Genomic DNA, 72,089 nt, shown 5'->3' on the forward strand with positions numbered 1-72,089 from the left:
ACTTTTAAGTGGATGGTTCATTTTCTTTCTCCTTGTAAGGTCTTTAGATGTCCCAAATTTGGATTCACTTTGTGTTAGTAACCATCTTAATAGAAAATATAAGATGTAACATTTTCACTTTCTCCTTTACCTTATGTTCATCTGAAAAGAAAACAAGTCATAAATTTTTAAATCAATTGTACAGGTGCTAGAACTTCCTTTTGTGGATTCTAAGTCTAACCCGTGACAACAACGTATCACATTTATCTCATCAATGTAGTAAAATTCTGGTAAGAGTTCCATATTCATTTCCAATTTATTTTGTTTTATTCTTTCTCTTCTGTGTTAATCCATGTCCATTTCTACATTTTTGTTTCATTTGCCAATTTACTTTTGTTCTTTGTTTTTTTTTTGTGCTAACCAATATCTCCATTCGTCGTCTTTATATTAAGTTTGTCTACATGTAACTTAATATTAAGTTTGCAGACCGAAAAATGTGACTCTAGGATTGTGGAATATAAAGATATCAAGCGGCAAGAGTTTAATTTGTTATAGAGTACGTTGGAGAAGGTGGAATTCGATCTTTGTCCACTTTTTAGTTATATTGAAGCATTATTCGTGTATTTGTGAATTGTGAACTTCATTTACTAATGAAATATGCTCATACTACAGTTATTGATGATAAAAACATTTGACGAAGTACACCGAAAAATAAAGTCAGCAACGGAGAAATCAATCAAGATGTATATGGTGATTGATGCCACTTACAAAGGCAACAAATTCAAATGCATTAGTATTGTTCTCCGAATACTGCGATGCACAAATGTTATACAAATAGCTGAATTTGATCGTGCAAGACCTGTGAAGAAGGATTAGTGCTATATTTATTTGGAATATGTGAAAGAATTCATTTTCTTTTTCCTTTTCAATATTTTTTCCTCTAGCATGTTTGAAAATTTAAGCTGTTGAATATTCAATATTGTTATACACTTTTTGCTCCTCTCGACAATAATGTCAACTCTAATGGTGTTAGACGGTTTTTTTTTTTATTTTTATATCTTAAAAATATGAAATAAGAACTAAAATAATTTTTATATGTATATATTTTATCAAATTAAATCTCAATTAAATTTGTAAAAAGAAATATATTGTTATTTTTTATGAGCGCGCAAAGCGCGAGTAAGTTTACTAGTATGGACTAAATCAAATGTTTATACACAAAGTATGGGCCACGTGTTAAAAAATAGACAAAGAACGTCGTTTTCCCTAAATTTTTTCTTTTTAATTGAGTATAAACTTGGTGATTATAAATAGAGTGAATAGTAGTTTTAATCCTTGAGTTATTATCATATTCTTATTTTGATCCTTATATCATTTGACTAAGCATATTAAATATTTAATTAAATAAAAGTGTGCAATTTTAGTCCTTAAACTTAACTTGACGTAAACAACGTTTTATTTTTTATTTTTTTAGTCCTTAAACTGAGCTACTCTTTTTGGAAGAGGGTTTAACAGAAGGGGTGTGTGATTTTGGCGGGAAAATGTGCACGTGAAGAGCACGCGTAGGGATGTGGTGGGGACTTGGGGATAATGCTACGAATATAAACTTTTTTTTTTTTTTTAGTTCTAATATATACTCCATATGCCTTAATTTATGTGTCACACTTCTGATTTTGAAAGTCAGATAGTTTAACTTTGACAGTGAATTCAAGCATGGAATATTTAAGTTTTTTAAAATAAAATTTATATATTTAAAAACTAGGTAAAGAAAACTAGTATAAATCACAATAATTTACAATTTAGAACATTTAAAAGATATATGAAAACTACAGGCCAAAAAAAAAAGTTTGAATCTCGAAATTCAAAAAGTGTCACATAAATTGGGACAAAGGGAGTAATACCTTTGTGGTTATAAAGAGAAAAATCGTGTAATTTAATTACCAAAAAATAAAAAATAGTGTAATCTAATTTGTTAAAGTCAATGTCATTTTTTTTTACCAAAATATCCTGTATTTTATTGATACTTAGCACATTATTAGAATTGAACAAATGGTATTTTCGTAGAATATTTTGAAGGAAAATAGTTTTCGGAAACAAGAAGAAATTTAGGAACCGTTTGACCATGAGAATTATTCACTTTTTTACAAAAAATATTTTCACTTTTGTTTAAAAAGTAATGTTTGACCATGAAAATCTCAAATGGAAAACGCCTAAAACCGTATTTTCACTTTTTTCATTTTCAGTTTTTGATCATTGCATTTATTTTTTATTTTTCAAGTTTTATCCTAAATATTTTATTTTTATAAACATAACCACATTTATATCAGCCACAAAATTGTTGCATGCGCTACTATCCAGTAATCAATATTCTAAATTTCATAGAAAAAACTTGACACTCTTCGATAGTTGATCAGTTTAAAAACGCTACTAGTCTCACTGTGCTAACTCTCTAGAATTTTAAAAACTATTTCAAATAGACTTCCAGACAAAAACACGAGTCAGGAAAGTCATTTTTCACTTTTAATGAAACATAATTTCTAAGGAAAATATTATTTGGTCAGAAAATAACTTGTTTTCTCAAAAGATACTTTATGAAAATATTTTCCTACATAGCAAACACACCCTGGATGTAAAATCGATGCCCTTTTCCCAATGTCATTAGTACGCATTATTTAACGAAGTGAAGATGCATATGCTCGCATGAGCAGAGTTAGAACAATAAGTAGTTAAAGGTCTACCATTTTGCTGTAAATTTTTTGTTACGTGTAGAAAATAGTGGAAACTTTTTCATTAGTATGTTAAGAAATAATGTTTAGATAGAGTTTAATTAGGTGATGGTGCTAAAAGAAAAAACTAATTAGTACATATCAACAAACTATGGAAATGATATTAGAATAGGGAAAAAAATACTGTGTGTCTACTCAGTCAAACTAATCTCACATTTAATCACTGTTTGGGCTTAAACCCACTAGGTGTCCGTTCGGCCCAAATTAATGCCAAAAATGGCCGGTCGGCCCACAATAATGCCAAGGTTGGCCGGCCCAACAGTCCAGGCGCTTAAAAAAAAACGGAAAAGGGCCAAATATACCCCCGTACTATTGAAAAAGGGTCAAATATACTCCTCGTTATACTTTGAGTCCAAATATACCCCTACCGTTATACTATTGAATCAAATATACCCTTCCTCCATTAAAGTTGTCCACTATGGACATCCTATCCTACGTGGCAGTGACATTTAATGAGGTTGATGCCACGTTGTATTGTCACCTCATCGCACCTAACCCATTTTACTATTCACTCTTCCACTACTAAAATCTCCCCCCTCCGCCACCATTGTTGTTATTACCGCTATATAGTACAGCTTTAGGAAAAAAAAATTTACTATTGAAATAAGCTAATGTAATTAAACATTCATAACAACAGCGAGTTAGCCATTATATCGTTTTTTTTAAACTTTTCCCAGAGGTCTAATAAAATGAAAACTAGATTAGGTTGACCGTATATTACAGAAAGTTCATGGGTAACACAAGTGGATTGCGGGATAAGTTTATGTCATGGTTGAGAACTTGAGATTTGCTTTGATACTATTACTTCAGTTGTCTTCTCCTTATCCTTGATAAATTAAACGGCTTGCTTACTACCTAATTTCAATAGTAAGTCTTTTTTTTGCCCCTAAAGCTGTAGCTGTATAGCGGCAATGATGGTGAAGGGGTGGATATGTTAGTGGTGGAAGAGGGGAATAGTAAAATGGGTTAGGTGTGATGAGGTGGCAATGCCATGTGGCATCCACCTCATCAAATATCACTGCCACGTAAGATAGGATGTCCAAGGTGGATAACTTTAACGGAGGAAGGGTATATTTGAGCCAATAGTATAATAGTAGGGGCATATTTGGACCCAAAGTATAACGAGGGGTATATTTGGCCCTTTTTCAATAGTACGGGGGTATATTTGGCCCTTTCCCAAAAAAAAAAAAAGAAGACTTTTTCCACAAAAACGTCGCCACTAAAGGGCTGCTATAGCATATATACATATGTTGGAATTATATATACACTTTATATACAAGAATTATACATTTTATATACATATGCTGGAATTAATCATACATTTATGATACACATATTATACAATAATGATATGATATTTATTTTTAACATATACAATAGTGATACATATTATATACCACAATGATACGGTTTCTATTATACATTTTTTATACGTATGATACACTTTTTATACAAGACTGATACAGTTTATATACACATGCTGGAATTATATATACACTTTCTATACAAAAATGATACATATTATATACAAAAATGATACAATTTTCTATTTTTTACAGGGCAGTTGCACGGTGCTAATACACATTATATACACAAATGATACATATTATATACAAAAATGATACAATTTTCTATTTTTTACAGGGCAGTTGCACGGTGCTAATACACATTATATACACAAATGATACATATTATATACAAAAATGATACATACCTTAGTGATTCATATTTTTTACAGTTTCTATACATCACAGATAGGCACTGATACATATTTTATACACAAATGACACATATTATATATAAAAATTGCTTCAAATATTTGTGTTTGAATTTTTATTTGAAAATTGTCTTATTTAAGTTTTGGCTAATGAATGGGATTAATTTAATTGCTACGTTTTAGATTTGAAAAAATTTGGGCTAGAGGGTGAAATTATTTATGGCCGACCGGACATACATGTCCTTTTCCCTTAGAATATGACGGTGCATGATGCATTTTGCAACTCTGCAAATTCTATGGTAGCATTTATTGGCATTCGTACATAAATATGATATTTGATGAAAAGTAATACTTAAAGTTAAATTGAAAAAGTGTGTTTCAAAATTAAAGTTGTTTTTGTCCATACATTTAACTTTAAAAAGAGTTGATTTTTCTGTGATTTTCAAATTTGAAAAATTCATCTTTAAAAAAATTCCAAAAACAAGTTCAATGTATAACCAAAACAACATTTTTTTTTATGGACAAAGGCTCCTTGTTATTCGGTATAAATTGGGTAAAATGACCCCTCAGGTCTCTATTTTACAAATCAGGACGTCGTTTGCCCTGGGAGGTAATAAAGTGATATGAGACTCGATTATAATTACTAGAAACTTCGTAAATATTACTTCCATAGATAATAGCATGTTATGCATCAAATTAACAAGCATTGTTTGGGAAGGCTGACCTCCCAAAAATAGCAGGCCAAATATCATTTCAAGACCTTATACACTTCCCCAAGAAGGTAAAATTACATCATTTAGCACCTATTCTATTTGCACCCCATAATCACTCTATAAATTCTTCTAGTCAACAACAAACCCAGTGTAATCCCACAAAGTGGGATCTGGGTGTATACGCAGACCTTACCTTTAGCTTGTGAGGTAGAGACTATAAATTCTTCCGGTCAACAACATACCCAGTCTAATCCCACAAGTGGGGTCTGGGTAAGATAGGATATATGTAGATCTTACCGACCTTTGTGAGATAGAGAGGTTGTTTCCGGTAGACAACTTGGTTAATATACAACATTCTATGCCCTATACACATAGGATTGACATATAGCCACATAATCGTCGCATTAAAGATTCTACATACAGTTTTTTGTTAATTACAATCAAATTGGTGTTCTATGGCTAAGCGCTCTCAGTTGTCAAACAAATATCCTTCCTTCTTCAAGAACCAAAGTGCCCCTTCTGCTGCATGCTCAGCTGCATCTTTCTTTTTTGCCCGAGGTTCTCCATAAGACTCTATAACTCTGGATGTTTCTTCGATCTCCACCACCACCCGGAAAGTAAACCTGAAGATGATTTGTCAAAGTGAAGGAGGGAACATACATAAGCAGTTTGGAAAACATGGAAATTTTGCGGTTATTCGAGGGCAAACATAAGCTATTACTACTTTTTTTAATCTCTCTCCCTTTCTCTCAATCTATCCAGGGACATTACGTCGAGGACTTTCGGGGCACACTGCTAAAAAATAATCAAGAACGAAGGATGATGTTTGTGGTGTCAACATTTCTTGGTTGGATCAGAAGAAAGCCTTGTAGCAATACAAGGGTCCTCATGGACAACATTAAACCATATGACCAGCAAGTATTTTTCTTTAATCATAGGTTCCAATAATTGAAAGTACGAACTGCAAGTGCAAGTAAATATCAAACAATTAAATAGTGCAAGAAATTAACCACATGAGTTCTGTCAAAAGAAGTCGGTAAAGACGAGGCAAAATATGACTGCTTATCGCTACCATCTCAAGCAGAAGTTCTTTTCTTTGTGGTGCATTGCTTTCTACCTCTCATTGGAGGAACTCTTCAAAATTGCCTAGGCTTCATGTGTTACGTCATTGTTATTTCCAGTAAAACTTTTTATTTGTTCAATTTTGAGCCATTTCATGAAACTCGATACTTTGCAACTATGTAATTAGTTAATTCAGTTGTTTACTACCATTTAGTTTACTTATTCATGATTCCAAGAATCTACTCAAAATTTGGGAATGAAAATAAGAACTACTCTTTACTAGTTCGGTACATACTCTTTCAAGTGGCTTAGTCCTGTCTCCTTGCAACATTCAAATATAGGAGGTTTCCAGCAGCAGGCAGCACACATCTCATGCAAACGTGATTTTGCCGATTCATTTTTTGAACCACCTGAAATGTTTTGGAGTAAGAAAATGACAACATGGATAACAAAGCAGATAAATATCCTTTTTCATTGATACCTGTAGCTTTTGAATCTGCATTAGAGCCATTACTCATGATGGTCTGCTCAGAATTGCATTGTACAGCTGCCTCTGGGGACAACTTCTTTCTCCCAGGCTTAAACTTGAAATTGCAATTCCTTGCGAGTTCCTCACTAATAGGGGATACTTTTAAGTCACGATCACTTTCAGATGTTTCATGCTTCTCCAAGTCATCACAACTAGCAGCAACAACACAGGGTGTTTCATCATATCCTATCAGTTTAGGTTCCTCCTTGTTGGCTGTTTTTAGCACTTGCTCCAGTGTTTTGGACTTGGGCCTATAGCCTTCAGCCTGCAGATTGGAGAAGACATTATTAACCTGAAAATAGCTATATATGGAATGCAATATGGGAGGTGCTAAAGATTGGAATACTAAAACGCAAATTACTTAAGAAACAATGATAAAACAAATGTACACAAGGAGAGCGTAGAAACATTGGTTCTGCCCTCTATAACAACGGCTGATAGCACGCAACTGCTGGGAGAAGCAAAGAAAATAAGCAGCTTGCATTTCAAGGTTAAAACTCTAGCAGGGAGAGCAGGCAAGATCGTCCACCAGCCACAAAGGGTAAACCAAGAGTCCCAAGCATCCACAAGATTAAAATGTTATGGGACTAACAGGTGTTGACTGACCATTTTAGGGCCATTCAAATTCTGGTTTTGAAATCATAGTCACTCCAATTTGCAACTGCAACAAATCAATTGCCTTCTCCGAATTTCATTCAAATGTTAAAATCGCTAATTTTAAGTAGTTAATGTTCAGCAATTCTCTAACTTTTTTGGCAATTAAGATGAATGAGGAAAATTGAAGTAAAAGATCCAAATTTCCAACTCAGTAAATGAATAAAAGAATGCTGAGAATAAGGAAACATAACAATATAAGAATCTTCTATGAAACAAAGAATTTTTCAGAGGTACTTTCTCAAATAACAAAATAAGAAATAAAGAACAAAAAACAATTTAACATGGAGTGCACGTTGTGAGATTGCATGAATAATTATATCTCATGCTTCGATCTATTTATATAAAGATATTACAATGGAAATGTTTACACTTGACCAATGTGGGACATTGTATAAAACTACTGGACTGTCTACTATCTAACACTCCCTTCAACCAATGATGTGTCTGCCGAGCTTGTTCATAGTATGTTCTAGACTTTAAATTCAGCATAATAAAGCCACCAACGCCCCTCCCTTTAGGACCTTATCATTCTAGCTAGTTGCTACAACCAATACCCAAATACCTGAAGGTCAAAATCTCTAAGAATCGATGCAGCAACAAAGGTTGCCCTGAACAAGCCAGGTGATTCAACTCATTAGTGACTTGAAATATAGAGATTTTCTCAACACCTTAATCACAAAAATCTACACCCTGTTTTTGTGATAAGTAAACCTTCACTTTCACATAACACAAACAACTAATCCTCAAGCTTACTTTCCTTATTTTATATGGGCATGAAGAATTAACCAGAAAGACAACCAAACTTATCAATTGTTTGCACCAGAATGTGACATTTTCCTGAAAAACAATATTTCAAGTATCAGTTCATGCTACTGAAAGCTGGTTGTTCAGCATTTCGTTTTCTTTAAAGTACAAACAAGCTGCGCAAGTGACACCCTGCATTCATTTTGCTCACATAGTATACAGAAAGAGCTCCCACAAGAAGAAATAACAGAGACAGTCAACTGTAAGTACCTTGTTTTAAGATACTAGCAGCTGAAATCAAGGTGCACACAAAAACATAGAACGGTGAGATGCATACCTTCAAGCTTGAACATAATTTCTGTGCAGCCATTCTTTCGGCAGCCTTTTTATTGATATTGAGAGCAGAAGCAGCTGCGGAAAAATTCTTCCCATTCACCTTAGCCTCAACTAGAAATTTGTTATCTTCTTTTAACGACGGGAACTCTAAATGCCAGCCATAAGACTGGCAAAGTTCATGGAGTTCCCTTGACGGATTAAGCGGCACCTTGGTAAAGCTCATGACGGGCTTTAAGAAGGAGAGCATAATATGCCAAGCACGGTTCAAGTCAAACCCTGTGTCAAGTAGGATTGCACCCATACAAGACTCCACCAAGTCGCCAAGGGCCTAAACCAACCAGTAAACATGGGAGCAAAATGAGGATTTATCTTTTTGATCATGTAATAAAATTTATAAAGGGCAAAAAATACCCGCATACAAGAAGTCTACCAAAAAAGTAGAAAATCTCACAAAAAGATATGGTTTCCCACGAACGAAACCCAATCTTCTATACCTACAGGAACCTCGAGGGTGCACCCAAAAAAATAATAATAATAAGGGAAGAGATGCTATTCCTCCAATGTACAAAATCCTTCTCTATCCATCAAAGTGAGGGTTCATCTTCTAAAGGTTCATCAAGAAATGATTGAGCAATTTTCCTAACGGTTCAGGAGAGAAGCAACAAACCCCAGAATTACTTCATATATACAACTGCTTCCATATACCATCACAACCCAATTTACCTGACTAACATTCCTTATTAGTAGCCCTAATCTCTTTGCTTTTTCACTGAACCACAAATTCTTTTAAACAAATTCAAAGAGGTAGAACGATGCAAGAGACAACTTAAGAAAGATGAAAACAACATTTCTTTCTACGTGAGTTTGTGGCCCAAGCCCAACCGTTCAAAGATGTTTATGGTACAGGTTTAGATATCATCATATTAAGTGCTAATCATGTCTATTTTACCCTATCAATATCCTAATCTTGATATGCTAATTTTTTTTCCTTCTGACAAATAGGTAGATTCCACTAATAAAGTACCAAGAAGGTATTGAAAGCATACAAAGTACAAACTACAGCACAGCTGAAATTGTTAGTCTCAAAGCTTCTACAAAGTCCATCTACTGATCTAAGTCTTCTGCCATACTACCCCTACACCACAAGTAAAGATTAAGAAGGCAGCATTTTGGATATTCACCTTAGAAGAAACTTGCAAGACTGGGAGTTGGAGGAACTAACTGATCTTTATAGGTTACTGGCAAACTACTCAATGAATCCTCAACTTCCAGACAGCTTAAGGTGGGGGAATTCAGAGAAAGGCATCTTCACAGTAAAAGCAAGCTACAACCAGTTGAATGCAGCAGAGGGAGTGACAACTTCATGGCCCTGGAAGCTGGTTTGGAAGACAAAGCTTCCCCCCAAAGTTAAATGTTTCACCTGGACAGCTCTTTACAATGCTATTTTAACCCAGGACAATCTCATGAAGAGAGACATTACAGTGGTGAGCAGGTGTTTTAGGTGTCACAACAGCCTAGAGACTGTAAACCATTTGTTACTGCATTGCCCTGTGGCAGCTGATCTTTGGACTATGTTTTTGGCTATTTCTGGAATTAGTTGGACAACCCCCTTCAGTCTAAAGCAAGCAGTTGAAAGTTGGAGTTTGTGGAAAGTGGACAAGTCCATCAAGAAGATCTGGCAGATGATTCCAGCATGTATTTTTTGGTGTATATGGACAGAAAGGAACAAAAGATGTTTTGATGGGATCTCAGCTCCTAACTGCTCTCTTAGGCCCAAGTGTTTGATGAATCTTTTTAGTTGGAGCAATCTTTCCTCTGTAAATGATGTCATTCCCCTTTTAGATTTTATCAGCTCACTCTCAGTGGCTTAACAGCCTTGAGTTTTTGCTTCTGGTTCTTAACTCCCAGCTCATACAAGTTTTTTTTTTTTTTTTTTTTTGCAGTATTTGGAGTTATAACCATGATTTATAATCACTCACGCATCTTCTTGATGCCTTTTTAATGCAACAACTTACTTCAACAAAAAAAAAGTAAAGATTAAGAAGGCAGCTATTTTTAACTCTAGCTATACGATTCTTCCGATTCTCAACACATCTCTTATTCCTTTCCAACCAAATGGTCCAAAGAATTTAACATCAGCTGAGTAATTCATTGACTTTCATTTTATAAGGAGCCCTACTCATCCAAGAAGCTAACATGCAGAAGTTCCCATTTTGTTTAGTAGGAATGCCGAAAATAAGTTTATCACCTATGATTTTGGTGAATCTTCTGGTTGAAGTGTGTTATCATCTCACTTAAAAACTTAAGCTATTAGAGAGAACACGCATTTATTACTTAATTATATTCTCAACACAGCCCCTCACGTGCGGGCCTGATTCTTTTTCATGTGACGAGCATATCATAACTCTTTTTGATAATGGTTGGCAGTGAGACTTGAACTTAGGGCTTCTACCTGATAGCAATTACTAGGATCAAAATAATCAGGTGTCACGGGAAAGCTAATAAAGCAAAACTCGAACAACGATAAATTAGACAACAAAAGAGAAATACCAAAGGAGACACGAAAAATTAATGTGGTTCAGTCAATTGACCCACACTGACTGACGGTGATGAGTAATCAACTATATAAAAGAGAATACAAAATATCGAGCGAATAATCTTACAAAATTCAAAAAAAAAAAAAAAAGGCTCGCACAAGTGGCAGGATAACACTTGTGTCTCGCCAATTCTCGCCCTAAACAAGATTCTCTAACCTCTTAGACTTGTAACACCTCGTACTCTCATACTGAACCATATCGGTAACATCCCGTAAGTTCGAGTCAGGTCCTAATGGGTAATATTGGTATTATAATGACATGATGGTTATATGAATCCCTTCGGGATGATTTCGGGCGATAGATAGTCGTTTTGAAGTCAAACCAAAGAGTGAAGTCCTTAAGGCCTTCTAACTCCGTCTAAATCTGAGACAGTCTTCATTCATGGCCAGTTTTCGAGTATTTGCGTTAGTAATTTGAGAAAACTTCCTTCTTGGAAGTTGTAGATATTTGAAATACCTTTCCAATCAGTTATGTTATGTCAGACTTTCAGAGTCGGTTAGCCATTTTGGCTTATTTACGATATTATCCGCATTCATGATTTAAACAAGTATTCTATTTAATATTATCACTTACTATGTTTTACAAAGGCTCACTATGCATTCATCTCTTATTTCACTTTTGATACGTCTCATAATGATTCAGCAAGCCATGTGGTTCGCTCGGTCACATGTAGTAAGGCACCGAGTGCCATGTTTCGCCCAAACCATGGTTCAGGGCGTGACAGGACTACAATGTGGATGCTAGCAAGTGAGAAAAAAGGAGCCTCAACTTATAGGAATCCAAAGTCCTCCAAGGAAAGGCTTAGCCAAGGATGAGAGGTTTATATTTTCCTTTAGGAAAAGGAAAAATCAATTGTGGTCAATTTGTAGCCCTTCCTTCAAAGGAAATGAAAACCCAAATATGGTAACAAGATCAGGGCAAACACCTAACAATTCTCCCCCTTGACCTGAATGTTCTAACAAAAAAGAATGATCCACCTTCTTCACATTACTCTTTAACAGGTTAAATCTCCATTTCCTCCACAAAAACCATCAACGGGTTGCAAATCAAAATCTCCCCGTTAAATCTGTCTCCACACAGAGTAACACTACGGTCAAATTTCTCAAATAAAAATCTTCATTATCGTCAAATTGGTCGTGACTAGAACTAAGCCCGAACTTGTCTTGAACCTTGCTCTAAAAAGAAAATGTGAATCTCCCTTTTTTTTTTTTTTTTTTTTTTTTTTTGGGAACCCGCAGCCGCTAGCCTTTGGGTGAGCACAAGGTAAACCCAGCTCCTGTGCAATAGCCCGCAAACCACATAGGAGAGACAACCAACACTAAGGGCTTAGAGAGTCTTGTTTAACGGGAGAATTTGTGAGAGACAAGTATAACCCTGCCACTTGTGTGAACCTCTTTTTTCAAGAGTGAACTTCGTAAGCTTAGTTCTCTCTCAAACTCTCTTCTTTCTCACACTTCTGTTGCTTCTTGGTGCTTTATGCAGTATATCATTCATCAGGACTCTCCATTTGTCCAGATGCACTCCTGTCGATCGGGCATGACATGGGCATTGTACCTCGTATGTATCCTTCTATGTATGGTTAGGGTCTATCTAAATTTCGATGCAGCTGCATATACCCGACTAGATGCTCATGTTCAAGTACTGGACTCTGAGCCTTACCATCTGCAACGGAATCTAGGTAGAATTCTAGATTGCTGCTTCTGTTTTTCACTATTGTTTAATTCCAATACAATGGCACTACTCATCTCCACTATACTATTCTCTTTTGACAATTCTCTGCCGATAGTTTCCAGTTTTTCCTTGCCCAAGCTTTGAAAGCTGGAGTGTTGAATGTATGATCTACAAAGCCCTCCACCGAGGCTATGTTACTCGGACTCTTCAAAAATGGACAGGGGTGCGTGTTGGATCCTCCAAAAGTAGTGCATTTTTGAAGGACCCCACACGGGTGCGGCATCATTTTTGGAGAGTCCGAGCAACATAGCACCGAGGCTGTCAAACAAGTGTTTGTCCACCTACTTCTTTGCATTAATGACCTGCTATCCACTTTTATTAAGATCCAAATTCTTATACCTGAATTCTTTCATAGGGACACACTACAATTTAATTTCTTACATTTATTGGATGAAGGGCAAAAAAATCTATACTACATCTAGTGTAAGCACAAACTATTATAAACTCTGTATAAGAAACTCCATCATCCATCAATATGTAAGACTTCATCAACAAGTAAATAGTGAATACCTTTGGACAAGCTGGCTCTTCAGCCGGCCTTTTCACAGAATCTGGTCCGCCGATGAAATTGGCATATCTAGTAATTGACTCACGGAGGCCGCTAGAATCACAAAGTACATAGCGGTGGAAGCTTTGACGTACTGCAACAACTGCAAAGGTGTTGTTGTTTACCAAAAATGATCTCAGATCAGTCAACTGGCCAGGCTTCAGTTCTGGGTACACAGAGTATAGATACGATGTGATCAAATAATCAAGGACAGCATCTCCAAGAAACTCCAATCTCTGCAAAATAAAATCAAATGTTCAAAGAGTGAAGTTGATGTAAGGGTAGTCATAGCTCGCCTTACACAACAACCATAAAGGTTACAGAAAAAGTAGGTTATTAAAGAAGAGCAACTTCATACCTGATAGCAACCCCCTCCGTGGTTGTTATAAGATGGATGGATGAATGCCTGAATGAGCAAACCCTTATGGACGAATGAATAACCTAATAAATTTTCAATGCCCAGAACATCTATTTCATCAGCAAGTGGCATAAAGACTTTGCTTGCAGAGCAGATGCTTCTTACTTGTGGTTCTTTGAAATCTGTATGGATACCAATCCATTTAAGAAATGCAATTGCTGCTTTGAAGCCAGAGTCCACTACAAAAGCACCAACAAGGGCTTCAACTATATCAGCAATTGTTTTCTTACGCAACCAGTGATGACATTTGCTACACCTAATTTCAGTCTTTTCACCATCTGTCCCGCTACCACAATGACCATGTATGTTTTTTTGTGTTTGCTCGTTACAGATTACAGGACACAGACGGCCTACTACATAGAAGTGGTTGGGTTCAAATGATCGATCACGTATATATGCCTGACACAAAGAAAACCCTAGAGAATTAAACCAATTGAATTAGAGTATGCAGTTTAATCTTATATTCATAATTTCATATTTACGTTCAATTATTGATATACAGAATGCTATCTGTCTTAGTTATCACACGAAAAGAATAAAGAATGCAGAACTGAATAAAGAATGCAGAACTGTCTAACTTGAGAATCCAACAACATAGCTCACTAGAAATTGAGGGAGCTATTTTAGGATGGTGAGTATGCTTGTGTTACGTTTATGGCTTGCTCTTGACAATATTCAGATATTTGTGCTGAGGACAGCATACTTGTCAGTCTGAATAAAACATGTCTTCGTGCTAGCAAAAGGAAATGTCAGCTATGACTGAATATTAAGGTGTATCAAGACAACATCAAACAAACTTAGTAGGATTAATTTGTTTCAATGATGACAAAGAAAAGCATTCATTAACAGCTAATCAAATATAAAAAGAACTTAATGAGTTAAAAGTGTGCAGTAGAAAGGAAGTGCCTATTAAGAGTGTAGTATCGAGCATTCCCACATACTTCATGTATTTGTTTCAGGCTCCGGTCAGTGTTACAGAAAAGGTGGAATGACTTCAAAGAAACTTTCTATGGGGTTCGACAGATGGGGCAAGGAAGTTTCACTTGGCGTGGTGGAAGACTGTCACGGCTTCTAAGTATTGGAGTGGGCCTGCGTTTAAAGACTTGAAGGTTTTCAATAAGGCCCTATTAGGCAAATGGTTATGGAGATTTGGGACAGAGGAATATGCTTTTTTGGAGAGAGGTGATAGCGTTAAAACATGGGGTCTGAAAGGGGTCTTGGAGGACTAAAAATATCAGTATGCCTTACGGATGTGGGTTATGGGGGACATTTTGAAGGGACGGGAAGAGTTCAGCATTTTTGTGTATTCCAACGTAGGGGATGGGAGGGAGTAAATTTTTGGAGGCATAGTAGTGTAGGGACAATATTTTGAGACTTGCATTTCCTAACATAGTCAGAATTTCATGTCAAAAGGAGATGACAGTCCAAAGAGTCCGGATGATACAAGATGGAGAAGTTTTTTGGGATCTGAGGTTTACAAGGAATTCCGAACGGATAACCATGATATTTAGAAGTGGGGAGCGGGGAACAACAGGGTATTTTCTGTTAATCTTTCTAAGAGAAGCTTTGGGTTAGGGAGGAGATTGCATTTCCACATAATTTGATTTGGGTACCTTAGGTTCCGAGAAAGGTGTGTTTCTTGACTTGGCTAGCTACAAGAGGGGTGATATTCATGGCCGAAAATCTAAGGAAGAGAAAGGTTACTAACATTAGTTGGTGCTTCATGTGAGTGGGCTCGGGTGAAAATGTTGCCCATCTCCTTCTTTATTGTTCGGTAGCCTCGACATTATGATGGAAAATTTGTGTTGGTTGGGAATGACATGGGTGATGCCAGGAACCCTAAAGGAGCTCATGGCTTGGAATGTTGCTCCACTACCACTTATGCAAGAAATATGGAGAGAAAGAAATAGGAGAGCTTTTGAAAGTGTAGAGTTGAATCTTGTTCAATGGAGAAATAGTTTTTTATCCTTTATTTCCTTTTTTTTTTTTTGAAAATGGTAACTATTTCCTTTATTTCCTTTTTGTGCACCATGAAATCCTTTATGTTTAGAAGATTGGGTGACTTTTGTAGAATACCATATCTTTCTGTAGTTTTTTTCTACCTTTTGATGTACTGCTTGTATACGGTTGATTTTGTGCCCAAACAATATCGAAAAGATATTTACCTTATCAAAAAAGTCTGCAGTAGAAAAAGTTTGTTGTTACAGACACCAAGGAAATCCCCTCTTTTACTTGGTTGATAGGAGATCATCAAACCTTATACTCCCTCATTCCCAATTTATATGATACTATTTCTATTTTAGGTACTCTCAAAATGTTTAACCCATTCCATTTTCAACCCATGAATGTATCAGATATTTATTACTCCCTTTATCCCATTTGTTTTAAGGTTATTGAATAGACAATTTTTATTAGTTAAATTAACTTGTTTATTATTATAGTGAAGAAGCCATTAACGTTGTTTCATACAATGACAAATTATTTGAGGCCTCAGATTAATCAAGACGGATGAATTTTTCTTTTCCCAAATGCTTCAACAAAGAAGAGATTCTAGTTCTGCTCTTTTATTTGTTTTTTTGGACCATGTGAGATGAGAGGGAGCCACACAGGCATCTGTGTTTGTGCCAGATAATGGTTTCTATAGACACCTCAGTGTATCTCACGATGAAATAATGTAAAATTTGCAATTAGTCAAAAACCATATTTTGAAACAAGAAAAAGCAAGCATTCTCTTATCTGAACATAAACGACGTGCTGTCACATCACTGAAGAAGTCGGTCCATATCTATTTGGAGTTTACAGCACCATTTACCTGTAAATTGTTTCTGATTGCTACCATGTATAGATTGGAATTGTTCACAGTGTTCGAGCGCTTTCTGGTTAACTGTCCTTCATCAAAGGCATTGTGCGAAAGAAAAAGATGCCTCCCAACTGCAAACTTGAGGAATGCATCACCGAGCACTTCAAGCCTTTCAAGAGAAAAAGCTTCATTGCATTTCTCTGTAGTGAGTGCTTGAAGAACCTGGTCCGGTTTCAGACAATTAATAGCAAACTAGGAATTGTATCTGGCATGATTCAGAAGATATGAACAAATGATGCATGCAAAACAAATGTGTTTGATTGAGGACATACTACTAAAGACATATTACTAGGTATGGAAGAATCCCTTACATGATCTATTGCTACTTCCTTTCCCTCAGGGAAAGAAGCAGATAGACAGCCCTTTAGTTCAATAGCGACAAGTAAGCTTTCCAGACGATGCATCATTGATGGCAGCAACGATAATGAGCTCCCAATATCTTTGGAAAACCCAACTATCTTGAGCTGGCAAATTTCAGGAGGTAGTTCAATAAAGTGCTCCTCCTTATCACGCAACTCTGTAATAGGGAGCCAAAAGAGAGAGTCATTCATTGCAAAATAATAAACCACTTAAGTTATTGTGTGCCTCAGGAAAATAGGCATGAAAGAAAAATGATCTTATTTTCAATGGGGGAATAACAAGCTGACATTCTGAAAATGTGGTAAGTTAAATCAAAGTAGAAAGCTCTTCATCTAGCCATAGCTTGTCAGACGAAAGTATTTGAAGTCCATAAGATAATCATATAATCATGGACATTGTGGTCTTGATCTCTGACCTAGCAAAGGTGCTTTATCATTTTGTCATGTCAAGTCTTGGTGAAGCTTAGTCCCAAAAGACTTACTAAAGTTTTAAAAGAAGACAGAGCCCTTCACTAGGAGCTGCTTGGCACATTACCCCAGTGCAGATATCTTCTAAAACAAAATATCCTTTTCTTTTAACAGGTAATAGCTATTAAAACCAAGTAGCTGCCATCCATTATCTATTGCCCTATCAAATCCACAGGTTTCTATAAGTTGTGAGCCAGAAAACAGATCTCAGTCAGGCTTTAGCATTATTCACCTACGTAAGCTATAAGCAACTGAACCTCTCACTGCAATATATTAGGTGGCAATTTTGTTATTTCATACCACCGTTCCGGTTGACTTTACCAGAATAAGCTAAAGTACATTTTGCGTGATGAAAAGCTGATGTTGAAGCGAAGAGTGCAAAAAAGTCAAGGTTCAGAGACTATTGAAGCAGCAATGTTACTGTTGAAACTAGAAAGTAGCGTAGCAAACCCATGACACTTTGGGATTTAGTTAGTTTCATATTTATTTCATACAAATCTTTCAACTTATCATTATTTTAGCAGCTATTTGATGTCATTTTTTTTCAGTAGTTCCTTTATCGGAAAGAATTAGGATTCCCATTTAGAACTAGGGTTCTTGGGTGCTCTTTCTCACACATAAACAGAAAAAGACCAAACTTTGTCAGCATTCAACCATTCCATGTCAATGATACTTGCCTTTTGAGTTCTATCATTGAATTTGTTGTTTCTTTGGTTTCATGGCAGAAGCACACTGGTTTTTGCTTCAAACCACATTAAAAGCTATGCTCCAACATGAATCAAAAGTAAAACCCATTCTTCCAACCACCCCCTCCCTTGCATCACAAGTCTTTATGAGTTTTGCAATCAAAAGGAGCTCAACTACAGCTTAAGCAATAAACAATTACCTGAATTGCCTTTCTTCCGTAGTAAGTTGTCCAAGCAGAAGAGCTGTTTTGCTTTTATTAGTGGTTGATCAGGGTATGAAAGACGGACAGAGAAACTGTAAAAGAAATCTCACCCATTAGAAAATACATGATACATATTTGTAGAAATGATCAGATCTTCAAATACGGTGATGACAGAATGTTTTTCTTTATGAGAAAAAAATATTATTAAGCAAAGCGCAAAGTAAGAAGACAAGATATCCTCAATAAGTAACATCGAAAGATATAAAACAAAAGTATCTCTAAACAAGAAGAGCAACCAGTCCCTTTGGAGGTCAGTTGGTGCATCCTAAAAAATACTCTTAGACAATTGCAATGAAAAGAAACGTATTCTTTCTCAAACTAAAGCCAGTTGTATTGCTTCCTAAACAAGAATACACATACATCAATAACGGGAAGTTCCCAAAGAAGTTACTGCTCGTACAGAGGAGTTATCCCACATTAATTAAGTTATTTACCTTCTCAAAAAGGAAAAAGGAAGTTACATCATCAAGAATCAACTCTGTTTATTACTCAGGACTCGGAGTAAGTAATAAAAGACATATAGTGACAGACCATAATACATATTGTCAGGAAAAAAAAAAGAGAGAGAGAGAGAGAGAACTTCCAAATGCATATGTTAGAAAATGATTCAATTCGTTTTTCAGCGCCACTTGGTTAGATGCTAATTGACCTCATCCAAACCCTTTTAACTGCTGTTCTCTTTGCATCTAATTTGTAGATTTTCCTCCTTTTCTAGTCACAGCAGACTGAGGTTGGCAATGGGAAATTAGGGCCTATTTCCACTTTATTAGTACTTGAATTACTAATCTGGTTTACAGTAAAACAAGATTCTCCGGGCAGAAAGAAAGCATGCGAATGTATATGCAGGTAGAATCAACAAAAGAACAGGTAACCCAGTTGGTAAACAAAGCAGAAATAAGAAAGTCATTTTTACTTACTTATCATAATAGTGCTCGACATGGGTTTTTGAATCTTCTTTTTTCGAATATTTATACATGCTGTCTGCATTTTTGTCTTTAACAACATCAGATATGAAGAAAAATGTATCCTTGCATGGAACATATACCAAACTATTGGTAACATCATGTACTCTTTTGGAACCATTGGCAAGTTGCAATTGCTCATCAAATTTAGATATCTCATTATTGTCTGCACATACTGAAGTCCCAAAAATTGGTGATGACAAGCATCTTCTGACAAGCTCCCAGTCCACAGATATTTTATTATGCCCAAACAAATTGACAGGAAGCAGTAGGTAAAACTTAGAAGCTGAGTCGACATAATCATTTTTTTCCAAAGACACGAATTCTGAAATGAACTCAGAGCGGTCAAGAATGATCTTGAGGAACATTCTCTGGAACTTCTCTGCTAGTTGTATCTGCTAAGAGAAAGTAATCAAAATACTGAAGAGAGGCTTTCTGTTTAAAAAAGAAGATAATCAAGTAGTTAAACCTCATTCTTCTCAAAATTAGTAGCTCCTGATGGAATAAGCTCTGTCTCTACAGATCTACCTCGATCCAAGTTGAGATCAAGTTTCATTCTTTCAGCCTCTTGGGGTAGAGGTGCTTTCAGAAATAGGCCAAACTTCTTATAAACCCTATCAATAGGGCGAGGCAAAAATTTAATGTAGTACGAGTTAAGGCAAACAGGATTCTCTGTCTCAGTCCATGGTTCTTTAAAGGCAGCAGGAACAATCATCTGATGAAGCTCTTCCCGTGCATCTTCGCCTGTGACATCAAAATTACAATAATGACAACAAGCACCAAAATAACACAAAGCACATTAAAACTGCTGTTATAAGAATAATACTCCCTAACCATCAGAGCTTTCTAAGTCAGAAAAATCATGGATCGGGTCTTCATCTTCATCTGCTTGATCAGGCAAAAGATAATCAGTGAGTGCTCCAAGTTCATGCAATCTCTTGCAGGCACTTAAACAGGCATCTTTCTTAGCAGCTTCATTAGAAGATTGAGGAGCGCTGACAATATGATGCATTGCAGCGTTTGAAGGTAAAATTAATTTGCAAATAGTTCCATCTATGTCATCAAAGTAGAAAAACTGCGGCTTGGGGCAGAAATACCTATAAAACAAGCAAAATGGAAAGAAATGAAATCATGTTAAACCATGAATATTGAGTTCCGAATGCAAAAGCCACCTATAAGCAATATAGAACAGAATATACTATAATTAGGAAAAGGGAAACAGAAATATCAAGTGAAATTCAGTACAAGATCATACTCGTCACGTGGAAGTTTGGAACAATAATGGTGAACCAACGAAATGCTTGATGCAGAACTGATGGTTGCACCAGTCACATCTACTTTGTATATATTTTCCTGAAAATCTGCCACTGTTGTGCAAGATTTCCTGGAAGAGATCTCTTCATTCATCCGAGCTTCATTTCTTGTAAAATGCTGAATTAACTCAAGCTCCCTTTCGTTACCACTGCCAAGAGGTTTGCGTCAGAGATATTGCTCTGATGAACTTGACTGGTAAGAAGGTACAAAAAGCATAAACTTTGGAGATACCTATCAACCAAAAAAGCATATTCAGACTTTGGCATGCGGGCACGCCCTCTAGACTGTATGAAACTGGCAACAGTTTCAGGAAGATCAAATCGTATTACTAGGCAGCATGTCTGGATATCAAGTCCTTCCTCGCCAACTTTGGTTGCAACCAATAAATTGAGCTGTCAAATTGAGCAAAGGATATGCAACCAATCTCATACTGAACTATCGGAGATAGAAACAAACATAAACTTGGAGTTCCCTCCCAGAGGTCCTCCGGATAAAAGAATTTAGCGAGCAGAGAAAGAATCATTACCTCACCAGAACGGAACTTATTGAGAATGTTAGATGTATTTTTTCGTGACATACTCTTCAATCCCGAGTGGACTCCTACAAGAAACCCGCACTTCCAAGAAGATAAAACTTTCAGACGCTGAAGCATATATGAAAGGGACCTTGCAGTCACGATCCTATTGACGAAAATTATGCATTTCATATCTGGTTGTACCCTGAAAATAAAGAGAGGGAGATACCAAATTGCAGAATATGAAGTTGAGTCGATTTCCTTAGCGACTGAACTAACAAAGAAGAAGAAACATACATCCATGACATCAAACAAACTGAAACATTTTTCTTGTACGTAATGGGTAAAGCCATAAAGGTATGATATGACTGCAAGAAACATACATTAATGACTTCAAACGAGATCAAATATTCTCATTTCTATGGGATAAAGGTGCATTATGAAGGTATCTAAATGACTAAATCCTTATTTTAAAAGCAGAGGGGCTACCAAGCTGGTTAGGTTCAAACGTACAAATACTTGTATTCAAGACATTAATTCCATATTTCTCCATAGAAGCCCCATTGTGGTGTCTTTAAGTGTAATTGAGAGCAAATGCACAGAAGCTAAAGAATACAATGGTAAGAATAAAATCACGACGAACAAAAATCATTGCAAGTAGAAAGATCTTTTGCTTCAAGCATATTTTGATAGACTTAAGAAATTGATATTTCTATTTCCCTGATACGAGATGTATCAAGTAATACATCAGTTTTGATCGTTTATAGTCCTATTCAAAGAGACCTTTTCAGGACAAACAGCATTAAGCCTTTAGCTGCTGCCAGAGTGACTTTCTAATAATATGTGCTAACTGATCATCTAGTAAACCAAACATTCTATGATGCACCCGTTTCAATCTTTTGTCGAATGAAATGACAACCTGCTTTTATATGCTTCATTTTTTCAGAAAATACTGCAGCCTGATTGTCACAGATCAATTTAATTGATGCATCTCCTTCACACCTAAACTCTTTGAGAAGTTTCATTGAAGCAAGATGGAAATTCTGGGACTATGCTTGAAGATGACACTCAAAAGAATATAAAGTTTTCATAAGAAAAAAATTAGCCCCATCCATTAAAGGAAATATTATCTATGCTTCTGGCTTTTTTATTGTATATTTACATGTGTAAAATGAAATTTTATAGGTCATCACATAAATTCACTATCAATATTTAGTTCAATTATTTTATTATAATCGGATGCAATGATCCATAAGAACACCCTCAAACTGGATTTGCCAGTTCTGTTTCCAGTTAGTTATAAATCCTGAATGAGTTACAGAGATCAGGAATAGAAAATTATTCATTTTGCTACAGAATGACTAACCCGAAGTTGGAAAGGATTCCAATTAGACGTAAAAGCTTTTTGGAAAAATAAGGCTCCTTCATAACTTCCACTACTGCCAAATCAGGATTCATACCATCTGCATGAAAAATATATGTTAGACTAGAAATGAACGGATGAAAACACCATATGCACACTCGGCTGCAACATAAGACATTCTTAAGAATCTCTCGGGGGGCACGGATCATTAATTGGGCTTATATTTGCAGGAGTTGACTTTATCTCAAGCCCTTAGTCTTCATTAAAAGACCCTAAAGCACGGCAAATAATTCAAAATCAAGTCTGAACTTTCTACAGAGAGGTAAAATGAGGTGTGAAAAGATCACTCTGCTAGTCCAATACTTCATTCATTTCAATCCATATCAGCATCAGTCTGATAGTATAATATGTTGACTTGCAATCTTGCACCCCAGGCTTAGCTCTCTGTAGTGGGGTGGTCTTGCTAGGTGAGATAATGAGACCAAAGCATGAAAAACGGCTGCCTGTGATTTCGTATTGAAGCTATTATCTCAGCATAGTGTCCCTACCCATGATGATCTAAAATTATTGGGCCCTCCAACTTTGATATATTCAACATGCTTTTTACTTATTTATGAATATTATATAAAGTATTAAAGATATATGCCTGAGACTCAGTCGATACCAAGATCAATCCTGGAAGTACCCTTCTATTCCTCCAAGCGAATCTTGCCCTAAGCAATGGCAAGCCGATGAATTCACAGTTAGAAATGAAGATAAAGCTAAAGAATTCCTCTGGAACTTTTCTCCCAATGGTGAAAATGCTCTTCCTTTTTGGCAAAATCAGCGGCAATCACCTAGGCATATTTTCCATTGCATCTAACTCAATATTTCCTCCCGCAGTCTACATTTCGTTCTAAAGTCCCTACACACAGCTAATGAGATCCATATAAATCTGGATTGATGTGAAATTTCATTTACTGATTTTAGGTGGATTAATCCTCCTCCCTGTATGCTTCTTTGTGGAATGTGTTGTGCTGTCTAAGAGCACAAAGGGATAAGAAACCAAAGCTAGCTTTTGGAGAAGGAGCGCCCTGCTTAAGTCGTGAAATGCCTTAAATTGATTCACAAGCTCAATTCAAATATCTTGATTTCCATTAACAAGTCAGACAAGATCAGAGCCTGCTATTTCATTTCTAGAACCAAATAATCCATGATCAGGCCAGCAAATCTTATCTAAACTGGAACTCGTAAGAATCCTTGTAATGATGGTAAGAATACAAATAGCTACAAAACACGAACCCACGATAGAATAAAACATACCTTTAGCACAACCAGAAGTAAATACTGTGTCAACCTGACGCAGATATTTGTCACATAAAGAGTCATCACTAGCATTAACTTCAGCTTCCACCATTTGATGGCGCTCATGGTGATCTCCCTTTAAGAGGATGCAACTAGCCTTCACCAAAACAAGGATGCAACTCAGAATTTAATTTTCCAATTGTAAGTCTTAAAGGTTAGAAAAAGATAAATCGTGATTTCTTCCCTGTGAATTAGTAGTGGTTAAACTATGCTAATCATAACTAGGGAACCCAACAAGATTCTAGGTTTACATCAGTGTCATATTCTACTGAAATTAATGACTTTTTAAGTCCGAGAAAAGCAGTAACATCTAAACTAGGGTAATGCATGTGGGCCCTCCAGCTGAAGTGCCTAATAAATATACACAAAAAAAAAAAAAATGCATACAGACATAAAAACTGAAGTGCCCCAAAGATGTCTACAGATACAATTTCAGTGGCAGTATGAAAGTAAAAAAACAAGAAGAGAACAGAAGGATCTACACCTATCTGCCAAAAGATCTATGTCGGGTCAAAAGAGTCTATAAAATGCACAAACTTCTTAAACCTGTCTGCACACACTTGTTTTAATTTTGCAGAGCACCGAGGAGTCTGGTCAAGTCTCGACGAACAAGATGAGGGAAGCGAGACTGAGATGGTTTGAGCATGTGAAGAGGAGGTGCGTGGATGAACCGTTAAAGATGCCTAAGAGGTTGGCAATAATCGGAGTTAGGAGGGGAAGAGGTAGGCCGAAAAAGAACTGGGGGAGCGGAGGTGCTCAGACAGGATATAGCACAGCTTTAGCTCATTGAGGGTATGACCCTAGATAGAAAGGTGTGGAGGTCGAGGATCAGGCTAGAAGGTCAGCAGGTAGCCGAGGGTTTTTCCTATTAGTAGTATCTAGCTAGTAATCGTGTAGGCTTTTTCTTCAATGTGTATTATAATTTGTTTTCTCGTTTGCCTTATATCTTGCTATTGTGCTGTTATATTTTTACTTACGGCCTTGCTTCAAAATTCTTTCTTTTCTTTCAAGCCGAAGGTCTATCGGAAACAGCCTCTCTACCCCCCACAAAGGGAGGGGTAAGGTCTGGTACATCTTACGCTCCCCAGACCCCTGGGTACGTCGTTGCCTGTTGGATGCGTGGTTAGGTAGGCTAGGTCTTCCCCTGCTTCTTTTTTTCCCAAATACAGTTAGGAACATGCGTAAAATATTAAATTGGAGCACAATAAAGTTCTGATTCTATCTTTAAAACTCAAAGAGTTATGAAAGATCAGGGCTAGTGAAAACTGTCTTGGGAGGTAAACAACAAGAAGTGCAACAAAACCTGTAGTGCCCCCAAAACGCCTAGGTGTTCCAGAGAAAAAATTAGATGTCCATGCAGTCTTTTGAGCATCTTTTTCGTGTTCATGAGAGTGCTGTCAACTGGTTTCTTGTGAAGCTCCTTGACACACTACAGATCATGAAAACACCAGAGCGTATTTAGTGAAAGACTTCAGAAAACAGTCATCTCAATTTCTGAACAGATAATACCTGGTGCTTTATCTCTTCAAGCTTCTGAGAATAAGCCTCTGCAAGGCATGAGGAGCCACGACCATAGTAGTACACATTCACCTTGGGTGATGCAACAAACTGTTCCAATTCATCCTTGTCTTCAACAGAACACACCTGTGATCATACATAGACAAGAAATTAAACTACAGAATTTTTTTTCTTTTTGGAAACTGGTACTGTTTAAACTATAAAATGTTAATGTTCCTCCTCCCATCTACCATCCCACTTCTGCAACAAAAAATGGGAAGAAGTCCAAAGCACTGTGGGTAAGACCTTGAGCTAGTGAGCATTAGCTGGACTTAGGCAACTAAGAAAGAGAAGTATGGTGCAGATTAGGCAACTAAGAAAGAGAAGTATGGTGCAGATGAAACCAGTATAGGTATGAAGCGAGGTTGGCAACCAAGCCCAGCTAGGTAAAATGTTGCCAGGCTTAGCAGCAGTGCTTTGTAACCTAAGAATGAAATACCACAACAAGAGACCTAGGATATAAAAATGCTAGCCACCGGAATTGCAGTCAAAATCTTAAGGACATTTCTTAAACATCCTAGAACTTAAAAACCTACGACAGAATTCTATGCTTCGCAAGTAACTTTTTTTGGACTTCATTGGTGCCCACAACAATGATGTGAGGCAACTCTGACATTTATGGTTATCTTTTTAATTAAAAAAAAAAAAGGTAAAATAATTTGATTGATCATGAAAAAAAAAGCTTTTGTATCCAATAGTAGCACCTTAGAGCGAAGTAAGGTCTCAAGGCCTTCAATAGTAGCACCTGCAATAGTAAGAAGATAACATAATGTCTGAGAGTTGAAAGTCTAAAAACAAACGTAGCTCAAACGAAAGATATACCAGTTCCCCTGCCAGAATGATCAGTATTGAGAGAAAAGTTCAGGTTAATACTGTAAGTCCAAAGTGCAGTCAAAGCAGGGTATAGGTTCTGCTGGTACCATACTTCCGAAACATCAGAAAATTGGTTACCATACACCAAAACCACATTTTAATGATTAACATAGACAATGTCATGGAAAACATATGTGGATAAATTCAATCCAAAGTAAAAGTTAAAGATTTAAAGATCTCACAAGTTGGAGAAACTTGTTCGTTTGGAATGAGTAAGAAGTCGAAGAAAAAATTGACCCTGGAAAACCAAAAAAGAGATATAAATCTGGAAGACAGGGTTTTCTGGAATCTGACATCCACACTTGAGATCATTTTGCCAAAAATTACTATGCAAACCTCAAGTGTCAGTTCCAAGTCAATCCCGTGCAATTTTATTTCATTCTGCCGAAAATTACCATGTAGAATCTCATAATTGTTACATTCCATGACAATCCCATCTCATCTTACAAGCACTGTGAGGTACAATATGTCAAAATCTTTTGACAAGATTAATAAATTTATGTACCTTATAAGAATATTATTTGTCAAATTTAAAACATAAGGCAAAATATGAAATTACTGATGAGCTATAATCTGATTGGATCCAGCTAGTTAGAGAAAGTTAGGACATATTGTTACTGGTGAATTCATGGGCATAATAATATTACCTTTCCCTGATACTGGAGATGCAGTCATGCCAAATATACGGGGCACTTTTACTGCATCAGGTCTGTAAAATATCTGTCCAAGAATAATACACATGAATAACTAGGCTACTACATACAAAATGAAGCATGTTTGCCAGTGTATAACACCAGATCAGCTAATTACCTTCATAATCTCAGCATAAGGATGATCGCTCTCAACTTGTGCATAATGACACTCATCAAATATCAAAAGAGAAATAAATTCAATCCTGATATAGCAGTGGGAAAGGTTATGTAACAGTACTTGAGGGGTCATAACAAGGACCTGAACAAACAACGTGCAAATTTGTTGGTCAAAACCTTCACAATGTGGCAAACAAAGATAAAGTATAATGTCAGCCCTTCAGCAATATCTGCACTCATCCACAGTCCAAAAAAGAAAGGACCTAAGATGCTACGACAACAATATATAACACTTAACATGGTTCAATCACTCTATTTCATATAGTTAACAGAAAAACATGTTCATTTCTTTTATTATTCTTAGTGATTACAAAGGATAGTTTAAATTAAGTGGTTGAGCACCATGAGATCATAAGTTCAAATCCCAGCAGAGGCAAAAATACTTTGTGATTTCTTCCCATCTATCCAAATTTTGGTGGACAGAGTTGCAAGGTACCTGTGCCGGTGAGAGGGAGCAGGTACCCCATGAAATTAGTCGAGGTGCATGCAAGTTGGCTCGAACAGTACAATTTCCCAAAAAAGTGAATAAAACAACACAAGCAAGTGTTGATTATAGGTCCCTAATCAAAAAGTAAACGGACCCAACAAACTCCATCAAATCATCTAGTCCAAGTACATATCTACGGTAAACACAAATAAGCTAAGAGTTGTAAGCAAAAGTATTTCAAACTGAGTTAGAGTTTCTTCGCCTTTTGAGGTATCTGTGATTCCCTCAAAACAACCCATGTAACACAGAGCACAGACCATACTTGTGCTCTTCTCAGAACTTCTCTCTTTTCATGGACGTAAGCATCACCCACTAGATTAAAAAAGGCTCAGAATATTAAGATTTCAGTTGAAACTGGACAGTGTAAGACTATATGGTTAACACTCCCAGTGCTAAACAGGAATGTGAGCCGCAATTCAACCATAACTTCCCCCACGGAGAGGAAGGAGGGGGGGGGGGGGGGGCTCTAGGTTTCCGTATCAGTTTCTATTATCCAAGGACAGAGAAATGACTTTCCATCCACCCCCGACAGGATGTTGTGACCGGCTTTGAAGTAAATGCACCTCTCACATCAGTACTACATATCAGGATATTGGTACCACCAGCTAGCCCTTCCTTCTTCTCTAGCCTACTAAGTAGCCTTGTTAAGCTTTCTATTTCCAACTCCGGCAATGCATTCTAAGATGATATAAAAGTCAGCATAAGGGAATCTTAAGACGCAAAAACAAACACTATATTTGCTTCTCAGAGAAGTCATTTTCATGGTCAAATCCAGGAGAAGTCCTGGTTCTAAAAAATAAAGAACTAGAAAAATAAAAGGTATGATTAAAATGAGTGCTTCAAAGAAAAGTTCAAAAAGATTTATTCAATTTTGCAAATGCCTATAAAGGCCTAGGTGTATGCAAGCAAATGAAAGACTAAACACCCAAAAATTAAACACCTTTTGACTTTCTTCTTCTACCTCCTTTTTTTTTTTTTTTTTTGTGACAACGGTTGTGTCCAGACCAACTTGTGTGCACTTCGACTAATCCACTGGGTACCCCACTACCTACCACTAGCGCAGACACGGGTAACTTTGTCCACCAAGTATTGTTGTTGGAATTCAAAACTTGGTTCCCAAGGCTGTCATTCCATCTTTTCAACTGCTAGGTCATCCACTGGGGCGGCCACACTTCGTCTTTCTTCAGAAGATTTAAGTGGAAGAGTATATACTCAGAGCGAAACTTGGAGAAGAATGACTGATGCAGTCCAATTTTGGAACCAAAAAACAGCCAAGTAAAGATTTTTTTTTTTTTTTGGGAACAGTAGAACCTTATAAGAAATTCTCAAAAATATTCTATTTGGAGAATTTTCAACTAGAAGGAAATAAAAAAGTTTAAAAGCTCTTCTTTGTGGGTGGAGGACGGAGAGGCATTATGAAAGTGTCGCACTCCTCTGCCAAATTTTTAAGTGGAAAAGAGCTTGACCATGGGAAGCTACGAATATAGTAATACATTCGAACGAAGGGTTGAATCCCTTTATCCTACAAAAGAAAGATAGAAAATGTACATTCCAATTCTCTTGATATCAAGCAAACATCTGAGATTTGTCACTTCATAAGATCATTTCCTCGCATTCAAAATCCCAATTTAGATAAAGATAATTCAAACTCTGCAGTAAGTGGTAAAACTTAATCACTTAAAGAGTAAGGAGGCAAAGAAAAGATACAAGAACTACTTCTATCATCTAATCAAGATGCTGTGATTAACACAGGAAGAGAGAAAAGTAGATGGGAGATAATTCTTTTTGTAAAGGAAAGTAAGAGTATTTATTACTGCAAGAATTAGATTAGCTTTAAGATATTGTCTTATTGCAGGTCTGCACAAACATTCCAAGTATAAGGGAGATAATTTAGTTACATCAGTATTCAGTTATTCAGCTTTTTTTGTCACCCTAACTTCAGTTTTTCAAATTTCAATGATTATTTGCATTAAAATCTCTAATTGGGAGTTTGCTTACCGAGAACGCCCAAGGTTCTGCCATAAAGAAATAATACTCAGGAGATAATGTCCATCATTAACAAACAAACAAAAAAAATAAAAAAAAATCATGCAGACTTACCTCATACTCTTCCATTTCTTTCTCCCAGTCTTGGTGGCTCTTCAAGTGCTTTGATTTCCCACAGTATGTCCCAACTTTGAAGTCAATAGAGTCTTCTATGACTTTGGCTTGCTTTTCCAATTTCAGAAGCACATGCAAAAACCAAATAACTTTTAGGCCCATATATTATCAAGTTTCAGACACACTTGTTAATTCCCCACCCTGCCCCAAGAAGCAAAAGCATACACAGAAAAACAGAATAAGTTTAATAGGAATAAGATTCCAATGAAGAGAAAATTGGTTAAACATAACATATGACATTCAAAATTTAAGAGTTATTTCTTGTTCTCTATGAGAGGCAAGACTATAGGCCTTTTTCATGCTAATCACTTGACCAATTTTCAGCAAAATCGGAAGTATTGCTTAATTTATTAGCCTGAAACACCTAGTCTATATGTGAAGAATATTGCTTACATACGAGCCACAAAATCAATAATGATTTCTATGAGAAACATATTGAAGACTCAATGATGTGATGAATACAAAGCCAAAGCGGCCTCTGGACAATAGCAGCGATGACATCAGAACAGTAGCCGAAAGATATGTGATGCCATTGAAGCAACAGAAAATGCGACGGTAAGGAAGTGGCCATCCAAAAGAAGGGATGACTAAGAAACTTTTTAGGCGATGCAAGAGAAATCAATAAAATTGTCGGTTTTATTTGGGACTGAATTGAACGGATAAAAGACAGAGAGGATATGTAATATAACTGGCAGAAACACTAATGCTTAAAGCTCTCAAATACCGCCTCAATAGTAGAAAAGATATTTGATATTCAGCCATTTGATTTCATGTAAAGTAGTTCACATCCTTGATATCAAAAAATTTAGAAGGTTACAAAAAAATCAGAAAGAAGAAAACCTGTTCCACCAATGCCACAGTGGGAGCAAGAAACACGCAAATGCTTTTCTGGGGTTTCCTTATTAGCTGCCCCATCTCATAGATAAGCAAAACAGCAATGTGGGTTTTCCCACAACCCGTTCCTAGATATACGACAACATTCTCCTTTAATGCTCTTCTGCAAAGATCCATCTGATACCTGATAAGAAATAAAATCAGTAAAATCTTACTATAAAATCATCAAAGCTGCCTAGTTTGTTGTTTTGGAATACTTAAACATCATTATTCAGCTAATATAATGTAATTAAATTCTAAAATTGTTTGATATTACAAAGAGTTTCAGGTGTTTGAAAGCTCGAAGGTTTTATTGTAGCAACACCTACACAAAACACACTTCTCTGTTCTTTATGAAAAGGTAGAGATTTCATTAAAAAAATCTCAAGAACCTCGAAGGTACTAGGAGAGTACAACAGGAACGGGTTTTTTACGCCTAAATATTGAAGGAATACATCAGGGGTTGGCCTGGTGGTAATTGGCTTGAGCCTTGGGGTGCTCCCTTTCAAGGTCTCAAGTTCGAAACCCACTGGGTGCAAACAATTTCTAAGGGCCATCGGACTGGGGTAAAACCCTGAATTACCCGTGGTGCACTTGCGGGAAACTCCTTGCCGAGGGCCTGTGCACCCCCGGGATTAGTCGGGGCTCAAAGAGACCCGGACACCCGGTGCTTAATCAAAAAAAAAAATATTGAAGGAATACATCAGATCAAATAATGAAGCAAAATCAGTTACAACATTTTTCTTGGACCACAAAGAGAAACTCTTCAAACACCTAGACTTTACATGAGAAATGTGTTCCTTTTTTCTCTAATCAGTGTTCCAGAAAGTAAAACCAGATACTGCCATTTCAGTAGAATCTGCTTCCCAAGAGTTTTGCCAGCTATTTAAGGCCTGTTTTATGCTTCCTACCAACCAATTGACTTGAAAAACTTCCCAGAAACATAGACCAAATCTCCCTAATGAAAATGCAACGGAGCAGCAGCAAGTGATCAATTGATTCAGCTGCTTCTTCACATTAGAAACATTTACTGCAAATGATAAAACCCCTCCTCTATAGGTTTTCATGAGTGAGACAGGTGTCATATTGCAGTCCAGCTGAAGCAAGCAACTGTGAGGATGCAACAATCTTCAAAATATTCCATCATGGCAAATTTTCATTGTTTCCTCCCATTTTCAGCAAAAGATTTTGTAGCATGCCCTGACAGTAAATGCTTTAAACTTCCAGAGTAAAGAATTTTCTATCTGTTCATCATTGAGATTTTTCTCAATGTAAGATCCATACACCAGAAGACTAGCAGTCAACCATAGTGCAATTCTTGTTGTATTAAGTCAGCGAATTTCTCAAACAGAAGAGTGTCATCAGACCACTTCTCAGCCGATATTTTAACACTCTTGCCATTTCAAACGTTTAACTTAACATTATCAAAGTGTAAAAACCCAACCCCTTTTTTCAGTATTTGTGAGTCATTGCATGGTTTAAGACTTCCTATAGGTTGATATAATGTTTTCAGACTTGTTAGCATGTTCGGGTTGGGACCCGAGGGGCTTGGAGGTGTTTCAGCACCATTTGCAGATTTTATTTTATTTTTACAGTTCAAAAAAAAAAAATTGCAGATTTTTCTGGTGCTGATGCCTTCATCATGACCGTGCACCCCCTGTCAAGATCGTGGAACTCAAGGAAAATGTTCATCACGATCGTGGGGCCAGAGAGTGCGATCACGAAGGATAAGGGTTTGATCAAATCCGGTCAAGCCTTTTAAGCAACCCTGAGGAGACGACCGCGATAGCGCAAGCCTGGACATTGACTGCATCACGAACGCAAGTCCAGGGAATGCGAACGTGATCGAGGACCTGTGGCAGTATAAAAAGCTGCTATGAGATTTCAACAGTGTTTTTAACAAGGAATTTGTAATTTTTGAGTAAGAAGTTATCGATCTTGGATCACAGAGAGGTGGAGTTTCAACCCCATATTCGAGGTATTGATTCCTTAAGTGGGACTCATGATTATGCGTGATTCATAGAATTTAAGCCATGAAAACATGATTTAAGAGATCCAATTGGGGAATTTGGATTTTTTGACCTATTGATTGCTATCAAAATATGATTTTGATTATTGAATGGGATTCCATAGCTAATAGGTAACACATGCATGTAACTTATTTTGAATTTTGATCGTTGATGTGAGGGGCTATTTTGAATTGACCAAGGATTGACTTTAACCCCGAGGTGCCCTAAACTTATGAATTAGTTCCCCTAGACTAATTTGAACCCGTTATTCGTGATTTTGAATAGAATGAGGTGAGAGGACTTCGGACATTCAAATAAAGAGAAGTTTGTCATTTTCGAAGCAAGCGAGTTCAATGGAATTTTGTCATTTTCGAAGCAAACGAGTTCAACGGAAGTTTGTCATTTTCAAAGCAAGCGAGTTCAACAGAAGTTTGCCATTTTCGAAGCAAGCGAGGCTTGAACTCTTAGCCTGCTTGCTTTTCCTTAAAAGCACAATGTATGAGTTGTTTGTTTATCTTAGGCCGTGAAGGCCCCAATATATGTATCTATACTTTAAATTCCGGAAAATTATAACAATTCTATGTCCAAACAAGATTCCGGAATAAAATTCCGATAAAAAGTGACAATTATCCATGGTCAAACGGGCCCTATATTTTTATACATTGCTGACAAACCACCGCATAGCTCAGTTAAATGTGTGTATATACATATATACACACACAAAATTTATAAGAAATTATATACACACACACACACACACTCTCTCTCCTTCCGGCCTCCGTATCCGTCCTGGAATTTTTGTCACGTTTCGCTTCTCGAAAGTGACAATCACGTTTCGCTTTCTTTAGTTTCATTTTCATTTTGCTTTGAACTGTTTGTGCTTATCTGACCTTTTCTTATGTTTTCTCTTGAGCCGAGGGTCTTCCGGAAACAGCCTCCCTATCTTCCGAGATATGGGTAAGGTCTGCGTACACTTTACCCTCCCTAGACCCCACATTCTGGGATTTCACTGGGAATGTTGTTGTTGTTGTTGTTCGCTTCTCGAAAGTCAAACTACTTGAACATTGACCAACATTTTAAGATAGTATTTTTTTCACCATATTGATATGAGAACTATTACAATTTACAGTATATTTTGTCTAGTTTTTAAATATTCTAATTTTAAGTTTAAAATATTACATTAATCTAATCCAATTTAGCTTAAAAAATTAGTCAAATTGACTCTCGAGAAGCGAAATGTGACAACTTTTCTTGCGACGGAGGGAGTATCATTTTTTTCACGCACAAGGACAAAATATCAATTTGAATTCCGGAATATTCCAGAATTCAAATTGAAGTTGATTTCCGGAAAATTGTAACAATTCTACGTCCAAACACCATTCCGGAATAAAATTCCGGAAAGAAAAGTGAAAATATGGCCAAATGGACTGCTAAATTTCTGTACATTCCTCATAAACCGCCGCACAACTCAATTAAATGTGTGTATAATATACATATATACACAAATAATTTATAAAAAATTATACATACATGTATGTGTGTGCGTGTATCAATTTTGCACCCACAAGGACAGAGTAACACATCGCACGGGTACTCCAAATTCATCAACTTGAATTTTTTAGGCGAGAAACACAAAAAGAACTTGCTAGATAGCAACTTTAATAAAATTCCGGAAAGAAAAAGTGAAAATATGGCCAAACGGACTGCTAAATTTCAAAACATTCCTCACAAACCGCCGCACAACTCAATTAAATGTGTGTATAATATACATATATACACAAATAATTTATAAAAAATTATACATAGATGTGTGCGTGTGCATATCAATTTTGCACCCACAAGGACGAAGTAGCACATCGCACGGGTACTCCAAATTCATCAACTTGAAATTTTTAGGCGAGAACACAACAAGAACTTACTTTCTTGCAACTTCAATAAAATTCCGGAAAGAAAAAGTGAAAATATGGCCAAACGGACTGCTAAATTTCTATACATTTCTCACAAACCGCCGCACAGCTCAATTAAATGTGTGTATAATATACATATATACACAAATAATTTATAAAATATTATACATACATGTGTGTGTATCAATTTTGCACCCACAAGGACAAAGTAGCACATCGCACGGGTACTCCAAATTCATCAACTTGAAATTTTTAGGCGAGAACACAACAAGAACTTACTTTCTTGCAACTTTAATAAAATTCCGGAAAGAAAAAGTGAAAATATGGCCAACGGACTGCTAAATTTCTATACATTTCTCACAAACCGCTGCACAGCTCAATTAAATGTGTGTATAATATACATATATACACAAATAATTTATAAAATATTATACATACATGTGTGTGTATCAATTTTGCACCCACAAGGACAAAGTAGCACGTTGCACGGGTACTCTGAATTCATCGACTTGAAATTTTTAGGCGAGAAACACAAAAAGAACTTACTTTCTAGCAACATTTCTAGGATCTTTGTCGGATTTCTCAGTGGAATCCAGGTCACCATTGAGAGATAGAACGGAAAAGCTTGTTAGTGATCAATGAAGCTTCAACACTTGATAGAGTATTTGTGCCATTCTCAAATTTGCCGCCTTCCATGACGGCAACAAGGCGGTGGTGGATTATGAGCGGTAGGAAAAAAGGGTTGATTCATTGACTTTCGGTTGACTGGGTATAATAGTGTATAAGAGGTGTTTAAAGGAAAACTAGGCTAAACCGGATAATTAAGGAAAAACTAGGTTAAACCGGGTAAATATTCTTTCCCAGTAGACATAGAGCGTAATTTTACCCATAAAAAAAAAATGTGAAATTTGAAAAAAAAAAAAAAGTAGTAACAGTTTGAATTCTGGAAAATTGTAACAATTCTATGTCCAACACGATTCCGGAAAATAGTGAAAAATACTCATGGCCAAACGGGCCCTATATTTCTATACATTTCTCACAAACCGCCGCACAGCTCAATTAAATGTGTATATAATCTACATATATACACAAATAATTTATTAAAAACACTATATACACATATCAATTTTGTACACACAAGGACAAAGTAACACAGCACACGGATACTCCATATTCATCCAGTTGAAATTCATCAGGAAGGAAAACAAAAGAACAATTTTCACTAGTCAAAATATTAAGTTGATCTAATCCAATTTAGCTTCGAAAATTAGTGTAATTGACTCTAGAAGCATAAATTGGCACAGAGGGAGCATTCATCGAATAAATTGAAATTTATAAGGAGTATAAAAAAAAAAAAATCAGTAGAACTTACTTTCTAGCAATTTTTCTAGGATCCTTTTCTGATTTCTCAGCGGAATCCACGTCACCATTGACAGAAAATCAGTCAAATTGACTCTCAATAAGCGAAAAGCGTCACATAAATCGACTAATAATCTGTGTCCAGAAACGATTCCCGAAAAAAATGAAAATTATCCATGGCCAAACGGACCCTATATTCCTATACATTTCTCATAAATCCCTACACAGCTCAACTAAATTGATGTAAATACACAAATAATTCATTAAAAAAATAAAAAACATATATATCAATTTTGCGCACACGAGGATAAAGTGCATTGATCGAATAATTGAAATTTACAAGAAGAAAAAAATCACTAGAACTTACTTTCTAGCAATTTTCCTAGGATCCTTCACTGATTTCTCAACGGAATCCACGTCAGCATTGAGAGATAAAACGGAAAGTTTGTTAGTGATCCCTGAAGTTTCACCATTCTCAAATTCGCCGCCTTCCATGACGGCGTAGATTTAACGACGGTAACGTAAGAGTTAACGACGGTAACCGGAAGAGTTAACGACGATAACCGGAAGAGTAACGACGGCAACACTATAATTGACTTTTAAGTTGACTGAGTGAAAGAAAGAGAGACCAAATGAGAATATTTTGTTTCTTTCTTTTTACTTTACTTAGTTAAGTGGGTTTTCAGGGGTGTGGCTTTTATAAAATATGTTCACTACTGTTATTAAATTAAAAGTAACAACCTAATAGATTCTTTCTGCCAGATTATGGAATAATAATATATCGAGATTAATGTGAGGTCACTTAAACCCTTTTTTTTTTTTTCTACGTACTAAATAAGATGAAGCAAGTGGAGGATATTTTTGTAAAGAAGCGATTTCTTCGTAAATATTATGCAACATATGTTATTTTTAGGGTAAATTTCATTATTAATTACATAAATATCTCTTTTGTCTCAAAGTTACTTAATTGTATTTTTTTTAATATAAAAATCACATAATTATCACTTTTTTTTATTAAAATCATTTAACTGTGTTTTTTAGCATAAAAATCACATAACTATCGCTTCGTTAAAGGTGATTGGTTATGTGATATTTGCGTTAGAAAACCTTTAGTGGAAAAAATACTCTAGTTGTATGTGATCATCTATGAAATTTACACATTATTTTTAATACAATAAATCAAAGAGGTAACAAAAAATAATATCAAGATAACTAATCTAGTATGGTTACCCTCTCCAAACCTCATTTGTGAAATTACATTAGGTATGTTGTTATACAACTAATTTAGTTTAACTAATATCAGCATAACTTTAGCACCGGATAGACTACTTGTGCCATTCTCAATAAATATAAGTAGGCGTTTGGCCATAAAAATCAAATATTTTTCATTTTATTTGGAATTTTGAAGTTTGAATTTAAGATAGAGTTGTGTTTGGTTATAGTTTTTCCAAAAAATATTCGGTTGTTTGAATGTATTGAAAGTGAAAAAAAATAAAAATAAAATTGTGTTTTTAAAATTCTAATTATAACTTAAATTTGTATTTAAATTTTTCATGATCAAACATTAACTTTTCAAATAAAGTAAAAACGTTTTTCGGAAAAAAAAAAGGAAAAATTCTTACGGCCAAACGGGGTCCTAAAAAAGGGGGGTTGATTGATTGACTTTCAGCTGACTGGACAAGTGGGGGCAGTGCGTACGAGAGACAAATTAATACTTTAGTATTTGTTTTATTATTATTCTTACTTGAGAAGTGGGTTTTCAGGGGCATGTATCTTTTGAAAAAGTGCTGGCTGACACTGTTCAATGATGTATCAACACCCTCACTGTTATTTGCTTAACCAGGAAGAAACATTAATTAAAAAGGTAATGTGATTAAATTACTCTTATTTACTCTTTATGTTAATTTAATAATAATAATAATGTTATTCTCTTTTCTAATGTATACTAGACGCCTATGCCCGTGCGCAATACTTTAGATTATAGTGCATTTATGTGTATATAGTTATCTTTGAATAATAATTTTATATATATATATATATATATATATATATATATTATGTTCAAAATACGATTAATATAACATTGTAGTTTGTGCTCCGTATCTAAAACTTCATTATATTAATGCTTGCTACGAATACAAAATCAGCAAATTTATTAATATTTTTTAAAGAGAAGACTTGTATTTTCCTCTCTTTGAGATAAAACAATAGCATTATTTAAGCATCAGTTGATACTTTCAATTTTAATTCGATTAATTTAAAGGTGTAAAATACTTATTATTTTTTATCAAATTTTGATTTGGATAATTCTAATTCAAATTATTAAATTAATTTTACATATTTAAAACGAAACAAAGTAGAAATTGATTTTCTATTTAAATGAAGAAATACTATTTTTTAATTTTGGTAAATATTCTCGGTTTAGCTCATTTTACTTGTCATGTTGTCTTTTGCATGGTTTTTTAAGAAAACGTCGATTAGAATTATAATTTGACTAATTTACCTTATTCATTATTTGATCTCCATTTGATATTATTTTTTTACGACATTAATCTCTTTTCACATTTATTAGAGTAAGAATAAAAATAAAAAAGTAATTAAATTCTATCTTATTTTAAAATATAAATATTTTAAGTATATTTATTTTAGTAAACATAACAAATAAATTACATAGCGGAATAGCAAATACAACAGTTTAATATCTAGATTAGATCTCAGGCTAATATAAAAAAAAAATTGTATGGTTTGACTACTTAACCTTTTGAAGAAAAACAATTTCATTTGCTTCCACTAATGGATTGATACGCACGTGGCAATGAATCTATCATTATTGACTTAATGAGATACTTTGGAAATTACATAAATATTGTTTGATTTTTTAATATGGGGTGCACTTTTTTTTTTTTGGACACTAATAATTTGCACTATTTTTATGCATATATACTATGTTCAAAACACGATTAATATAACATTGTAGTTTGTACTCCGTATCTAAAACTTTATTATATTAGTGTTTACTACGAATACAAAGTCTGCAATTTTTTTTTGACATTATTTTTTTTTTAATATGGAGTTCATTTTTTTTATATTGCTTGATTTTGTTAATATGGGGTCCACTTTTTTTTATCATGAGTTTGGAGATGGTGGGTTCCACCTTTTTTTTTTTTTTAATATTGCTTGATGTTGTTTAGTATGGGGTTCACCCTTTATGGGGTGCACTTTTTTTTTTTTTTGGACATTATTAGTTTCCACTATTTTTATGCATATAATATATATACATATACAATGTTTAAAACACGATTAATATAACATTGTAGTTTGTGCTCCGTATCTAAATCTTTATTATATTAGTGTTTGCTACGAATACAAAGTCTGCACTTTTTTTTTTTAACATTATATTTTTTTTTAATATGGGGTTCACTTTTTATTTTATTTTATATTGCTTGATTTTGTTAATTCATTGCATGTTTTTTTTTTTTTGACATTGTTTGTTTTTTTAATATGAGATTCACTTTTTTTTATATTGCTTGATTTTGTTAATATAGGGTTTACTTTTTTTTTTCCCCGTAAGTTTGGAGATGGTGGGTTTCACTTTTTTTTTTTTTAATATTGGTTGGTTGGTGTTTAATATGGGGACCACGCTTTTTTTAAAAAATATTGGCTAATGTTTAGTTGGGCCCACACTTTTTTTTTTTTATGGAAAACGGACGACGAAGCTGGGTGCAAACCCATGCTTCTTAATAGTAGTAATTAAATTAATTTCTCTCCACATTTGTTGGTAAGGGTAAAGGTGAAATAATTAATTAATTATTATTTTAAATGTTTTTTAAATGATAATTATTTTGGACCAACTATTTTTAATGAGCACGATAATTAAAATAGACATGATCCTAGATAAGGGAGTGTAGAAGTCGAGAATTAGGGTAGAAGGCTAGTAGTGAGTAGATAGGCGCTTTTTTCCCTTACCACTGGTATTGGTATTATTCTCATCATTTTTATTATTTTAGTAATCTCGTAATTTTTATTATTAGTTTTCTATTACTACTTGTTGTACGCAGTTTTTCTACTGTTGTTGTTACTGCATTTGTTTTCATTAATTGTTGTGTATCTATTTTAATTAAGCCAAGGATCTATTGGAAACAACCTCTCTACTTGCAAAGGTAGGGGTAAAGATCTGCGTACGGTCTACCCTCCTCAAACCCTACTTGTGGATTATACTTGATATGTTGTTGTTTGACAACTACAATGGACCAGAGGAAGTAGTTTTTTTCCTTGAATGTATATATAATTTTTAAAATTGTTAGTGTAATTTTATGAAACGTATTTTCGTGTTTAGATGTTACGTTTTTTTGTAGGTCGGAAGTTATGCAACAAGGACTTGACTTGTTACTAATTCACGCATTAAAAGATTTTGTTTCTTTCTTGTCTACATCTCATTCTTAATGTATCATTTATTTTAGGTTATTACTTACTCATCAATGTATATTACACAATCTCACGCGGTCATCTTTTAAGAGTACTAGAGTTTTTTTTTAATCGTCGGTGTAAGCTAATTTCATGAAATTTCTCTTCGAGATTGTATTTATGTCTTTCATGTCTACACAACAAGGACTTGACATGTCACTAATTCTCGTATTATAAGATTTGTTACTAATTCACATATTAAAAGATTTTGTTTATTTCGTGTCGACATCTCATTCCTAATGTATCTTTTATTTTAGGTTATTATTTACTCATCAATGTATATTACATAATCTTATGCGGTTACCTTTTAAGCGTGCTGTAGCATCTTTTAAAAATCGTCGGTGTAAGCCCATTTCACAAAATCTCTCTTCGAGTTTGTATTTACGTCTTTCGTGTCTACCGACAAGAACTTGACATGTCATTAATTCTCATAATATAAGATTTTTTATTTTCGTGGTCGACATTCTATTCCTAATATTTTGTTTGCATCTATTTTAACTTATTAATGCATATTGCATAATTTTAAGAGTACTGTGTGTATATATTTATTACCGCATTAACATCTTTTTAGGTATGTGTAAGTTTATTCAAGAAGCGAGATAGCTTTTCATGTTGGTCGGAATTTGGAGCTTTTCCGCCAAGGACTTGACTAGTCATTAATCATAGCTCGTATTTTAATATTTTGTCCCTTCGTTGTCGACATTTCATTTCTATTATGTTATTCACCATTTATTTTTACGTTACACTTTCAAGCACATTAGGTTTACCAGATAAGAACTCGATCAGTCATTTATCTTGATATTTTGTTTTTGTGGTCGACGTTTCATTCCGTTTGGCCATCAACTAGATTCACTTTATTAGAACTAGAACTAGATTACACAATAAATAAAGTTGTTGACTGCCTCTGTACCTTTTATTTACATCTTATTTATACTAAAGAAATGAGATTTTTCTCAAGAGATTATTTTTTTAATATTACGTCTATCATTAAATAACTATGTAAAAGACCAGGGTAAAATGTATTCTCACCAAGTGATTACACCAAATTAATACAATTTATTATATAAGTGATTTAGGATGTGTTTGGTATGAAGGAAATTATTTTTAGTCATGTTTGGTTGGTCATAATATATTGAAAAATATTTTTCCTAACAAATTCCTTAAAAATGAGAAAAATAATTTTCCTAATGCAAGTAGGGAAAACAAGTTTCGTAAGTGACATTTCAAATTTATTATCTCCTTTCAACCCCACCTAGCGCTCCCAACCCTCACCCCTTGACCATGCGACCCCCACTCCCCGCCTCATCCAACCCTCATAGTATCTGGTTAGATGACATATAAATATTTTTGGGATAATATTTTTTTGATTTACTAAACACTAGAAAATAATTAAGAAACTCACTTACTTTTTAAGAGAATACAAAAATATTTTCTTTCATACCAAACACATCCTTAATGAAGTAAAAGTACACGTTAGTTGATCATGGTTAAGTAAAATAACTTTATATTCAAACACATGGGGTGCATGTATTGACTTGATGTAGACACTCGCTGAGTATAAATTTTTACTAAAGACTAGTAGTTAAATTAAAATTTCAAAGTATAATTAATAAAATTAATATAATAAACTTCTAATAAATAATCTCTTAAGTGAAGTAGGAAAGTCAACATGAGCCATGTAATACAAGAAATAAAGTTGTTGACTCTTGTGTCTATATATGTCTTTGCACATATTTTATTTTGAGAAAATGTCAAAAATGGTATTATGAATTGAACAATTTTGGTCCTTTATGTTTGTCAGAAGTTAACACTTTTAGTCTCCGTCAAATATTTATAGAACTTTATTTTTTAGATTTGACAGAACTATGAAAAAAATGAAATTAGTGGAACTCACATTCAGTAGTACAATTTTGTAGAGTTTTATTCTTTTATAGAGCAACTCTTTGAGGTGAGTTTTTAGTATCTAGTGCAATTTTTTGAATTGAATATTTTAGGATTTGATGAAACTTTTTTAACGTTTACTGTTAAATTTTTTTTTACCATTGTTTTCGTCAAATCTATCGAACATAAATTGTTAAATATTTGAGGGAGACAAAAAATGTTAACTTTTAGCAAACTTCAAGGAGCAAAGTTGTTCAGCTCATACTTAAAGGGCTATTTTGAACTACCCTCAAATATGAGAGACTTTTTTTTTTTATCATTTTCTCTATTTATTTTGCTAAACATTTCATAGCTTAAGCATGTAAGTTCTTGTTAGCCATCAAAGAGAATGTTAGCACTATTGTTCAGTATTTTATTCAGAACATACTGATACTTGTAACAAATATATTTTAATTATTCTTAATAGTCTTCTATATTATTAATTATACACGATCTATATTGAATTGAAATGGAGTGAGATTTTCAGACGATTTGTTGAATGGAATGCATGCTGACTAATTATGTTCCAAATGTTGCGAAGAAGAATAAAATATAAATGAAGCCGTTTGGATTGGTAGGAAAAAAATATTAGGAGGGATAATATTGGCTAACGAGAAGCTTAGGAAATAGGGAGGGTAAATTTGAGAATATCTTTAAAAATTTATAATTAAAAGAGATGACATATTCTTCAGATCTTTTCTAATCGAGAAGATGTGTAATTAAAGGAGGTGATATATTCCTCACGCCAATTTCAATTTCAATTGATGTGTATAATTAAAGGAAGTGATATATTTTATATGATTAACTTATTTACGTATTAGGTGCGCGCAAAAGTATTTTTAAAATTTGAGCTGAAAGTGTCTAATTGAAACACATTATCACGTGTTCAGATGTTCAACAGATGTAGACCATAGTTCAAATATTCAAATGAAATTTTGTGACAAGTTTAAGTAGTTATCGGTGTATTAGATCGTCTTAAATATTTATAATTTAAACTACAAATAAGTAAAAGAAAAAGGAAACGAAAAGTTATGAGTAGTCATATTTTTCTACTTGCCTTAGATGATTTTGTGCCGGAGAATTTAATCATTACTCACTTCATACCATAAAACTAGAACCATACTGTAAGTAATGTAAGAGTTGCAACACCAATTCAATTAATGAAGACGTATTTGCATGAATGTCCCTTTATTCCAAGAAAACGAAAAGCATGAAATAAGGCTAACAAAACAAAACAGAACGAAGATTTTTTTTTTGGAGATGACCTTCTTTTATATTTGGTTTAGTAACACCAATTTCCTTTCAAGTCCATGATATTATGCTGATCTCTTTTTCTTTTTTCTTTTATTTTTTATAGCAATTATTTTTATCTATTTATTATTAGTATTAAAAATCATAAACATTCCAGCGTCGACTAGGTCATTTTTATTGCAAATCTGGCCAATTTGATGAAGCATGATTTTGATTGTCGTAGTTTTCTCACACAGTCACATATATCATGAATCAGGTTCTTTATCAGCGCCTATTCTGTGAGCATTAATTACTTGTGCCAGAGTGAATAGTAGGAGGAAGGACGAAACAATCCTCATCAAATGGTATGTGAAAATTGGAGGGGAGATAGTATAACTAGGTAGACGAATATGGATGGTATTGATGAATGAAATGTAGGTGTGAAATTCTTTTGCTAGTTCCTAAAGTGGATAGAGAAAAAGTGTTTTGATACTTTTAACTAGAAAGTTTGGAAAAAATTGAACGATTCCTTGTTTACGTGAGTGTATTTCCTTTTTACTTAAAAGCTTGTTTGGAAAGTCACATGAAAATTGAATTTGAGTGTAATTAAGTGTGAATCCAAATTTGATACTCAAGAATTCGTTTTAACTTTGTCAGAACTTGTCTACTTGATGAAAATAAGGAGAACACGTGTTTTCGCGTGTGTTTGGTATGAAAGAAAAATGTTTCCAACGAAAAAAATCGGGAGTGTTTGGTATGAAATAAAGAGGTTTCTAGCGGAAAATAAGGAGAAAACATGTTTTCGGGTGTGTATGGTATGAAAGAGAGATGTTTTCAACGGAAAAATCGGGTGTGTTTGGTATGAAAGAAAGAGGTTTCTAGCGGAAAATAAGGAGAACACGTGTTTTCGGGTGTGTTTGGTAAGTGTAATATTGTAAAACACTAGAAGGATTAGTATTGTGAAGCCAAATCTTAAGAGAAGTATTTGAAATTATCCCTTTTATTTTTTGTTTTCAAATCACTAGAATGGATCTTTGAACATACATACAGATGTATTGTTGAGGAGGGTGGGGTTCATGTGCACTCATACTTCTCTTCCTAAACCATGTAGCAATGTTCTATCTCTTTAAAACTACTTAAATGTATGTGTATAAAGAGTTGCAACTTAGTAATGCTCCTCCTCCTCTCCGTCCTCCTCCACACCCTTTTTTTTTGTTGGATTGAACGGGTATGAGTGGTGTGACTGAAGTTGACTGAAAATACCTGTACAAGCTGAGGCTATACACAAAATTTGAGAAAGACTATAAGTGACTTGGCCTTGTTTCAAGTAAAATATCAACAACAATAACAACATATCCCGTGTAATCTCACAAGTGGAGACTGAAGAGGATAGAATGTACGCAACCTTGCCCCTACCTTGTGAAGATAGAGAGGTTGTTTTTTATAGACCCTTGACTCAAGTAAAGCATATCAAAACATGTATAGAAAGGGAATACAACAGAGAAAAGAACAGAAGCAACAACAAATAACACAATAACCGAAGAAAAAGAAACAACATGTAATAATAAAATCGAAGCATAAGATAATAAGAGTGTAATAATAATAATAATAATAATAATACAAAGAAGGGAAAACTAGACGACGCCTTTCTAGCTACTAACCTTCTACCCTCATCCTCAACCACCACATGTCCTCGATAACCTGCAAATGTGTCATGTCCTGTCTAATCATCTCTCCCCAATACTTCTTTCTACCTCTCCTCAGACCCACCATAGCCAATTTCTCACACCGCCTCACTGGGGCATCTGAGCATCTCTTCTTCAGAAGAACCACCGTAGCTTACTTCCCTCGTCCGAACATCTCCTCTTCACACAGAGGCCACTCCCACCTTGTCGCAAAATCAAACCTAGAAAATGCCTCTGATTATGTGTATTTCATGATAAATATAGTGTATATCAGTGCGTATCACATAAAAAATTTCATGGACACCGTTGGGATATCTGTATACTATGTTATATATCCGTGTAGGTTAGTGTATATGACACACATATTTTAATGATTATATATATATATATATATATATATAAGATATTAATAGATACAAATGTGATATATACTGATATGAGTAAGGATACACACGAGATACAATGGGGGATACACAAATGGAATCGTCTTCGACTTGGAATATAATTTTCAATTAGAAATTCAGCTTAAGTCCACCTCAAATCGTTTCCAAACACCTCCTAAATTGATATTCAATTTTCTTATGATGTTTCCAACAAAGCCCAAACCCAATAGAGACAAATCATAAATACGTAGATTGAAAAAATTCGAACCAAGTTTCAATGGTCTTTAGTGGTGTTTTCAGGTCTTTATCTTAAAAATATTGATAGAAACCCGAAAAATAAATGAATATTCCAGCCCAACAACGAAATTGATGAAGAACCCAAAAATGAAGAAAAATACACCAATTGTAGCAACTAGAACTCCAAAATACCTCCCAAAAGCATGCCGATTTCAAACTAAAATTTAGGGGCGAATTTAGGTATCAAAGTTGGGTTACCTGAACACATGGTCACTCGACTAAACTCGATATATTATGTATATAATTCTGAAAATATATCTAATATTAACTAAAGGAACACATAATCAAATTAGGCCGAGTAGAGCATTGGCTAGGGACTGTGTTTATTTCCTCAGGGTCTTGGGATCAAACTCGAGCTCCTGCACATTTTATGTTTTTTTTTTTTCTAAAGCAGCCTTTTAACTTTCCTTTTTGTATTATTATAAATCTTTTTTCTTCTATAATTCCAATTACCTAAAAGTAAAAAACGTGTTTCTTTTTTTATATTACATCTCATGACTTTTCCCCCTTTATTTCTAATCATCCAAGTCCAAAAAGGAAAAAAAAACATAGTCGCTAAGCTGAGAACCAAAGGTAAAAGAAATTAAAAAAAACCATAAATAATGGTGAACTCATCCTCTTGAAATTCTGGATTTGTTTCTGCTAAAATTGATAGAGAAATTGGCGGATAAGATTAGAGTATTTGGGGAAAATAATCAGATACAAACTTTAAAAGGGAGAGAGAGGGGGAAAAACTCAATTTATAATACCGGATGAAGTATTTGGTTATAAGATGCCAACTTAAATAAGAGAATAATTGAACAACAAAACATTAGAGTGTTTAAGTTACAAGAGATAGTTAGGATGAAGTTTAAAGTCCATGTTGTTAAGACCATAGCTAGGAGAGCAAGAGCTAAGGTGCTGAAGGAGATAATGGGAGATCATATTCTTGAGTTTGGAAGAATTCTTGATTATAAGGATGAGTTGTTAAGGACAAACCCTGGAAGTACCTTTGTTGTTAAACTTGGTGATGCTAATGATCTTGGTCAGCCAGTTTTTGAAGCTTTTTACATCTATTTTGATGCACTCAAGAAGGTATTCATGGCTGTTAGGAAATGCATAGGATTAGATGGTTGTTTCCTTAAAGGAATTAGTAGGGGGCAATTACTATGTGTTGTGGCTAGGGATGGGAATAACCAAATGCCTCCACTTGCTTGGGCAGTAGTGGAATATGAGAACAAAAATACTTGGACTTGGTTCTTGACTTTGCTAAAAAAGGACTTGGGATTAGGAGATGGAACAGGCTACACTATAATTTCAGACATGCAAAAGATATGTTCTTATCATACTATCTAGTTATTTTCATACTTTCTGTTTTTTTATTCTTTCTGTTTTTTCATACTTTGATGCCAAATGTCGTAGGGACTTGAATCAGCTACTAGGGAACTGTTGCCAGCCTGTGAAGAAAGGAGGTGTGCTAGGCACATTCTTGATAACTGGTCAAAGGAATAGAGAGGGCTTCAAAGGAAGCAAGTATTTTGGAAGTGTGCTAAAAGCACTTATGAGGCATAATTTAATGCAAATATGAAGTTATTGGGAAAACTTGGCAAGGGAATAATTGATTATCTACTCTACTATGATAAAGAGTATTGGTGCAAGGTGTTTTTTAACACTGATGTGAAGTGTGATTCAGTTGATAATAATATGTGTGAGAGTTTCAATGCTTGAATTTTGGCACCTAGGCACAAAACTATCATTAGCATGCTTGAGGAGATAAGAGTAAAGGTTATGAATAGAATTGATAGGTTAGGTCAATTTGCAAATACTTAGATAGGGGATATTTCTCCGATGGGAATGAAGATATTGGAGGATAACATTGACAAGGCAATGGACTGTTCACTGGAATTTAATGGACAAACAGGATATGAAGTGTTGGAAGGAGACAAGCAACACTCAGTTTGTCTAAGAAAGAGGGTATGTAGTTGTAGATCATAGATGGTTAGGGGGGATACCATGTGCACATGCCATATCTGCCATGATTTTTAAACAATATGACCCAACTGAAGATGTTAATAGCTGTTACAAAAAGGAGAGATATTTGATGACATATTCTCACTTCATTTAGCCTGTAAATAATATGCCATTTTGGCCTGAGAATAGACATCCTACTGTTGCACCACCAGTGGTGAAATCAATGTCAGGCAGGCCCAAAAAGAATAAAAGGAAAGAGCAAAATGAAACAAAGAAGTCTGGGAAATTACCTAAAAATGGTATGACTATGACATGTGGTCTTTTCCATGTTAAGGGTCACAACAGAAGAGGGTGTCCTTTGAAAAATGTTGGTTCATCAGTTCCATCAAGTTCAACTGATGCACATGATCATCCTGGTTCATCAATTCCATCAAGTTCAACAACAAGAATGGGTAGACCAAAGGTAATGTACTATTTTATTGTGTGTCTTCTAATATTGGTTGTGTCTTCTAATATATGTGTCTTTGTATGTTAGAAAACAACAACGGTTGAAGTTGACCCTGCAAGCTCATTCAAATAATCCTTCTCTTCTTTTAAATCTTCAAACTCATTCAACTCATCCTTCTCCTCTTTTGAATCTTCAAACTCATTCAACTCACTTTTATCTTTTGAATCTTGAAGCTCAATCAACTCACCTTTATCTTTTGAATCTTGAAGCTCAATCGAGTTGATGTTGAGATTATCGTATTGAAGGGTAAGACTTTCAACCTCATCCAACTGAATTTTCTCCTCAAGTTCAAATGAATTCATGTCGACATTATCATATTTCATCTTAAGACTTTTAAGTTCATCCAAAGGCACCCGAACACGCTCGTAAATTTCTTCTAACTCTTTGATTTTTTCACCTATCTTGGAATAATAAACCGTGATCTTTGATCAACTCTCTGTGTGTCTCTCCATCTGAAAAACTTGCACTTCATGGGCTGAAATTTGAAGAATACGGTCACTTCAAATTAACACTAACACTAAAATTAATCAACCAAATTAGAATATGAGCACAAACCTCATAGTGAAGACAAGACCAAAATCTCCTTTCGGGATTGCGATCAGACCAAGAAGTCTGCATTTTCATCAAAATGCCATGTTTGCATCGCACTTTGGAATTGAGCATTGGATCTTCTTCGTCCATACACAACTTATTCAACAAGCTATTCGCCATTCCTAACCCTAAAATTTCATACACAGAAATTGGGGAAGAAAATTAAAACCCTAAACTAAAAATTCGACATGAAATGGAGAAAGGATAATGAATTTACACAATAATTTACTTACCTCGTCGAAAAAGATGAGAATTTAAGACCAAAATAAGAATTTGAGTTCTTCTAAATTGGGTGTATAATCGGTTGAATATAGGATGAAACATAGTGCATTTTAGACGATAGGGTCTTCACATATTTGATCTCACGCACTAGTCCACGTCAGCACAAAAGATGCAAATAATTACGGGAAAAAATAGTTTAGGGGGGTAATAGGATCTCGTGAAAGGAAAGGTGTGTCCTAGCAACTTTGGTACAAGTTCAGGGGGTAATAGTGCCTTATCCCTAAAATGTGTATATAAGTTATCGAGTGCCAATTTCAATAACTTTGATTGTTTTATGCCAATTTGTGGCTAAGCTGATACGCTGGGTTCAAAAAATAAAAATGTAATGTTTGAGATTTGAACTTGGAACCCTCAAGGTAAATTTTGAAATTCTAAATTACTGAACGAACCTCTAGTCTTGCAATCAAAGGATTCAAAATCTATATACATTGTAGGGATCTAGTAGCTTTGTTGGTTGACTACTTGAACTTTCACCTTGTTTGTGAGGGTTCGAATCCCCACATTGGATTCCCTTTCCTCATTTCCCCTTCCCCTACCCCTTTGTAATTTTTTTTTAATAAAAAAAATCTATATATTTACATACAAAACAAAAAAATTACCTTATATATACAGTGTAATTTTTTGACGATGAGGTTTGAGTGAACACCCTCCTGGCCCCTAGAGCTGTCCCTGGTTTGGGTGTGAGCAACAACACTAGACGATATGAAAATAACATGGTGAGTGAGATAGCTATTAATTTGACAAACATCTAAGATATCATTTTCATATATCCCAAACTAAAGTCCCATAACTAAAGGGATGTTAGCTCATCTCATAATAAGAATCCTTCCAATGTCAAAGCTTATCTTGAGTAAAGCATATTTAGATAATGTCATTCGCCTGTGGAGAAAAAGAAGAAGAAATAACGACACTATTGATTCAAAAGGAGTTTTTTACATAAATAGCCGGCCAAATTCATTGTTCATTTTGTAGAGTTGGTATACATAGATTATACACTGATTATACATATATTGTACCTAGATTATACATATATTGTACATTTGTCTGCTATTTTTAATTCAAGCGCTGGGGTGAGCATCTATTTAAATTAATTGTTCATTCAAGGGAAAAAAAATACAAGCTACAATGAAGCTAATATGATTGTTCGTACAAAAGAGCAATGTGACAGTGTCCTGAATTGGTCCAGCATACAATCATGGAATTTTGCGTCTTTTGGTTTGAAATCCATAATGTAACACCTCGTAGCTTCGGGTTAAGATTTGTCTTATAATATGGGGGTATGATGAACCCAATTTGAGTAGTATAAATGGTGTTTGAAACCCAATCAAGACATGAGAAGAGTCTTTGGGCAAAGCAAAGTTGAAAACCACTCTACGGAGCATGTTTGCAAGTGAGTTTATAGAAGGTCTTACTTCCAACGACCATAACCCCTTTATTAATTGATAATTTGGGAAAACTTCCTTGATGAAAGTTGTAGCCCTTTGAAATAGCTTTCCAACTGTATATTATGGGCCTTAAACGGAGCTATGTACAAAAAGTTATGGCTATTTTCTACAGACTGTTCGGCAGAATATCACCCTCTGTCACACTATGCGGCTCAAGATGCGGCCCGCAAACACGACATGCGGCCCCGCAGTTCCGCCGCAAAGTGTGCCAGAGAGATTTTGTCCAGACTTTTCTGGACTACTTTAAATAAGACCCAACTCGATCAAAATCATATTTTTCATCATTCTTGGTCAAGAAAGCCTCTAAAATACTCTCTAACATTCATCCACAAGAAAATTCAAGGGAAATCCATAATCAATAACACCAAATCCATGAACCCAAATGTATGAAACCTAGCCAAAGTTTATCTAATTCAAGAAAACCCAAGGGAAGTGAAGTAGGGTTTTGGTGCTAGAGGAGTAACTCCACTCAAGACTTGTTCAACCACTATCTAAGGTAAGTTTCATGACTTTCTCATGATGATTAAAGTGTTGATGAGTTCTTGGGAGAATAGTAAATAGGTTTGATAAAGATAATTATATGAACTATGCTAGGGTTTTTGGATTATTGACTTGAGATTGTTGTATTCATATGAGTGATGGAGAATGATGTTAATTACATCTAATTGAGATTGTAGAAGTAGCTAGCAGTAATAGAATGGGTATTGGGTGAAGAAAACACCATTAGTGAGGGTTGTGGAGCTTCATGCCCACCAAGTGTTTGATAAAATGCTTAGATGAACAAAGCATGGATATTGTTGCTAATATAGAATCCCTATGACATGTATTGCTATAGATTGAAGTTAAAGGGATTGAAGGACATTGTGATACGCTCAAAAACAGGAAGTCAAGGTATGTAGGCGCTATCCACGTGTGGGAACATCCTTGTTCTTCCCCATGTTTCAATATTCCATGATTACACACCAAGTTTTAGGATTCTAGGCATATTCATGTTGAACCCTAGACACTTGAACCATGATGTATATTATATGGTCAGTTACAATTCCGTTTGATTAGTCTTAATTTACTGTTTTGGTAATTGAGACTCGGTCCGTAATCTATGAAAAACCCATAACTTGCATTCCATGGGTTCTATAACACAAGATATGAGATATTATGCTTATTTTCATGAAAAACTTTTATATATGTATTTATTGCCATGTCTTCATGTACCCATGTTCATGTCAAGATTCAGAAATCATGTTTTCAGTTATTTTCATGTTCGGGAGTTGTATTAATACCGATAAGGCTCAGATAGCCTGAAACTACGTATGCCAACGTAGGATAAGGATCGCTCCGCCCAGTTAGGACGATTCCTTCATATTTTTCCCATTGAGGGATTTTGGATCCATTTATGTCATGTTCATGTCTCGTGTCCCGGCAAGGTACGAGATGGCTTAGCTGATTGGGCAGAGATCAGACTCCACGTTTCTCCCCGTAGTGGTTCATGTCGGTATTACAGAATATTACAGATTATTGCATAATATTACAGATTATTACAGAATATTACAGATCATTACAGATTATTACAGATTTCTTCATGTTGACAGCACTCATGTTTATGATCAGTTTCAGTATCCAGTTTCAGTTTCAATTTCATGTTCATGTATCATGTGCCTGCTATTTCTCTCATGTGTTTACATACTAGTACATTCAAAGTACTGACGTCCCCGTTTATTTGCCTTGGGGGCCTTCATTTCACGATGCAGGTACAGACGTACAGGACAACGCACCTGCTCAGTAGGACAACTCTCATATCAGTTTTTGGGTGAGCCCCATTCTCTTCGGGGTTTAGTCAGTTGTTTACCTTATGTCATTGATGCATTAAGGGTATGCTGGGGGCCTTGTCCCAGCAAGTATATTTTATGTTCAGATTCATGTTAGAGGTTTCATAGACTAGACAAGTTAGTTATGTCATGTCAGACATTTGGAGTCGTATAGCCATTTTGGCTCACTCATGTTTAAACAAGTATTTTAATAAGTATTATGACTTACCATGTTTTATAAAGGCTCACTATGCATTTATGTTATATTCCGCTTACGTTATGTATCATGATGATTCAGCAAGCCATGTGGTTCGCTCGGTCACATGCAGTCAGGCACCGAGTGCCGTGTTACGTCCAGGCCATGGTTCGGGGCGTGACACATAACACTATCATGGATTCTGAAAATTGGCTATTTTTCAATGACTTTTGAATATATAACTATTTTTCAATTACAAGTCAAAGAAAAGGCTATTTTGTACTTTGCCCTACTCTTCTATTTGATGGTTAATTTGAATTGAGCTTTGTTAAGTGATAGCTAAGGTTGAGCAACAAAAGCTTGAAATATCAAATTCTGAGAAACAAGTAAGTAAAAAGTAGTTTGGTCATGTATAGTTCTACTATCACATTAGCAAAGTTGCTAGGTGAGCTGTAAGTGTTGCAATCCTTTTTTCTCCAAAAATTGGCAGGCCACATATCATTTCAAGGCCATATCCAATTTGCCAACTAGAACTAATAATATATAATTTAGTAACTATAATCACTCTGTAAACTCTTTCAGTCACTTTGTTAATATACAAATTCTATGCATGTACATTAAGATAAGACATACAGCCACATTATCATTTTTCTAAAGACCATATACATTTTTTTGTTAATCTTAATCAGTCAGTAAGGTTAAACACTCTTAGTTAAGGTATCGAATACCGATCACAACTCTGGTTGGAAATTGATAGAAATAAAAAAATGACGAAGAAACAGATTGAAATGAATTTTCTGTGTGTCTTTTTCATCTGCACAATACATGTTTATATAGCAATGAAAAGGAATAATGGAGAGCAGTAACTATACACCTGTCCCTACATTTAATAATTAAAATGGGAATTGAATACTACTAATGTGCACAACATGTGATCATTTTGCTTTATTTGTGGCCACGGGTTTTAATGTGCACAACACTACGAATTGAATACTACTAATGTGCACAGCATGTGAACTGTACTCTATTCCCTTTCCTTTTCTCTGCAAAAGTTTCCTTCGTCTTCTCCGATACATCGGAGATGTAATTAATTCCAAAATCCCCCTCAAATTGGAGAGGGAGGAACGGACACCCAATTTGCTCAACAAAAAAACGATGAGAAGATGCTGGAAGAGGTTTAGTAAAGAGATCGGCTGGTTGTGAAGAGGAAGGAAGAAAAGAGAGGGAAATAAGGCCATCTAAGTACTGTTGACGGACAAAGTGACAATCCAAGTCAACATGCTTTGTCCTTTCATGAAAGACGGGATTTTTAGCAATGTGAATCGCCGCCTAAATGTCGGAAAACAGTGGAATAGGAAGGGAAATGGGTAGATCTAGATCGGAAAAGAGGCGAACGAGCCAAGTAAGCTCTGCGACAACACGTCTCATGGAGCGGTATTCGGCCTCGGCAGAGGAAAGGGAGAGAGAGGCTTGTTTTTTAGATTTCCAAGAAATAGGACTGCTGCCAAGGGTTATATAGAACCCACTGATGGATCGTCGGGAATCCGGGCAAGTGGCCCAGTCGGAGTCACAAAAAGCAAGTATAGAAAGAGAAGGAGAGGAATTAAGGAAAATGCCAAGACCGGGATCATTGAGAAGGTAACGGAGTACATGATGTGCTGCTGCAAGATGTGCTTTGTGGGGTGATTGCATATATTGGCTTAAGTGTTGAACGGAGATAGAGATGTCAGGGCATGTGTGGGTAAGAAAATTTAGTTGACCGATGAGCCTCTGGTAATCAGTAGCATCGGAGAGAGGATCACCCATGTCAGCCTGGAGTTTGTGATAAGGGTCTAGAGGTGAAGAAGCTGGTTTCAAACCAAGTGAATCATACTCAGAAAACAGCTCAAGAAGAAACTTGCGTTGATTTAGAATCAATCCCTGAGGCTCACGGATAATCTCAATTCCCAAAAAATAATGTAAGTCCCCCAAGTCCTTGATTTTGAATTCTGAGTCTAAAAATGATTTTAAGGCATCTAATTCCTCTTTGTTGTTCCCTGTAAGAAGTATGTCGTCGACATAAACAGCTAAAATGGAAATAGAAGAATTATGAGTCTTGTAAAATAATGAATAATCATTCAACGAATGAGTAAACCCTTTGAACTTTAAAGCAGTCAGTTAATCCCGAATACCACTGTCGCGATGCTTGCTTTAAACCGTATAATGATTTCTTAAGTTGACACACCTGAGTTGGATCAGTAACTTGTAAACCAGCAGGAAACTGCATATAAACTTCTTCTTCTGACTCTCTATGTAAAAACACATTGTTTACATCTAAATGATATAAACCCCAACCTTTCTTTATTGCCAATGCTTAAAACACATCTGATAGTGGTTATTTTAACAACAGGGCTAAAAGTCTTGGTAAAATCAATACCCTCTATCTGTATATCTCCCCTAACAACTAAACGAGCCTTGAGTCTCTCCACATTGCCATTGGAGTTTAATTTCACCTTGTAGACCCATTTTGTAGGTAATGCTTTCTTGCCAGGAGGCAAAGTGACCACTTCCCAAGTGTCATTAGTGATTAAATCTTCTAACTCTTTAGTCATAGCATCCTTCCATCCTGGATATATGATTGCTTGGGAAAAGGTTGTGAGTTCTTGAATGTGTGATAAAGAATTTATGTAACATTGCTTAGGATTAGATAGGGCAGCAAAAGCAATAGGAGATTTTTCAGGTGGAATAAAACAGAAATCTGATACATTAGAGAGTTGGATACTGTTGCAAACATAATCTTCCAAGTATGCAGGAGTGTGAACTGACCTGATGGATCTTCTGAGAGCAGTGGGAATGGTAGGAATAGCAGGGTTATCAGGTTCTAAAGCATCAGTGGGGAGAGTAGAGATAAGAGAAGATGAACAACTAGGAGAAACTGATGGAGAAGTAGTTGTAGAAGGATGACTAGCAGAAGGTAGGACATTGACATTTTCTTAAGCAAGAATAGTGATAGGAGTATCATTTGCATAATCTATAGGAGGAACCAAAGGAAACAGAGGCACAGTAGGAGTAGTGGAAGCAAATGTAAAAACATTTTCATAAAAAGATAACATTTCTAGAAACAAGAAACTTGTTGGTTTTGAGACTAAACAACTTATATCCTTTTTTTTAAATGGGTACCCAAAAAAACACATGGCTCAGCTCTAGGGTCCAATTTTGATCTACCTTGTGACAGTGTAGAGGTGAAAGAAAAACATCCAAAACTCCTTAAATGAGAATATGAGGGACTGGTCCCATATAACGTTTCATAAGGTGTTTTAAAAGATAACAATTTTGTAGGAGATCTATTAATGATGTAGGTTGCAGTCATGAGTGCATCTCCCCAAAACTTAAGTGGGGGTTAGATTGAAAAAGTAGGGCCCTACAAATTTTCAAAATGTGTTTATGCTTTCTTTCAACAACACCATTTTGTTGTGGTGTTGCCACACAAGATGTTTGGTGTAAAATGCCTTGAGAAGATAAGAAACTGGAATTTTCTGAACTTGACCCTAACTCCCAAGCATTATCAGATCTGATAACCTTAACCTTTTTGTTGAATTGTCTTTGTGTCATGGCTAAGAAACTTTTGAGAATTGGGAAAGCATTACTTTTAGTGGCCAATAAGGTAGTCCAGGTTCCCCTAGTAAAATCATCAACTATAGTAAGAAAATATTTATAACCATCATAGGTGGGAGTTTGATGAGGTCCCCATGTATCAATATGTATTAGATCAAAAGGTTGTTTAGTGGAAATAGTACTGTTAGGAAAAGGAAGCTTGTGTTGTTTTGCTAATGGACAAACAGGACATAGAACATAAAATTTTGAACACACATTAAAAGGAACATTACTGATATTTTTCATATTTAAAAGGGGCATATGGCCCAACCTTACGTGCCATAATTGACTTTGAACATCAGAAATTGAACTACAAGATAGAGTGGATGATATATCCTTCTTTGAATAAAATTTAGAACTAGAAAGACCAGAAATAAGACTGCTAGAAGCTGGAACAGCTGGAATTCTATCTTTGAGGACATAGAGGCCATTTTGTTCTTCACCAAGCTGCATTATTGGGCTGTTCATTGAAGGGCCCTACATAAAACAATGAGAAATGGTGAATAATAAAAACTTAGAAAATTGTTTGCACAGCTTATGGACAGATAGAAGATTAAAATGAAAACTAAGGACAAATAGAACATTGTGTATGATAAAATTAGAGAAAAGCTTGATGGATCCTGAGGAAGAAACCTTAACCTTATGAGAATTGGGTAAACTAACAGTAATGGACTTAGGCAGAGGCATAAGATTAAAGAAAAATTCTTTGTTATAGCTCATGTGTTCTGTTGCACCCGAGTCTATGATCCAACTATGTTTTGTGAATAATCTATGATTGACCTTGGAATACATTTTGGAATTTAAGGAAAATGGACTAGGAGTGAATTTTATACCAGTGCAGTTGGCAGATGCAGTGATTTCAGAGGTAGAACCCTGATCACCTTTGTTCATGTGTTGCAGTATCTGCATAACCTGAGCAAGTTGTTCAGTAGATAAGAGTTTTCCCTGAACTCCTTCATCTTTGTTGTTAGCAAAAAATTCCCCAGAATAATCATTTGATGAGACAACATTTCCTTGTACATTATTCTAAAAATTCCTTTGCTTAGTAAACTTGAAATTAGGGGGAAAACCATGTAGTTTATAACACTTATCAATCAGATATCCTGTTTTCTTGCAATATTTACAAACCATCCCAAATTTCTTATTCTCATAAGTTTGCCTTTGTATCCTAAAATCAGTAGTAAAAGTCCTGTTTCCATTATTTGCATTTGAAGCAACAAAAGAGGATGATTCCCCTGGGAATCTAGGTGTGTTTTGGACCTCTCTTTGTTTTTCCTCTTGAATCAGTAGTGCATAGGCATTTGATACAGTGGGCAGAGGTGAAATCATGAGAATATTTCCTCTTGCACCACAATAAGTATCATTCAAACCCATCAAAAACTTAAGCAATCTTTCATCTTGTTTGAACTTGATATTTTTTTCTTTTGCTCCACAGGAACAAGCACAAAGGCATGGTGAAAAAGAGTCCAAGGTATCCAACTCATCCCAGAGTCGTTTCATCTTGGTGAAATAGGAAGCAATATCAGAAGCACCTTGGATTAAGTCACTAAGCTCCTTTTGGAGTTGAAAGAGCCTAGCACCTGAGCTTTGGCCAAATCTGGCTTCTAGCTCTGTCCAGATATCTTTAGCAGTAGAGTAATATAGAACACTTTCTGAAATTTCTCTAGATAGAGAATTTAAAATCTAAGAAATAACCATGTTGTTGGCCCTAGACCAAGCTCTGTGCTTATCAGTTCCTGCACTTGGTTCTGGGGATGAACCATCAACAAAGCCAGATTTATTTTTTGCTGTCAAGGCTATCCATATACCTCTCTTCCTTCCACCGAAACTTCTCCCATCAAACACTGCATTGGTTAGCAGTGTGCCAGGAGAGTCTGATGGTGAGATGAAGTAAGGATGAGAGGTATTGTTAAATTCATTTTGATTAGTATTGGTCACTGTAGTGGGAACTTGGGTCCCAGAAGCAACACTACTATCATCTGCCATTGTAACATATTTGTAAAAGTAAAAAAAAAAAAAACCAGTAATAAAAACAAAAAAAAAAACGCAAAAGGAATGAAATGAGAGCAGATTTAGATCGAAAGCTCTGATACCATGATAGAAATAAAAAAATGACGAAGAAACAGATTGAAATGAGTTTTCTGTGTGTCTTTTTCATCTGCACAGTACATGTTTATATAGCAATGAAAAGGAATAATTGAGAGCACTAACTATACACCTGTCCCTACACTTAATAAATAAAATGGGAATTGAATACTATTAATGTGCACAACATTTGATCATTTTACTTTATTTGTGGCCAAGTGTTTTAATGTGCACAGCATTACGAATTGAATTCTACTAATGTGCACAACATGTGAACTGTACTCTATTCCCTTTCCTTTTCTCTGCAAAAGTTTCCTTCGTCTTCTCCGATACATCGGAGATGTAATTAATTCCAACAGAAATTGAGTCGTGACATTGGAAGGTCTAATAGTCTTCTTTGATGACATTTACTCAAAATGCTCTTGAATGTTAGAGCTTGTTTGGGTAAGCTAATTATAAATAGTTCATAAATTTAAAGTGCTTAAACATATTTTTAGTGCTGAAAATCATATCATAATAAGCAATTACGTTTTTAATAAAAATGCTAAAATTGATAATAAGACATTAAGAAGTTGACGTGTTTGATAAAAAATGATGATAAATTGTTCTTTTATTAAAATGACTAAAATACTCTTGAAATTTAATACAAAATTATATTAGTTATTTGTAAAGAAAAGGAAAAACGACAATCTACGATAAAGAAACACTTAACATCTGTAAATATGAAATTAAGAGAAATTTAGTAATTTTGTTTTGAGAAAGATATTTTCTGTATTAGAAAATATTATTAAAGATAAAATAACAAAGTTTTTAGTCAAATTAAAAATGCTTTTAAGCTGAAAAGTGAGGGTGAATATAAATAGATCGTGACTGATTTTGACTTATTATAAGCACTTAATTTAATAAACAATTTGGATATGTACCAAACACTTATAAATCAAAAGTTATTATAAATCAGTTTATAAGCTTAAACAATACTCTCTTAGTCCCCATAGATCAACTGGAAAATGATAGTACAGCGAATGATATGACTTAGTTGGACATTGAAATGTGTATGGATGCGATTGAGCCACGGCAGAGCTACTACTATTACACGTGTCAGTAGTTTTATAACTTATATTACGCTAAGTAAGTAACAATAATAACCGTGTAATATCATTTCTCTTTTAGTTTGTTTAGTTGGTTAGACAAGGTCTATTAGTGGTCGTTTGGTGCATGACCAAAATTATACCGGGATTAATTTATCCCATATCTAGAAAATGGTATAAAATAGTTTCAGGATAAATGGTATAAGAAGGTATATCCCAGCTTATATCATGAGATGTATTTTATACTTTATTTGATACAAGGATAAATTTATACCTTCTACCAAACATGATACAAAAATTAGTGCTGGGATATCCCAGCTTATACCTTCTACAAAAATATGTCTTAGCTAGCGTGATTATAGATTTTGCGAAACTTAAAAAAAAAGAGTTTTTGAAATTGTGTTGAGAAATAGGTTTTGTAACTTGAAATATGTTTGGAGTTGTATTTTACTTTTTTTTTTTAAAAAAGTTTTGTCAGTGAAAGAAAAATTTCACGCAAAAACTGATCCAGGTGTTAGAATTTGAAAAAATTTCTTTCTATTTTAATCTTCATCAAATTTCACGAACAAATAATATTTTCATTTTTTTTTTTTGAAAAAAAGCCTTTAAAATCTAATAACCAAATGGGAACTTTGTTTCTTTTTCATTCATTAGACTACGTGGTTGTCATCGCCTGATCACGTCCTTTTTCCTTAATTGATTGCTTAGGGACCGAGTTCATTTTGCATTATCAGTTCTAGAGAACTCTACCAATTTCTTCAAATGCATTTCCAATCTTATCACATGTACTGTTTACTAAACGGGGAAATGTTTTTCCAATTAGTTGTTAGGTATAGAAGATTAAGGGCCCGTTTGTCCATAGAAATAAAAAATAAATTCACTTTTTTTGGAATTTTGGAGTCGAAGTTGTGTTTGGTCATAGTTTTTGAAATTGTATTTTTTGTTGAAATGTAGTTGTTTTAATTGTGAAAAAAGTGTTTTTTTTTAAAAAACAAGTTTTTCTTGTTTTTGGAATTCCGGAATACAACTTCAAGTTGTATTTAGAATTCTTATGGCCAAACACTGAAAAGTGGAAAAAGTGAAAAAAAAATCTGGAATAAAGTGATTAATTCTTATGGTCAAACGCCAACTAAGGCCCCGTTTGTCCATAGAAACCCAAAAAAATTTCACTTCTTTTGAAATTTTGGAGTTGGAGTTGTGTTTCGCCATGGTTTTTGAAATTGTAATTTTTGGTGAAATGTAGTTGTAAAAAAGTGAAAAAAGTGAAAAAATTTGAAAAATAAGTTTTTTGAGTTTTTGATATTCCGAAATATAACTTCAAGTTATATTCGAAATTTTTATAGCCAAACGCTGAAAAGTGAAAAAAAAAATTCGAAATAAAGTGAATAATACTTATTGCCAAACGCCCACTAATCATATGGTGATTTTTTCAATCGCTTTTCACATCACATTTAATTCAGGTTTAGTGACAGCAAAAATGAAAGGAAGTGCGTGGAGGGTTTGTCAACAAACGGACAAAGTAGGCTTTTAACATCACAATTAATTCAGGTTTAAAGACAAATAAAGCAAATTATAGCTATCGCTAAAAAACCTCATTTTTTTGGCCACTCAATATCCTCATTTTTTTCTTTTTCTTTCTTTCTTTCACTCAACATATACTCCACACAAAATATACATCATTGACCAAGACCAAATTAAATTAAAGTTTAAATTTTGTACACTAACATTTTATAAATTTTCTATAGCATCAGCTAATATTGGTCTACAAGTGATTTTCATGATTAGTTTAATGTTATAACCGGGAGTGTTCAGCGAAAACCGACTAATAGCATCAAATCGATAAACTGAGAAAAAATACTAACTAGTGATTTTGTTTGATTTTAATTGAAAAAAGGCAAATCGAACGAGACCAAATCGACATTAGTATAATTTCTTAAAAATATTTATTATAATGTAATTCATAAGTATTTCTCAATTTTTTTTATTTCTCAATTTTTTTTCATAGTTTATGTTTCTTAACATATAATTTCATGTTTAGACTTACAATTTTAAATGGTTCAATATCTGCTACAAAATTATATCTTATAATTATATAGTAACTCAAATAAATTCCAAATTAACTTATCTTCATTATCTTTATGAGTTTTCATATTATGGTTATTGTTGGTGACACGTACGATATTTTAGCATCATGTCATAACTCGCTCATCACATTCACCATTGAATTTCTGTATCTTACTAAATAGAAGAAATATTTGGAAGCACTATAGTTACATGTTTTTTTGTCATGGAGAGTGGAGACCTTAAGGGAAAAAATCGAATTAACTAAACCAACCCCAAAAATCGAAGATATCGATTAAAAAAAACAGACTTTTATTGGTTTGATTTGGTTTATAAATTTAAAAAATCGACATAATTGATTTCTTTTGGTAAATGAAAAAACTGAACCAACCCGACCTATGTGCACCCCTGATTATATTATAACTTAAGAATACATCTACTAGGCTGTGATGGTTAAATTAACTACTAGTGTAATTGTAAGGGATATGCTTATTCCCTTAATTTGCTATGTTTTATAAACTATTGTTATGTTATGTTGAGTAATTAGTCGAAAGTGTCTGTAAAAATACTAATTATGGGTCCTATTTCGTCTAAAATTCTCTATAATTAATTACCACTCCATATATGTATATAAACCCATTCTGCCTCGCTCTTGGTTTACAGAATTATATCACTTCATACACAACAAATAGAGAAATCATCATCATAATATGGAACCCTCATTATTGGTCTTGGTCTCCATAGCAATATTTGTTTATTTGCTATTGTCTTGGTTCTTCCTAGTCCAAAAACTAAAAGGTCCAAAGACATGGCCATTAGTGGGTAGTATTCCAGAAATGTTATTTAACAAAGGAAGAATCCATGAATGGACCACAGATCACCTACTTGCAAATACAGGCACATATCAAACATATGGTATTTTCATACCTTTTCTGCAGAATTGGAGACGAACTTTTTCCACTGTTACATGTCATCCACAAAATTTGGAACATATTCTTCGAACTCGTTTTGATAATTATCCAAGAGGGCCAACTTGACAAAACACCTTTGGCGATGTTATAGGGAATCAAGGTACTTCTATATTAATCTCATGTGTTTAAGGGTGTGTTGGTATGAAGATTTTTTTTTTTGTGTTCGATACGTAAATAAAAAATATAATCCTAAAAGCATTTGTATATAATCTAGACAGATACTATGGGGGTGGGATGGAGGCTACGTGGTTGGGGTGAAGATGAGGTGTATTGGAGGGTGGGGTGGACAGTACTAGGGCTGTACAGGGCAAACCGAAAAACCGAACCAAACCGACAAACCGAACCAAACCGAACCAAATCGAAAAAAAAACCCGACTAGTGGTTTGGTTCGATTTGGTTTGGTGTTTGAAAAAAAAACCCGACCATTATAGGATTGGTTTGGTTTTAACTAAAAAAAGTCAAACCGAACCCAAACCGACCCGATTATAGATATACTAGTTTTAAATTATGTTATACATAAAAATATTTATTAAAATGTAATTTATAAATATTTTCTTAAATTTTTTCATAATTTTTATTTTCTTTCTTACATTTAGATTTGAACTTAAGAAGCCCATGTAAATAATATACAAAAATGGCCCATAAGGAAATGAACATTAGATATCCAAAACGTAATGCATATCACTATATCAGCATATGTATCTAAAAAGCCCATATTCACCTACAACCCTTCTCCCAAAATCAGATCTTCATATCCCTTTTCTCATTTCACAAAAGTCGTCGTTCTCCACTTCTCCTTTTCTCATTTTAGATCCCTCTTTTGCTTTCCTCTCAAATCAGCAACCCTACAAACTACACTGTAAGCCTTTTGTTTTGTTATTTATCTGTTTTTTTCTTCTTCATTTGTGATTTATCAGTTTGAATTCCGAGTTTTTTTTTCTTCATTTTTGAGTGAAGTAAATGAATTCTGTTATGTTTTGAATAGCTGTGAAGCATTTAGGTTTTGTATCTATTTTATTTGTTTTTCGTTTGTGATTTATCAGCCTGTTTTTCAAGTTTATTCTCTTCATTTTTTCACTTGTGATTATGAATTGTTATGTTTGAGTGAAGTAAATGAATTCTTCCTTTATCATTCATTTCTTCGTTTCGCTCTTTTTTTCTATTTTTTTCATTTGTGATTTATCAGTTTGAATTCTGAGTTTTTTCTTGTGATTATGAATTCTAATGTTTTTGAGTGAAGTAAATGAATTCTGTCTATGTTTGGAATAGCTGTGAAGCATTTTAGGTTTTGTGTGAGTGAGTTGACCTCTTTTTTTTTTTTTTTTTTTTTTTTTTTTGCAGCTTAGGTTTTCCTCTCAACTTTACACTGTAAGCCTTTTATTTTTCCTAATTAGCTTTAACGTTTTACAAATTTATTTATATTGCTATCAATTTGTTGATTTATTACAAATTACAACTTTTTTATTATATACAGAAATTGTATTTCGCGATGGAAGCTACAACTTCTGGAACTAAATCGCTAGTGATTGACAACAACCCTCTGATTGCGCCAACAGAATCTCAACAACAACAAGGTAAGAACATTCCTCATCGACGCACTCCTCCTAAAAAACAAAAAAGAACAACTCCTAAAGAACCTTCTAAATCTGGGATTAGTGGTAGAGAGACTTCCGAGATTTGGGATCACTTCACCAAATTTAAAGCTAAAGGAGGTAAAATTAGGCTTCTTCTACAAAAAGTTGTTTTGTATAGCTCATTTTCTTTAATAGTTATGAATTGGCTGGCACTTATTCTCCTATATTATAACAGTTCCTGCACATTACAACATTGCAGTTGATAGAATTTCTATTAGTCCCTCTTGCATAGAAAGAAACTGTTTTTGTAGCTTGTGATGTTGTCGACTATGATCATTTTGTGATCCTTCATTAGCCAAGTCATGCTCCACTGGATGCGGCATAGTCAGTTCATTTGTAGAAGTAGTGCTTGTCTCAAACTGACTTTGCCTCATTTGTATGTAGTCCCATGCTTCTGTGTCAGTTGTATTTGGTCCAGTATTCATGAATAGTGGTTGAGAACTTGTAGAATAGAAAACTATCCCGAATCTATGTGGGAGCATTGGGAAAAGGGTCAATGCCATTGTTCTATCTTGGATCATGAATTATGTAGCCAAGATACCATGTTGTTATTTGAGATAGATGATTATGTGATTGATTCTAGATGAGAGTAGATGAAGAACACATGATTAGAAGAACAGAAGAAGAAGAACTAAGAAGAAGAAGAGAAGCAGTCCAGTAGAGAAATGAAGAATGTAGGATTGGATTATTGTATTCAATGTGTTAAAATTACAATGTGTAATCCACACAGTTACATCATATTAAAACATTTAAAGAATATCACTAGAGAGCTAAGTGTGCAGACAGAACAGGAATTGACTGATGATCCCCTTTCTTTTCCAGATGGGAACTAGGGTGTAAATGAAAAATCAAAAGTATTTTAATTTCATTCTCTCTCTCTCTCTCTCTCTCTCTCTCTCTCTCTCTCTCTCTCCCCCCCCCCCCCTCCCCCACTCCTAATGGTGTATCCCTTGGGCATACTTCCTCCGGTTGTCTCTAATTTACTTTCATGTATTCTTCTTCTGCTCATTAGCTGAATGATACAGGTCCTCTGGGATATTTTTTATATCTGGAGGTCTTCCTGGAAAGAAGAGTGAGCATCAACCATATTTATATTTTGCCGCCGATGGTCTTGAATACCAGGTTGATAATAAAGCTAATCCTAGATATACCTTACTCATTTCTGTTAGAGTAACCAGTACATCTGCAGAACTGCACAACTTTTTAAGACAAAAGTTATTCCTCATAAATGATTATGGTCTTCTCAGAATTAATTGAATCGCGAATTAAAAGAAAAAACACCAAAAAGAGCATGCTGTTAATCATCAAGTACAAGATAGGAGAATGGAGATAGTAGATACTTTCTCTAAACAGTTGCTATTTGCAAGTGTTGATTCTCTGCATGCATCTTCAACACTATGGCATTATGGGTCAAGTCTCTCATATCTTCTTATTTTGCATGTCTAATTACTTGCATAGCTTCAGCTCTAACCTCTTATATGATGTTTGTTTTCATGTTATCCGTGGTTCATGCTTTGAGTTTCTTTGGTAACTGAGACTTGCAGAACTAGGACCAAAAGACATAGTACTCAAGGTTAAAGTAGACAATTTGCTTCCCTTTTGTTTTTTAATATTTGGTACTTAATAGCATAAACTTTAGATAAATCAATTATTAATGTTTTGTTATGCATCTAAGATCGGATTTACCATTTAAGGAATGCCAAAACATGAAATACTTATTCATACTTTGAAGACCATCTGAAGAATGACATTATTCCCCCCTTTACTTTTCAGTGCTATATTTTTAATTACTTGGTCCATGGGGAATGGTTTTGCACTAATATCCAGTATATTGCCCTGCTTTTTCTAGCTAGTGTAAACAACAGTACTTGCTCAATCTTCAAGCTGCAGTGATTCCTTTCAGTTGCTGATTGTTGTATGTATCTTGCAGGCTGCAGCCTTTGTTTATTTTTGCCCAGTTGCTGTAGTATAGTGCACTGATTTGGATTTTTGCTCAATCTTCAAGCTGCAGTGATTTGGATTTTTGCCCAATCTTCAAGCTGCAGTTATTCCTTTCAGTTGTTGTAGTATATTGCACTGATTTGGATTTTTGTTTTGCTACATCTGACATTTTATGGCCATTTGACATTTTAGTTATATTATAAAGTTAAAACTTTAAATAATGTTTTGCCTCCATCTTATATGTTGATATTTTGTACTAGAACTCTTTTTAAGAAGCACTGCTCTGTGCTTTTCATTAGATACTATGAAAAACCCGAGAAACCCGAAAAAACCCGAAAAACCCGAGAAAAATTGATATCGAAAAACCCGACTTTTATTGGTTTGGTTTATAGATTTAATAACCCGACACAAATGGTTTGGTTTGGTTTGTAAAAAATCCGAACCAACCCGGTCCATGTACACCCCTAGTGGACACAATTCATTCCACTTGTGAAACTTGTTTTCCCTAAACTTCCACTAGTGAAGTCATTTTTCTTATTTTTAAGAAACTTCTTTTATTAGAGAAAATATTTTCCTAAAATTTTGATTAACCAAAAATGAAAAGATTGGCATTCCTCCACTCGGTAGAACTTACCTTTAAGTCTTGTCGGCACAATCTTATCATACAAAACACCGGATGTGAGCCTCCATTTCATCCACCCCGCCCAATACGATGTTGGATATCCTCGTCAATCTCCCTATTATCTTGGATTACTGACCCCAGGTACTTGAAACTTCCTTTTTAGGGATGATCTGTGTATCAAGCCTCACATCTATGTCTATTTCATGAGTCACATCATTAAACTTGCACTTCAAGTATTCGTTTTTGGTCCTGCTCAACTTGGAACTTTTGACTCCAAGGTCTATCTCTAAATCTCCAGCCTCGCGTTAACTCTGCTTCGTGTGTCTTCAATCAGTACTATGCCATCTACAAATAACATGCTCTATGACATCTCTCCCATTACAATAAAAGAGAGGCAATTTGTGGAGGTTGAAAATGCACTTAGCGGAGGTTATAAACCGCCACTAGAGGTTTATAACCTCCGCTAATTGCACTTTCAACCTCCACAAATTACATGTTTTTGTAGCGCCTTGAATGTATCGCATAAATGCGTCCATTATCGCCATTGCAAATAAAAACGGGCTAAGAGTGGATCCCTGGTGCAACCCCATCATGACGGGAAAGTGTTTCGAGTCTCTTCCAGTAGTCCTAATCTGCGTCTTAGCATCATCATACATGTCCTTAATGTTACACCTCAGATTTTCGCACGTTAAAGTCGCATCATGAGTTAGTCGACACAAGTTCAAAAAGAAATTATCTTGAAGTTAAAATGGATTGAGCTTATTAATATAAATGGTTACAAGAGTCTATAAATAATATTAGTAAGTGGCGGAAGATTTGGAGGGTGAATGAATCAAAGAAGCATGAGTTTCGTCAAAAGTCGACAAGTTGGGAATATGATAACTTGTACTTTTGGGTGAGATTAGGAGTTCTTCACATGCTAAGAAAATAATAATATGAAGTTTTAATCGTATAATGGTCGTTTGTTAAGTTTGGAAGTCAAACGAGTTGTAATACAAAAGTCGACAAAGGGAGTCGCAAGTTAAGTTTATAAATTTCACTGAAATTTGGGTCAGATGTCTCGGAGCTTTTCTCTCAATCTACTTGGAGTTACGGGGTGATCCACCTACCAAATCGAAGGTCTACGAGTCTAGTTTCCATAACATTTTACCGTTCGGCGATACGACATCATAGTAGAGAGATATTCGCATTTCCGTCCAGGGACGCAAACTGTCGCGGGAACAGTGTGCTAAAGTCGGTGGCTTTAAATTTGCCCAAGTATATATAGGCCCTTGCACGAATTTTTCTTCCATTTTCTCACCATCCCCAACCTAGAAAACCCTCAAACCCTCTCCAATTAATCCTCCATCAATCTTAATCCAAACCAAGAGCAAATATATCAACTTTAACATGAAGAACAACATGACAACTTCGAAATTGTGATTTCTTCACTATTTCACCTTTCGGAGGAAAACCTTGTTTTGAAGTAACTTGGGGTTTGAAGTGATTTTCATGATCTAAGGTATATTTTAACTTCCTTTTGATCTCTTTGAACTTATACAAGTAATTGATCATAGAAATTAGTGAAAAACCCCATAGAACAAGCTCTTCTATATTCTTATGAAACTTTCATGAACTTAGCTTATTTGTTGGGATGTTTTATATTCTATTGTTGTGTTGTTTGGAGTTATGGTGATATGGATGGGATCATATTGAATAGGAGAAGTAGAAAAGTAGAATTTGGTAGCGTTTTACGGGAAAATTTCGCTACAAAAGGGCCTATAAATTCACGCCCATGAGTTGCTCGATTAAATGTCTAAATGAAGATTTCTATAAGCTATGACCTTGGTTTTGATCTTGAATAGTCCGTATTATGTATGAGATCATTCGTAAGGCGTTCGAGGACTCGGGAAACATGTATAACTCCATCGACGAGGTATGTAGGGCTTTCTATTCTCTTTGTGGCATGACTAGAATTCAAATGACCTTTCATTGAAAATTGTTCCGCTAACTTGGATCGATCGCGTTCCATGATAATTGAGCTGATACATACTCATCTATGACTTGTACCAAATTATGGTCCACATCTCCTTTTGGCTATCGATTAAAAGACTTTCCGTTCAACTTGTGTCGATTATGTCCCAAAATGGTTAAGTTTACCCTTTTCTCATGAATAGCTTGTATTGAAGCACCTTTCATATTTCGTGTCCCTCTTGTTTATCGAATGAATAATGATATTAGTTATGGTACTCTTCACATCAAAGTTGAGTTGATTGTACTTCCTTTAATTGAGTTAAACCTTATCTTCTTGTCTATTGCTCCAAGGTGACGAACCTCTCGTTGGCACACTCTTTCCGGTAAAAGTTGTGTCGATCATATTTCATAAGAGTTTGGCTAACTTTGGATTTGTGAATAATTTATAACAAGATGTTTCCTTGTACTTTTACTTATTTGGCCTAATGATCAAATAATGATAAACGTAGCGACAATAATGATAGTCGGAGGATAACGACGATAGGTCACTCCGACTCTTTCCATGATATTTCTTCTGAGGTCAGTCTTTCATTGCACTTACATAGATGTATTTATTTTCATTACCGAGCCGCGCTATAGTCGGCCGGGTAGGCACTTATATGTGTACCTAGACATGTTTCTTTCTTTACCGAGCCGTGTTGTAGGCGGCCGGGTAGGCACGTAGCTGTGCATTGCCACTGATCAGTTGGGCAGAGATGATATTATGATGATGAGCTCACCCCACAGAGGGATTTATTATTGTTATATGATATGATATATGCCTCCACAGTGAGGAATGATTTTACGGGCATGCATTTACATCTATATCATGATTATGGTCGCCCTCAGTGGCCTCGTTCAAAGTTTCAAGTTGTCTCTACATCTTTTCCCAAGTTATCTGTATCTATTATGCTTATGTTACGTTTATGCTTACTGCCTTACATACTCGGTACATATTTCGTACTGACGCATTTTTTGCGCTGTGATCATGCCTGTTATACCCTATTTTAACCGAATTCAAAATAGTTTACAACATCCCGGTAATTCCGGGGTTAATTAAAGTTTAAGGAGTCGCCACCTAATTGTTTATGGTGAATTAGGACACCTAAAGTTCATTAAAGTTATTTTTAAAGTTAACTCCGTTTTAAGGTCTACTAACTTAAGATTCTGGGTAAGGGTTCAATTAGTCTAAAGGGAAGGTGTTAGGCATCCTTTAAGACCCATTAACAATGGTTAACCGACCGGACTTATGTTAATTAATTAAGGCTAAAAAAAGTGTAAAATATAAGTATTATCCTATAAGGTAGTTGATTTGAACTAAGAAGAGTGGGAATTAGTGTTTAAAAGTGAAAGGCAGTGACTAAAAATGTGTTGTGGTGTTTTAGCTCATTGTTGACAAAACTTCTTTCTTCATTGGGTATGATAATCCTTCTAATTCCTCACAAACAATAACCCAACGTTAAATTTTCTTCAATACGTCCTAACCGAGGTTGAACTTTCTTTAACTTCCAATTTCTTTTTTAATCTCTTCTTCTTTTGCTTTAAAACTTGACAGTGTTTATTTCAACATTTCTTCATCTTCCTTACTTATATTATCATTAAAGCTTAAGCTCCCTGATATTTGTCCACTTTGCATAAGTGTTTGTAACTGTTGTTATTATTGTTGTTGTTGATTCTACATTTTCCAGATATAGTTTTTACTAAGGAATGGTAACAAAGAACAAAGCAACTCTTATTCTTCTTTGTATTGTTAGTCTATTCTAACAGAAAACACATAATTAAAGATAAAAGTCATTCCAACGCAAATAAAGTGAAAGCAAGCAGAAATGAATAAGATGACCCATAGCTATGTCCGGCTTCAACAGGAGGATAAAATCTCTTATGTAGTTTGCTGTTCAAGCAGTGCAAAGGCGAGGAAGAGTAAGGGTGTGCGGACTCCGCGTAATGGCGGTGTCGTTGAGTCTCAAAGTGAGACTCTTCGGCTCCGGTGTTCATGCAAACAAAGAAAAGAAAATAAGAGGAATTAGCAAAGGGAAATTTAATTCTCAACAAACTGTGGAAAGTAAAATAGATGCCGCCAAACAATTAATTCCAAGTTAATGTCCACCAAGTTCACCATGACTAGAATGTCTAGCTAGTTTGTTCAGTAAGAATTTCTTTGTTCAACAATAATGTAAGACACTTGGTACATAAAAAAATAGGAAATGCTAGAGACGTATTTAGTATCAACCATTTGCGATGCAACATGCTGAAGAAAAGGAAGAAAATACCAAGTACAAGGATGATTCATACTGCAAAAGAACCAATCGACGATGATTCAGATAGCACAAGAATTGAATCCATTAATCAAACAGCAAGCATAGGCGAAGTAAAAAAAAACGAAAGCAGAGGGGACAATCGAGATGCTATTGTGAGGTAAGAGGAGAAAAAGCCTCTTTAGGCATTCAATCCACTGTGGGCTTTTATTTAAAGTAATTGAGATTTGATTGGGCATGTTTTCAGCAGCCTTTTTTAAGAATGAAAATGCATCATTTTCATTGATGCTACTTGCTAAAGCAGCAATAGCTGAAGTGAAATCCACAGTAATGCTAAAAAATATTCTGATCTTTAGTAACCAAATAGTGAAACAGGCAAATTTTTCATCAGTTCCAGCAGACCACCTTTTGTTGTCTGCTAAGTTTCCTTCTTCGAGTGCAGCGAACCAGGGTGCGGGGTCGTGGATTCACACTCGAATATTAATATCCCCGAGTTTTCATGTACTCGGATTCGAAATAATAACAGAGCAAAACAGAATAAAAATGTTTGGAATTTTAAATTGATGTCCAGAAACAAATGAGACTGTTTTTATTTTCAGAGAATTGGAGCTGCTAAAAAAAAGAACCTCCTCTCCTCATATTTTCAAAATGTATTTATAGAAGATGGGTGCTAGGGTTAGGATTCGAGTGAGCGGGAATTTGAAATCCAAAATTCAAAAATCGAGTCAAAACCCGTGATAATCCGACGTTGAAGTCCCTTCACGTGGTTTGTTTCAGACTTTTTGCCCGAAGTGGACCGAATTCCTCTGGTCTTTGAGGATCCGTTGTGTTTGAAACGAAAAATGGGAAGGCCTTTCCTGTCAACGACAGAACGGTGCAGGTAAGCAGAAGGAAAGGACAATTTGTGTGCGGAAATGGTGTGGACAAGGCTGTGATGGTGAAAGGGGTGGAGCAGTTCGTCAAAAATGGAAGGAAAAAAAAAGAGGCGTGGGTTAGGTCTTGTTTTTC

General features: G+C 35.0%; 2 protein-coding genes across 10 annotated transcripts in view; one reads left to right on the plus strand and one right to left on the minus strand.

Annotated features, from left to right (window-relative positions):
- Positions 1-5,133: 5,133 nt before the first annotated feature.
- On the minus strand, positions 5,134-36,727 carry LOC132603051 (dicer-like protein 4). 3 transcript variants are annotated; one of them, XM_060315916.1, is made up of 25 exons: positions 36,411-36,727; positions 30,736-30,913; positions 29,836-29,946; positions 27,190-27,330; positions 27,027-27,099; positions 26,211-26,251; positions 25,459-25,593; positions 25,253-25,378; positions 23,908-24,046; positions 22,609-22,705; positions 21,255-21,447; positions 20,960-21,120; positions 20,670-20,876; positions 20,249-20,511; positions 19,884-20,158; positions 19,370-19,809; positions 18,390-18,484; positions 16,988-17,193; positions 16,629-16,838; positions 13,757-14,215; positions 13,362-13,634; positions 8,525-8,851; positions 6,739-7,051; positions 6,553-6,667; positions 5,134-5,818 (listed from the first exon to the last, which is right to left on the minus strand). In XM_060315916.1, exons 1-25 carry the CDS (start codon positions 36,536-36,538, stop codon positions 5,665-5,667), a joined length of 4,860 nt encoding a protein of 1,619 aa, XP_060171899.1. In that variant the 5' UTR covers positions 36,539-36,727; the 3' UTR covers positions 5,134-5,664. The 3 variants fall into 3 exon arrangements, with proteins under 3 accessions (XP_060171899.1, XP_060171898.1, XP_060171900.1); XM_060315915.1 differs by having other exon boundaries at positions 19,370-19,812; XM_060315917.1 differs by lacking the exon at positions 36,411-36,727 and adding an exon at positions 36,057-36,178 and having other exon boundaries at positions 19,370-19,812.
- A 25,589-nt stretch (positions 36,728-62,316) lies between these two features.
- Positions 62,317-72,089, plus strand: part of LOC132603053 (cytochrome P450 86A1-like) — a 16,285-nt gene continuing 6,512 nt past the window's right edge. The window contains exons 1-5 of one of the 7 annotated variants that reach the window (XR_009567967.1): positions 62,809-63,496; positions 63,979-64,005; positions 64,112-64,211; positions 65,284-65,393; positions 66,202-66,541. The gene's annotated coding sequence lies outside the window, so the exon portion shown is untranslated. Of the gene's footprint in view, positions 62,738-62,799; positions 63,497-63,978; positions 64,006-64,111; positions 64,212-64,854; positions 65,244-65,283; positions 65,394-66,201; positions 66,542-72,089 lie in introns of those variants that run through there. The other 6 variants (XR_009567966.1, XR_009567971.1, XR_009567968.1 and 3 more) reach the window with 6 other exon arrangements.

This window comes from Lycium barbarum, chromosome 7 (assembly GCF_019175385.1).
Source record: "Lycium barbarum isolate Lr01 chromosome 7, ASM1917538v2, whole genome shotgun sequence".
Taxonomy (NCBI): Eukaryota; Viridiplantae; Streptophyta; class Magnoliopsida; order Solanales; family Solanaceae; genus Lycium; species Lycium barbarum.

Bases quoted from the DNA above. Each gene is read 5' to 3' on its own strand.
- LOC132603051 (XM_060315915.1), bottom strand. From the start codon at position 36,538: ATGGAAGGCGGCGAATTTGAGAATGGTGAAACTTCAGGGATCACTAAC. The intron at 29,947-30,735 runs GTTTTCTTCTTT...AAATTGGAAAAG, and splicing joins CTGTGGCATTGGTGGAACAG to CAAGCCAAAGTCATAGAAGA. The intron at 20,512-20,669 runs GTATGATCTTGT...CTTGTTTTATAG, and splicing joins TCCAAACTTCCACGTGACGA to GTATTTCTGCCCCAAGCCGC.